The 60,948-nt window shown below is 51.5% G+C and overlaps 2 protein-coding genes across 2 annotated transcripts; both read left to right on the forward strand.

Moving 5' to 3' along the window:
• The first annotated feature begins 32,887 nt into the window (after nt 1-32,887).
• On the forward strand, nt 32,888-44,276 carry LOC115383686 (sodium- and chloride-dependent GABA transporter 2-like). Its single transcript, XM_030085854.1, has 15 exons — nt 32,888-33,001; nt 38,689-38,933; nt 39,026-39,160; nt 39,923-40,063; nt 40,136-40,226; nt 40,303-40,435; nt 40,519-40,653; nt 40,929-41,032; nt 41,261-41,385; nt 41,459-41,571; nt 41,646-41,783; nt 41,863-41,965; nt 42,075-42,175; nt 42,250-42,420; nt 42,513-44,276. The coding sequence occupies exons 1-15, from the start codon at nt 32,916-32,918 to the stop codon at nt 42,666-42,668; spliced, it is 1,977 nt and encodes a 658-aa protein (XP_029941714.1). The 5' UTR covers nt 32,888-32,915; the 3' UTR covers nt 42,669-44,276.
• A 2,035-nt stretch (nt 44,277-46,311) lies between these two features.
• On the forward strand, nt 46,312-60,226 carry LOC115383676 (A disintegrin and metalloproteinase with thrombospondin motifs 5-like). The gene is made up of 8 exons (XM_030085827.1): nt 46,312-47,561; nt 53,241-53,373; nt 53,587-53,754; nt 53,911-54,194; nt 55,571-55,754; nt 55,832-56,007; nt 56,083-56,258; nt 56,556-60,226. Exons 1-8 carry the CDS (start codon nt 46,491-46,493, stop codon nt 57,223-57,225), a joined length of 2,862 nt encoding a protein of 953 aa, XP_029941687.1. The 5' UTR covers nt 46,312-46,490; the 3' UTR covers nt 57,226-60,226.
• The last annotated feature ends 722 nt before the right edge of the window (nt 60,227-60,948 follow it).

Below are 60,948 nucleotides of genomic sequence, written 5' to 3' on the forward strand. Positions count from 1 at the left end.
TCCACACACACACACACACACACACACACACACACACACACGCCTGCAGGGTCAGCTAGTGCAGCCAGCCACAAGCCGCTGACCCACGCCCCCTCATCTGGCGGGCCGGGATCTGGCCTTGGCCCGGGTTCACAGCCTGCGGTGGTCCAGTCCTGAGCGGCTCTGGGGCCGCCGTGGGACCGGGGCCACTCCAGGGACCGGTCCGGGGCCGCGTTTCCCCAGAAAGCGTCCCGCTCTTCGTCTTCACAGCGAGGAGCCCGGATGCCCGGTGAGAAAGCCGGCGAGCGCCGTCAGGCCGTTTACGCCGTTTGCTTTGGCAGCGCGGCGTAAATAAACTCCAGTGCGGCTGCAGCTTGAGGTCACGGCGGTAGCAGGAGACTCGCCAGAGATTTGGACAAGCCGGGACACAAAGGTCGCAGATCAAAGGAACTCTTCGGTGAGCGGTGATTTAGCCAGACAGGAAAGCGGTGTTCAGAGTCAGACTGCGGAGTGTGTTTCATCAAGCTTGGATTTACAGTAAATAGGTGTTTTTTCTGCGAGCAGCTGTGGGTTGAATGTGACATGTTTTCACTGGGGTCAGGAAATGACTTCATGTCAGCCTCCTCTCGTCAGCCTCTCTGCGAGTTCACTGGCATTTCACACTTTAATATTCCGGAGCGCTGCTGAGAAAACGCTAAAGGTCCAACTCTGACATTTGCTCAATAAGGAACTTGTAGGAACATTAGAAATCTCCGTCTTTGCCCAGTAAAGTCAGCTCGTTGCCATAAACTCTGGTTCCAAACGGCCCCTGGTTTATTACTGAACTGATCTACATGTGTCGCGATCCAGCAGTTGCATAAGTTAGCGCTGATTAGCCGTTACCGTGCAGAACGCTGGATGAAGCCAGGAGGAACCAGGTTTGTTAGTTTATTACTCAGTTACGTTACAACATGTACTTTTTTCTCTGACCTCCGATCGTTATCTTTTAAACTCAGGTGAATTACAAAGCTTAAGGCATTACCTGTCAGGCTGGCAGAGCGGAACTGCTCAGATCGAACAAGACAAAAACAAAGCTGCTGCTCTTTAGTCCATCGTCTGTCTACTTTTGCTGCTAAAATCTGCTCATCAGGAGGCTTCAGCCTCTTCTGCAGGTCTGAAGCCACGTTGTTCTTGAACTTTCTCTTTAAAATTGTACGAACTGATCTTCTGGGTGATGCTGAATGCCTCAGAAGAATCACACAGTGGAGACCAGAAGGCGTCCCACAGGGCTCAGTACTAGGTCCTCTGCTCATTTCTCTCCAAGCCTGTTTACGATTTCTTTTTCCCCCCATGAAATATTGGCCTCTGAAAATGCTGCAATTTGACAAATAGTGTAGAATGTTTGGAGACCAAACAATAGAAAGCAGATAGACGGCAGATGAAAGCGTCTCCAGCCGCAGAAGGGAAAACACTTTGGGGAGGTATGTTTATGAACGCAGCTTAAGATCAGAATCGTGAAAACACAGGCTGGCAGGAAGGCCCGAAGCAGGCGGGGGGGAGAAGGGGGGGAAGGGGGGAAGCCTCTCCTGCCGTAACGCTGAACTCTACTCCCGCCGCCGCTTTCCTGCCGGCTCAGCAGATGTCTCCCCCTGATGACACACACAGATCCCGGCCTCGGCTCTGACAGAGAGGAAAGACAAACCAGACTGTTTGGACGGGATCGTATAGATGAAGCGTTTATCCAGATCCGCGACACTTCGACACCGTTTAGAAGAACAGCAGGAATTTTAATGAGATTAAAATCTTTAAAACTGGCCCGCCGTTGGGGTGATTCCTCAGGAAGGCCTGTTGTTTTTAAGGTTGTTTTTTTACCGTCTGGCGGTACGATAGTCTGATGTTTAGAAACATTTAAGACACTTTCAGTTTCAGTTTTAGTGATTTTTACAGCTCAGTTCTTGAGGATAATGTGTCACCGGGGCAGTTCTGACTTCATCTACCTTCTGGTTCGTTGTTATTTGAACATTCATCCTGGTCGGGAAAACACTGAGTGACAAACCATGAATATAGTTTTATTCCTGTTCAGAACTTCAAGTACCAGTTTTTGTTGTACATTACGTTATTGGTCTGGACTTGAACAGTTGACAGGAAAAGTTGTAATAATGTCAAAGTTTTGGGATTTTCTTTAATACATTTGGTAAAAGTCTCCCGATCCGCCCTCAGACACTCCAGACTTTACGGCCGTCTTCCTGCTGCCAGAGCTGTATCTGCAGATGAAATTGAAGCAATTTCTTCCTGGAAGGAGAAGCAACATCAGCTCCAGTAAACACTTTGGGCGACTTTCTTCACTGCTGGTTTCTTTTCTGGGGCTCCTCACAGGGCTTTACCGAAGAAAACACTCCTGACTGAACAGACAACAATGGTGTCCACGCTCGCCGGTTAATGATGCTGCGGTTTATAAGCTCCTGCTGTGGAAAAGTTCCGCTTATTGACATTATTTACAGCCAGCGTTCACCCATAAGAGGGCTCTTCCTGTGTTCACACTCTCCCTCCTTTCTATTTGTGTCTCTCCTGTTTTGTGCCCCCCTCCCTCCGTGAAAACTGGAAAATTCAGTTCCTCCCGTAAAACTCTTAATTGCTCCCCCCCGGTGCTTCCGTGAGACTCCTTCACACACTCGTATCAAACCCAGGGAACAGTGTTCGGATTGGTTTTCTACTTTTTTTATATATCACACCCCCCGTGGAGAATCACCTCCACTAAGACCCCTAATTCCTCTGATTATCCTAACGGCCGTCGAGGTCCGGCGCTCCGTGACAGAGGAAGGCATTGAGTTCGGCCGCCGTCGGAGCAGAGCGGTTCAGTCCCTCCAGCTCTGCCTGACGTGTCGTTATGAAAAGACAGATTTAGTCCAAAAGTGTCGCCGCTGGAAAACAAGCCGGACTCACAGAGACACCTTTAAGCCCCGCCAAGACCCACAGAGACCCGGCGGGACTTTCGCCACTTCGCTGAGCGCCGAAGGAAAAAAAAAAACCTGCTTTTATGTAATCCTGAAACTCCACTTCTTCTTTTTTTTTGTATTTTTTTTTTCTCGGATGTCTTTGAGGTGGCTGGAGGTGCGACCTTGTTAAGTTTTTTTTTTTTTGTTTTAACAGGCCTCGTTTCCTGAATCAAAACACGAACAAACGGCCTCTTTAACGTCTATAAAACTTCACGGAGAAGTGTTTCCCGTTTGTCACCCTGCAGAAAATCAACTTTAACCAGCCGAGAAATCCACCCTGCCTTTTTGTCCTCGGGCTGACTGAAGCATCGATTCGTCACTACTTTGGTTTACTTTCATGTGATCTTATGAAAATTCCACGTTCTGCGTTTTTCAAGTTAAATTAAACACGACAGTGTTTGTTGATGACGGCGTTTCTTAAAAATGGAAATGCTTCCAAAAGCCTGACTGAAGTCAACTTACTGTCAGTGAGGTCTGTTAAATCATACATGACAGGAAGTGAATGTGACATTTGTCAACTAAACGGTTGCAGTGCAGCATTTTTTAAGCCTTTTCTACTGAATCCTGGATAAATCATTCAAAAACCGTCGGTTTGACTTGATGGATTCAGTCAAAGTTTGCGTGAAAGAACTTTCAAAACATTATGACTTATAATAAAATAAAACTATGTTTTTGATCTTGCAGATTTCTGTGCAGAATATCATCTGGTGATTTGTCTGCTGGTGTCGTTGATACGGCGATTTGGGGCACAATAGTGGAATATATGCTTAAGAACCAGGATAAATGGAGACTGTGGTTAAGAAGCATTTTTCTCTCGTGACTTAAAAGAAAATCAGAGGCGTCTGAAGCCTTCTGTACGATCTGCCGGACCTCTCTGCATTCCTTCATGAAAGGCGAGAGCGAAGGCGTTAGAAAAGTTAACAAATAACGCCGTGGCCCACACCTGTCAGTGGGGCTGAACCGGCGGACCACACAGCGAGCGCCCCCAGAACCCGGGCCGCCAGATCTATTAACACAACAAACCGCCGGGTGTAATTTCCCCCCGCCGACGAGCCAGCTCCTCGCTGCCAGGGAATGTCCCGGGGACGGCGGACAGAAACCTCAGAGAGGCTGCAGGTGAGAGGGATGTAGCAGCAGAGCGTCCCGGCAGTCCATCGATGGAGGACAGGAGACGGTCGCATCATCTGCGTAGGTGTTGATCGCAGATTTAAAGACGGTTCTCTGGTTTCTCCTGAGATTCTGGCTGTTTGGGAGCAGTTTGCTGTTTGAATGACGACACGTCTTGAAGCAGGAGGTTTCTGTTTATCGTGGTTTATTAGCCTTACGGTTTATAACCAGCCGGACCTCCGGGGCACTGCCAGCGTCTCGCGCCGGTTTGACGGATCGCTCGCCGCTCTGTGGACTGTGCAGTCCTGACAGTAGCGCTGATGAAACCCATCTGTGTCTCGTTAGGCCGTACAGTGACCCATGAACTCGCAGGGACCCTCGCAGCTCTGCGTCCCGGGTTATCGAGCATACATCCTACCGGTCTGGGAGCGGAGCGGGGGAGGACTGCTCACGCAGACGGCCCCAGGAAGGTCTTCACTGGAAGTCTGCGTTGTACTCCGGGTCGTGTTTTCGCCGCGGGCCGGGAGGTTGACTGATGGGTCCGTTATTGTAATGCATCACAGGCTATCAGCGCTGCCGGTTCCTAGAAAGCAAAATGCAGAACAAATGGAAAAAAACATGGTGGAATCAGGACGGCAGGCTCCGTGGAAGTGGTTAGAAGTCGCAATAAAGGAGGAAAAAAACGTGGAAAAACACTGGACGACTCCAGTAATGGAAACAGCAGAGCGAATATGAAGTGGTTGAGATATAACTTCATAAAATAATACAGATGGTCTCGAGCTTTGAGGCCACACACGTCCGAACTTGTTGTTTTTTTACACACCAAAGATCTGCTGTTTCTAATCAGGCTTTGTTGAAATTTCCCAGTATTGATTAGATTGATTTCGTATTGATGCTCCGTATCCCTCTTTGGTCAAACTACATGTTCTTCAGCGTCTGCCGACTTTCCTCCAGGCTCTAGAACTTGAATTCATGCTGAAGTTTTTCCACGGTTGGATTATTGCTGCGTCGTCGTCGTCGTGGGCGTCTCGGGATGCTCCCAAGGAAGAGAATCGATAATCCTCACCCACTGGCCGTCCGCTTCATGCGAACAGTTTAACGAGGTGAATACATTGAAAGTGGGATCGTCCTGCCTGGCAGTGGAAATCGAAGGTCAGACGTCGGCGTGGGAACAAGGTTGAGTCAACACGGTGAATTCTACCCATAAAACCCCCTGAAATGATCAAATAGCAGCAGAACGACGCAGTAAAGCAGCAACATGCAGCATTAATTGCTTCCTGTGTGCATCGCCAGCCGCTCAGCCTTCGGGCTCTGATGGGATAAACTCCTCTGTTTTTCACGTCTGGCCACCTGCTGGTTCTGGCGGCGTCCGGCGGGACGCTGCGCGTTACGCAAGATTACGTTCCATCAACGCACACACACACACACACACACACACACACACACACTCACACACACACACACACTCACTCACAGTCACGGATCTCTGTCATTAGTAATGCTGGTTTCATTTACAGCTGGGAAAGAGGGGAAATGCGAAAAAAAAAAAAAACACCAAACCTCTGCAGGAATATGACAAAGATTTACAGATCGACTGATCGGCTTCAGTTTCAGGACGGATTTCACTCGAATCAAATAAACCATGAAAATGAATTTATGGCCCTTAGATACATCTATCAGTCAACCGGAGACGACGATTTTTTCACTTTGTCTTTGTCAAAATTAAGCGATTAAATTGTTAAAATGGCTAAAAGGCCCGAAACTGAAACGTAATCATATCAGTAGTTCTTAAATGTACCTTTTGCATTTCATAGTTTACTGATTTCAAAGTTTAACTAAGTTAAACTGAGTTTTTCTCCCTGCACGGAGCCACACGAATAACGTGTCTCCCACACACACACACACCACACCAAGTTGTGCAAACTGCCTCGTTTTCACCAGCTAATTCCCACCGACGGTCCGTTAACGGGCGGCGGTCGTTAAGTGTGAGAACAGAGCGGTGGACTTCCTGTCTCACAGGATGTGGCTGAAGAGCTGCAGCCCTGCCCCCCGAACCAGAAACCTGCCACCTGAGAGCAATAAGGAAATGTTGTGAGGTTCGCTCTTCACCCAAACAGCGTTCATTCAAGCGCTGCTCGCTGCTCCGCCGTGTCGCCGCCGCGGCAGAGATTTTCACACACTCGTGCGATTCGGGAGGATCTTGTAAACATGAGGTGGATCGCACGCCGTAAACACACTACAAAAAAAAAAACAAACCCTGACAAAAAACTTGCATCACGATGAATGAATTCACGTGTCGGAGGGACGGCGAGGAAATGAAAAGTAGATTTAGAAATGTGGAGGTCTGAGACGCCTTATTTGTGTCCCCGGTTTTCTAAATAAAGTTAATGTGACACATGTTGCGTGTTTCTGCTGAACTCTTTGAAATCGTCCGGTCTACAGTTGGCACACGTTCAGTAAAAGATGCCACAATCAGCCGAAATGCGTCATACGCAGCTGATGATGAGCAGAAGAAAGCGGAGAGCTTGGAGCCGCCGAGTGAAAAACGAGCTGGATGAGATGCACTTCACGGCGTCCGGTGGGACTGAAGCTCCGTGAAGTCAGAGAGCAGCTGCAGAGAGCAGGAGATACAGCCGGCTACTCCCACGAAATCCCCCAAAACTCCTCAGGAAGACGCTGCTGACTGCGGCCAGAAACTTTCCTCAAAGTCGCTCAGAATCTAAAAAGTGAAATCCTCCTGCTTATTAATAGCGTGGCCCACGGTCAACGTGTCGAGGTTTCCAGACGTTAGAAGGTTCCCGCCCTGCAGCTGGGATCAATAAGACACATGCCTGATGGAAACCGGAGGGATGCTGATGGATCATAAAGAGATATAAATAACTATATTATCTAATGCACCACAGATGCTTCGTCTTTTAAAGGTGCAGTCTGTTCATCTGAAGCAAACGCCTCTTTAGTGGCAGCAGCCGGTGTCAAATGTTGTGATTTCTGCTGCTGAGGTCAAGAGATTCGCTGCAAAGTCTTTTAATACAAGCTGCTGTGCAAACACTGGAAAACCTGCCTTCTGTTGCCTCTGAAGCTGAGAATAATTTGTCTTCTTGTTTCTTTATTTCCTGGAGTGGAAGATGCTTCTTTCTTGGTCAGTCACTCCATATTTCTCTGATTTAAACTTCTTTACTGTGTGTGACGTACGGGATACAGATGACCGCTTCACATCAGTACTTTGTAATATACTAAAAGTTCCCATATTGAAGAAAACCTTTGGCTGGAACTGTTTCCGGTTTGTTCTATGTCTTTAAATTATAAACGTACATTCATACCGGCCATACAACCCATCTTTCCATGGGTTCAACTCCATGTTTCCCACTTCTTTTCTCAGCCAGGTTCCAGTTTGTCAAAGTCATCCAGGCACAGGGAAACTGTGCAAACCCCCCTCTGGAGGAAACCGAACCTCGTGACTTGTTTAAGCAGTATCGTGGGTCGTGAGGCTCAAAGTGTCTCAGCAGGTAGCGTCGACTCCACACAAGCTTCCACTTAAAGCTATTTTTAGCCTGTAAGTAGCTGTTAGCCTCCGGTGCTTCACTCCCCCCGAAGCCTGTTTGGCTAGCTAAATGACTGGGTATAAATATGTTTTATAGGCACAGGTCTTTTTGCTTGAGAGATTCTTTTGCCTGTTATTTCATTAAAACACACACACACACACACACACACACACACACAAAGGCAGATGAGGAGCGACGAGCTGATGTGCAGCGTCAGCAAGTTCTCACGTCGAACCTTTGTGTTTTCAGACTTCTCTGCCTGTGAGAGGTATTCTCAAATCCCACCCTGAACCCACACACACACCCACACACACACACACACACACACACACTGGCAAGAAAACACACATTTCTGTACCTCCGGAAGACTTTTCCCAGCCTTTTAGTGGGAATACAGCGGCGGCCTGACATCACTCATGTTACTCATTGAGACAGACAGCTGGTCCCACAGGATTAGTCTGGTGTTTCCCACACACACACACACACACACACACACACACATACACACACACACTCACATCACCTGACGCCAGCCCTGGCCGCAGTGTATAAACTGTATATGAGTGCTCAGATCTTCCTATAGACGTGCTCAGTTGTGCGGAACGTTTTTGTCCATGCTCATGTTGGTTTCCTGGTTGTGGGGAAAGTCTGGGAGGTCACTAGTTAGTGGAAAAGCTCTGAGCCGAGGCAGCAAGCACCCTCCAACTGCTGCAAGGCACAGTTTATTGGATGTGCTTGAAAAAAAAAAAAAAAGAAGCTAATTTAATGTGCCATTATGGCGCAGTACCATCTGTGGCCAGAGTGGCCGCTGTTGTCCAAGTTTGACAGTTTGACTAATCAAACACTTAATCTTTCAAATTCAAAACATAGTTAAAACTAGTTTTTCATGCTAGACCTTATTTTTGATGGTCAACACTCTTTCCAAACCAACTTTTTCCATGATAGAATATTCAGTCTGTTCTCTTCAAACAGGCAGTGCACCTCTGTTGGCACTCATGTACTCATGTAATAAAATGAGCTTGGATTTCAGCCGGGGGGGTGAGTGGGGGGGGGGGGGGGGGGGGGTCTTCTATCTCCCTCCGGTCTCCCTTTCCCTCTCTGTTTTTGTCCTTTCCTCCGTCGTGTCTGGAGAAGCGATTAGAGCGAGCAGCGCCGAGCCAGCAGGAGGAGGTCACATGTTCGTATCTTCTCTTTCTTTTCCTGTCGTCCCCCTCCTGTTATCCCACCGCCGCTATTTTCCATCACCCAAACATCCAGCCTATCTCGTGTAACGACGACTGCTGGCTGTGGTGTGTGTGTGTGTGTGTGTGTGTGTGTGTGTGTGTGGTGGGGCGGGGGTCGTCTCCAGTTTCGGCCTACAGCTCTTCACACTGTATGAGTTGACCCCGGAGACCGTCTGGCTCGGCTCTGTGTTTTGATCGCGACCAGCCGGACGATGTTGGAACCAGTGAGGACTGAGTGTGAGTCCGAGGCGCTCCGACACTGATCCCCCGCCCCCCCCCCCCCCCCCCCCCCCCCCCACCCAGCATGTAGTGATCACTCTCCACTGGGCGCTCGTCTCGGGATCCGACATCCACGTCTGCCATGCGAGCTTTAATCAAGGGTGCCGACGGAGGAGTTTTAGATGTGTGTACGTGGAGGAGTAATTCCCAGGAATTAATGGGGCCTCACTGACAGACGGGGAGGAATCTCTGTCAGGAGGAGGAGAGGCTGAAAACACTCACACATATTTGAGAAAAGACAGACACACAGATTCAGATCTACACTGGAAATCTCCCCGAGACGCTGGCAGGATGGAGGCTGATGGTGCTGCTCATGAGGGACGTCCGTGATCTGCCATCAACCTGCAGAGCATTTTGAAGATTCCTCTTCTTGCTGTCGCCTCCATTCGGGTGACGCTCTCAGACGATCGCTGAGTTTGGCTCAACATGGACGGTTAACGACCTTTACGAGTCAACAAACTGGGAAAATTAAGGCCAGTTCATCAGTGAAGGGGACAACTACTTAACTGTATTAACTTCCTCCTCACTTGCCTCTCACCTGCTTCCAGTAGTATTGCACTAAATTGTGCATCATATAAAAGTGGTTCCTTCTTTTTAATGCTTTTGTGCAATTTTACCTATTTTCAATTAAAATTGTAACCAGAGCGACACAAAGCAGGAAAGAGAATTTCTCTGAAATCTTCCAAATACAGGAGACTGCAAGCAGAAACTCTAACCTTGAGTCATTTTTTTTTGTTCCTCCCTGAATAAATAACACTTCAGGTCCAGTATATACATCCATCCGTCCACATCCACACCTCTTCCATCCTGAACGCCGTCTGTCTCGTGAGGTTTACCCCGTGCCAGTCACAACTAACCTCTCGCCCTGGACAATCTCTCAGGGACACTCCCTGCTTGATTAGATTTCCTGCTGCAGGGGAAAACTGACAGAAACACGGCGGTGGAAACCGGCGGCGGGTCGAGAGGAGGGAGGCGAGCAGAAAGGTGGAGGGACTGCTCACCTTCTTCCACGTCTTCCTCTCTGTGGGAGAATGTAGGTCAAGAAAACACACCCTGGATGAGACTGGAATGAATGGAAGATTATCTCATATGCTGATGATGTTTTGTTATTTCTATGAGATCCTATTTTACTTTTTTAACCCAGGATAACTCACTGTTACCTAGCAACCTTTCAAGTTTCATGCTTAACATAATCCTGCCTCTTCAGCGCAGCAGGTTTGGGATATTATTATTTAATACATGTTAGGTGCTCTTAATTTTAATTATTAAAAAAAACAGAAAATAATGAGCATTTTTAAATCCCACATTTTCTAAACCTTCAACAACGGTGATTGACCTTATTGTTGAACAGGTTATTCAAAGATGAAATAAAATACAATAAAACAGAAGCAGTACGCGGCCTACATTCAGAGTAGCTCGATATAACAATACAATAAAGTTGAATGCGTTCAAGCAGTGATTAAAGAGGTTAAAAATCGACCCTTCAGCCTGAACCCGGCTCTGATCACAGGTCGTGATTATCAGTAACATCAGGAGGGAGAAAATGAATCATTAACTGTGTCACGTTGACCAGTGCTTTCCAGTATAACAGATTATCTAATCCTTACATAAATCATAGCAGAGTCCTGTTGAGCTCCAGGATTCTGGTCCAGACCGGCGCAGAGTCCCGCTGCGTTCACATCAGAGCTCATGACGGATTCCACTCCCTGATGGATGACGGCCTTCATGACATGAACGCTTTCTTTTCCCCCCAAAAAAATCGTTGGAATTCAGCAGCAGGGGGGGATTCTTGGTTTTTCCACCTGCGGGGTGTGTGGACGTTCTGTCGGCTTCCTCCCAGGCCTGTGTGGTTCTTCTTTACTGTAAATCAGCCACTCCAAACACACGTTGCTTTTTCAGCCCTGGTACACACACCCCATCCTGATTTATTTATTCTCACATATACACCTTTTTTTTTTTCCCAGTCTGGACTTTATCCCACGCCCAGCAGAAACCCCCCTCTGGTCCACAACATCCATCCTGTTGAACTGTTTTTGATCCAGTTCGTCAGAACGTAGCGTGTTGAGACCAACTTTTAAAACCAGTTTAAAGCACTAATGAGGGCTTAACACTGTATTTATTAAAAAAAAAAAGTGACAGAGTTAAAGCAAAGAAGCCCTGCTGGAAGTGAAGCGTTTTTCAAAATAAAACTTAGAGGACCCAGACCGTCATTTCATCAGGAAGTATCAAGTCACTCATTGAACGTTGTGGCAAATTACCAGTTATTGACATAACAAACGGAGGTCTGAACAGCCCCCTGGAAGGACTCTGGACTTCAGTGTCGTCCTCAGATTCCCTCACAATCAAACATTCACCCCACATTGTTTCTCCTGGGTCTGGTTGTCTTGTTTGTTGACGACTGAGCTGTTTTCACAGCAACGAGTCGATTCCATCTGTAGCGGACCATCAAGGCCTTCTCTCACACAGACTCCAGGATCGCTGACAGAACGAGATGCTCAGTTACCGTCAGGGTCGTCACCTGGCATTACCACTACTGGGCATTACCCACTCCCTGCGGAGCGAGTCTTGCTGCGAGTGCTCAGTGTTTTCATTGAAACTGCTGCCGTTCAGATTTATCTGAATCTCCAAAGGTCAAAGGGTGTCGTCCAGCGCTGTTTTAACTGACGCCCTGCTTCACCGGGTGCTGTTTTCATCAGGATAGCAACTCAGCTGAGGGAAGAAAAAAATCACACGCAAGGCTTTTATTTATTGTTTTCATTATGTCTTTATTTCCTCTCAAATGGTCCGCGAAGCCAGTGGTTCCAACGTCTTTTCCTTGAAGCCTTCCCAGATTGCTTTTTTTGGATGTTGGTGTGTATCGAAACTCCAAAGCAGGGAATTTAAAGCAATGGACGGTCAAGTTTGGTTTATTTTGTAGGCGTATAGGTAAAAGAAGCAAGTTGTGAAACTGTTTTCCTCAAGAGTCAAACCCAGTTTCTGTCAAAAACTGGCTGCAAACCTCAACATGGACTCTGACTGGCCACAACATGCAGCAGCCCTCTCTTATTTTGGTGTAAATTTAATTTTGAGATCTTCTGTGGAAGGTAGAGTCTCTGAGTTTTCAGTCCCTGCTCTTCAAGATTCTCTTCTCTCTGCTGGAATGTCTGTATTTTCCGACTCAAGCGGAATGTTGTGGACGTTCTGGTGATTGCGGCGCTGCGTTGGCAGGCTGCTCGCCGCCCCGAGGCGCTGACCCATTTCTCCGGAGCCCGGCGGTGTTTGGGTCCCGCTGCGGTTCAGCGTTTCCAGGCTGCAGTGTGTCAGTCTGTCAGTGTGTCAGTGTGTCACGGAGCACCGGCCGGCGCCAAGTGACACAGTTTGGAAGCAACATCCTGTTATCAATCTCCGCCTGACACGCACACACGCACACGCACGCACACACACACACACACACACACACAGGGGAATGTGTTGACAGACGCTACAAAGTGATCTCTCACTCGACGCTCAAGTGGCTCCCACCGTCCGCACTCTACTGTACTTTAATTCAACCCGACAGCAGAGTCGACCTTTGACCCCGAGGTCACTGACCGTGAGATCCAGACGCACAACAACAGGAAGTGTGTGTTTTCGCTTCTTTCACTCTTTCTCTCAGCTGAATCAGGCCACGATCAGACGCCGGTCAGCAGAAGCCGCGGCACGACACCCGGCAGTCACACAGCAACCGCCGCAGGAAGACGCCAAAGCCACGACCTTTGACCTCAATATTTAGAGTTTTCCCAGCAAGTTGTGCATGTTTCTGTTATTTCAGCTCATATTTTCTAATTAGTAAGAACCAACTCACCTCCTGAAGCATATCAGCTGTCCGACTGTACTTCCTCTGAACCACTTGATCCGTCTCAGACCACATTTCCCAGAACCCTTCACAGCAGATCCATCATCATCACAAACCAATATGTCAGGGAGCCTGTTCCATCAGCGGTCTTGTCCAGAGCCGTGCTGGTGGGATGCTGGAGGCTTCGTCCGGCTCAGACTTCAGGCCTGTCCGCTGCTTTCATGCGTTGCTGAGAGTTTTGCTTCGCTGCGATGCGTTGTGGTCTGGCGATCACACAGTGGCGCTCCAGGGAGAAGGAGTTGGGAAACAATGTCTTGAAGCAAAGTCCAAACAGACAAGTGAGCTCATGGGATGGTACAGGCAGCGGGGAACGCCCCCGAACAGCCCCGAGGGGACCGGCAACTTTTTCCAAAAAATGTACTGAGTTACCAGGCCGGCGTGGGCGACACAAAGGCAAGTCTGGCACGGCGAAAGGAATCCCGGCGGGTGTGTTTGGGCCTTTCTGCCCTTCATCCGGGGGGTATTAGCGAGGCGGGAACATGATCCCAGGGACCGGCGAGCATCACAAGCCTTTAGAGGGAGGTGAGGACAAACAGAGCGCAGCCTCTGGACAGTTTCACGGCGAGCACAGAGGGAAGGGAAGGCAGGAGCGAGGGACCACAGCGAGGGCGGGAATGAGCGCGCTCCCCGAGATAAGGCAGCAGAACGAGAGCGAGCGGACGGACGGGACCGCCGCTCGTGGAGAAAGAATGCAATCATGTTCCTGGGTTGGAACGGAGACGCCCATCTGGCAGAGCAGCAGCAACAAGTGCTCCAAACTCTGACACAGTCTGAAGTGACTCCACGGCACCCTCACAGCAGGGGGGCGGGGCCGTCGGCGGACCTCCGAGGACCGCCGGCGCTAAACTGAGGAGTTGAGGGTTGGTTGTGGAGCGAGGTGGAGTCATGGTTGCTTCCAGGATGAGAACATGTGAACAGCTGCAGCGGCTGGCCCCGTCCTGCCGCTTACACAACCCCGGCTGGGAGAACCCCGGTTCGGCGCCGCCGGCCCGCCTCGCCACGCCGCCGGGTCGTCTTCTAGAAACGACGGAGATGCCTCCAGAAAACTGGGCTGCAGCGAGAGAAAACAAACGCTTTAAATCACCACTAACCATGAGCGTGACGTGACGGTGTTTCAGCGCTGGCTTCAAACGCGACCGGCCCGACTCGCCGTGGAACCGCGGCCGGCGGGAAAACGCTCGCTTTTCAGTCCCGTCTGCTGGCCATGAAATCCCCACCGTCAGCGTTTAGAACGACGCAACGAGCACATGCGGAGGGCAGATCGTCTCCAGATGTCTAATTGGAGGGAGACATAAATAGGCTAACAATGGGGGGGGCGTTTATTCTTATAGACTCCATTTCCACTGCACTGTGACCATAAACCTTCATGCAAACATAAAAATGAGGTCCGGGATATTACCTGCACTCTGTTTCTGAAGCTGGGAACATTTTCGACAGGTGATTGCATGAGTGTGTTTACATGTCATTAATCCCTTCATAACATCGTGGAGGCTGCCGTCTGTCCAGCAGTTCAGTGTTTCACGTTGAGCAGCGTACAGAAACGTCGTCGTGTCCACATAAAATACTCTCGCTTGTTCTTTTCTTGTCTCTCTGGCTTCGGGAGTCGTCTTCCCGCCGGGACCGGTTCAGGAGACGCGTGTTGCTCGTTTGTACCGTTGTATTAGAAAACCGGAATTCCTGGAAAACAAATGCACACGAATGTACACTCCTCATGAAACGGCTTCACAGCTTAATCTCTGAGGAGGACAGATTCTCATGCAAGGCGAGAGATGAGAAAACTGTTTTCAGAGCCAGTCAAACCAGCGAGACACAGCAGAGTCTTCAGGTTCGGGACTCATTTCCAGGTTTTCTGCAGCGTCCTGTCGGTGTTGTTTCTTCGGCCCGGGGCCGCAGGAAGCCGGAGCAATGATCCTACCCAACGGTTCGGAGCAGAGTTCAGGATGAAGCAGCTGGGAGGAGTGTATACTGAACGTGCTGCCAACAGGTTTCCTTCAAAACCCTGCTTGGCATTGCAGGTTTACAGTTTATGAGCCAGACGTTGAATCTTAGCGGTTCAGGAGGTTCTCTCTCCGACCGACCGCGGAGGTTCTCGCTGGTCATATCGCGGCGGGAGACGGTGAACCCGGTCAGACTCCTTCCTGTGAAGCGTGTTTCCAGCTGGGCGTTGCTTTCGATTTCAATAAAAGCAGCCGGCCGGGTGGAACCGCCGTCGTCATAGGCAGTGAGCATTGGATGGGTCAGGATCAGGATCAGGATCAGGGTCAGGGTCAGGGTCAGAGGTCAGTGCGCCATCGGCAGGGAGACGAGCGAGCAGCAGCGATGGGCTCCAGCTGTGACGCCCACTTCTGTCACGTCTGACCACGACGGTGGAAAACCGGCAGGAGGAATCCTCGGAACTGAAGACGAGGCTGGCGGCTAGCGGGAGCCGGATGTCTCCTCCGACAGGCATCTGGGCCGCCGGCGGAGACGGACACAGATCAGCTTTTTCCTCGGTCTTCAGGACAGCCGACGAGAAGCGGCGACGGACGACCTGCCAGCTGGAAAACGCCGCTCGCCTCTTCGGCAGATGTGGCAGAAACGAGAGGAAAGTTGCAGAACGGGGTCGGAATGGATCGGATGAAGGAAGCCGTCACATTTCAGGAGCTATTTGAAATGTTTGACAGACGAACCGCAAAAGAATTTCTAAAATATCATTTGGTGTGAGGGTTCTGTAAACTAAAGCTAAAACAGCTCCAGTCAGGTTTAAAGACCAAGTCTCATCTGTGTGTCGGTGTGTTTAATGCCTACAGCAGGTTTCACGCTTATGAAAGCGACTCTGACTTCCTTCCACCTGTTCCTGATCACCGCGGTCACACTGCATCCCGTCTGCGCTCCAGTCAACCGTCCTCGTCCTCGTCCTCCTCGTCCTCATCGTCCTCGTCCTCGTCCTCGTCCCGGCTGCCGTCTCGCAGAGCGTCGGGGCCGGTCGGGCGGCCCGGACCGGTGAACGTTTCGCCACGGCACATTTTTCAGCCTCTTCCCAGAACCAGAAACCAGAACCACATGCTGGGTTTTTTCTGAGAAACTGCCGGGTTGGAGGATCAGTCTGGGGGGAAAAAAACCGACATTTTTCACTGTCATCTGCGCGGCGAGTCGCGCTGGAACACGCCTCGGCGTCACGCAGGCGTCATTTATTGACACGCCGGACGTGGGGCTGGTGAAAGTCACGTCTCGTCCGCTCGCCGCCGTCTCGGGTGAAGACACTGATACCCAGCGGCATGTGGTTTTTGCAGCAGGTCTGATTTATTCAGAATACGAATAAATCTGAATGAGGCGAAACACATGAGGTCAAGGCTTTTCTGCAGCTGGAGCGGCGAGCTTCCTCCCGCCGTGGCGCCCCGTTTGGACCCAACGCAGATCAAACACAATGTGGGTGTGTTGATATTGGCCCGGTGTGTGTGTGTGTGTGTGTGTGTGTGTGTGTGTGTATAAAAGGAAGCGCAGAGTGAGGGAAGCAGAGGATCTGGCTGGCAGCGCCTGAAAGGACCCTCCCTTCCCTTCCCTTCCCTTCCCTTCCCTTCCCTTCCTCGCCTTCCTCTTCCTCTTCCTCGCCCCACGCCCTCCTCGCCTCCGCCCGGGACCCGCTGGTCTTGTCGCCCCGATCATCCTGGCTTTCTGACGGTTCCCATCATGGCTCATCCAGACCTGCAGTATCAGCGGTGTGTGTTTTAGGACGTGCTTGTGTGCGAATCATTAACCGTCGGCCTTTCCTATTGTTCAGCTTCACGCCGCGACTCACGCCGGCGTTTCCTTCTAGGAACCCGTTCGGCGCTTCTCCGTGTCTCTGAACAGGATTTGGAAGATTTCTTATTGAAGCAAATGCCCAAAATATGCAAATGTCCATCTTCAGTGCTAGTTTGCATTGAAAATGAAGCCGCGGTTCTCCAGAGCGGTGAAAGACGTGTCCTCCGTCGCCGCCGGGTGACTGATTGTTGTTTTGAAGGCGGCCGGAGCGTCGGCGTAGGCGGCTGCAGACTGATTGATGGTTCGGGGTTTCGCTGTGTGTTTATCAGAAAAAGCCGGAGGGTGAAGGAGGGAACAGAGACACACTTTAACCACACGTGCCACCTAAAGGGGATTGTGTGTGTGTGTGTGTGTGTGTGTGTGTGTGTTTGTTCCAGGCTGTGGGAACTGCAGCCGCTTCACATTCCTCCTCTCACGCCCATGGAAACCAAGGACAAACTTTATTTTCCCCCCCTGCTTCACGCCCATCAGGACTCTCTCGGTAGTTAGCGTTATGTAAAGGTCGTTACGACGCTGGGAAACAATGCCAGTCGTAGGTGGTGCTTTAATTGAAAGTTCCTGGATGCGTCTCGTCCATGTGTGTTTGGTTAGGCCGATGTGTGTGTGTGTGTGTGTGTGTGTGTGTGTGAGCAGTTCTCCCTCCGGCCTCTGAAGAGCAGAGACTTCATGGACGGTGTCCGTCCTTCATGGCCGCTGATGACAGATTTGATCTTGTCTCTGACTGCAAATAACCTGTGTGTGTTTGTGTGTGTGTGTGTGTGTGTGTTTATGTGTGTGAGCATTGTTTTCCAGGTGAGCAGTCTCATGTTCAGATTTCTACAGGAATCAACTTTTTACTCTTTGAAAAACAAAAACAAACAAACACACCAACGAGTCTCCATCTGTCTTTTTTCCATTCTGCTGGCATCAGAACTCGAGCTTCCTCCTCTTCCTCCTCTTCCTCCTCTTCCTCGCTCCCATTAAGTCATAATCCCGTCTTCTCTTGTCGTTTTGCTTGTTTCTCTCATGTTGGCGGTTGCGGTCTGATTGGCAGCTCGTCCATCAAACCGCTGCCTGATTAAAGAGGAGGAATCACGACTTCCCTTCGTTCTATTGCACCGACTTCTACCTCAGTGGAGAACAACTCTTCCATACTGCTGTGAAGACACAGAAATAAACCTGCAAGCTTTCGCAGACCTCTTCAAGGTTCGGTCCAAGAGTTTTATTACGTTAAATTTCGTTAACCGTAGTAAGTTTCACAAAAACATTATTCCTCCTCTCTTCTGTTTTCCCTCCCAGCACCTTAAAATGATTAATCTGTCGTGTTCAGGCAGGTTGGAGCGCTTGATGTTGTGGCTAAATAATTGAAAACATCAATCTAATTCAACATTCTTTCACTAAACTTGGCCCAGTTGACGTGGTGTTAATTTAACCCAGAGTGCGGCGGAGTTTACCGAAGCAGGAGCTCCACCCTTCGTCCTCGCCGTTATGTAAAAAGAGTGCAATGAGAGATGTGCAAAAACTGTGTTAGCATGTAGGACACCGATGAAGAGGTCCGCGTGTCTGTCAGAATGTAGCTGGATGCAGATTCAACTCTTTGTTGGGTGAATTAATGGCTGGTCTTGGCAGACGTGCAGGGGTTTGTGGGAAAATCCCAGAAGATTCAGCGGTTTGTGAAACAACTCAAAGTAAATTCAGTCCACCAGCATCTCAGTACCTCAGGTTTGTTCTTCCGCAGCTCGTCTAATGACTTAGTTTCAGAGTGTTGTGACAGAAGACAGACTTCACCTTCTGTGTTTCCAAAGAGTTTAATCAGTTTAAAAGAGAAGATGTGGCTGGAGACCTTTCTGCCCTTCGGTCGGCTGTGTTTCCAGAGACGGCGTTGACCTTTAGGGCAGGGCACACTGACTCCTGCCAAAGTCCAAGATGGCCGCTTCGCCACCGACTCCAGCACTCTTGACGGTTTCCATGCATCTGTCGACTGAATGTAAAGTCCTGGGCCGCCTTTGGGAGGGATCCGGGGATTCAGCATTCTTGTCAAATGAACAGATTGATGGAAACGTAGCTCCGGGCCAAAGCCACGCCGAAAGTCTAAAGAAAGCAGCATTCACAGCGTCTTCGACCTGTTTGGACAGCACTTAAAGAGTGACGGTGTCTGTTTAAGAGGATTGAGCGGATGAGCCCTGACGGCACGGTGCCGGTCTCCAGGTCTGAGGGTTTGAGACCTCAGAGCCTCTTGATGCTGAGGCGCGTGACTCACGCCGCCGCTGTGTGTTTGACAGCAGGTCATACGAGCGGACGGTGACGGTGTACCTGTTGTTAGGAGCGTGAGTCAACTCTGAATCCGAGGTCGCACACATGCGCTGGCGCCGCGGCGCGGTGCAGCGGGTCAGGAGTGTGTGTGTGGGCCGGGCAGTGGACGGGTTGATGTGGTGAGGCCTGTCAGGAGAGCGCTGTAGGTTCGCACCGTCAGCTGGGCCTCATCAGGGAAACCCTCACCGCCAAACCTCCCCTCTTCCTCCCGGTCTGCGCCGCCGCTTCTCCTTCCAGCTGGCTGCGTTTCCTCCTCTGTGATCCTCGGCCGGCTTCCCGTCGCCCAGATGCTCCTCGCTTTCTTCCTTCTCCACCACTTTTATCGGCCGTTTGCCGTCGCAAGCATCACATCCTGGCACTTGTCCCACATTCGTCTTTCGGCACGGATAATTAAAATCCTTCCTCCCTGCTCGTCCTTCTGTTTTACACATCTCTGAAAGCTCAAAGCTTTACCTGAAAGTCGTTTTCCCAAACTCTCCCGGCGGCGTCGGAACCTCCGTCCTCCTCTGGGACTGGAAGCAGCGCAGAGGAAGGGGAGGCCCCGTCCCGGTTCCTCAGAGGATGTCCAAGCCCTGGTTTTCTCACGGCGGTCTGAGCTGACCCACAAGCTGGCACGGCTTGGCACGGCTTGGCACGGCTTTGGTTGCCCGAAGGCCGCAAGGGATTCAGGCCAGTTCCGCTTCCTGTGGAACATCCTCCCACAGGAAAGCAGCGCCGGGCATTAGAGACGGGAGCTGCAGTGGGACAAACACGACTGGACTCACTAAAAAATTACTCTCATTTAATATCCTCATTGTAAAACCAAGACTGTGTGCTTGAAATTAGAAAAACACATTTTATTACCACCTCTCCGGCTTCACCGGGGACATGATTTGGCCTGGTTTTTCTTCTTTTACTACATCTTCTTCTGGCCAAACAAAATTATGTGAAATTGCACCATTTTCCGGGTCACATTGACCTGATTTAAAGTCCCAAAAAAACTCGAGTGAAGACGGGTCTGCGTCCTGCGGAACGCCAGAACTGCTGATGTTGTGTAACGTTATGCTACTTGAAAAGTAAGAGCAGGACAGGGTGCTGGCCAGAGACATTTTATATTTAGCAATAAGAGTTGGAGTGTTGCACTCTTGATTCTGAGCCTGGACGGACGGACGGACGGACGGACGGACGGAGAGGTTCCGCTGCATTCCGACTTCCCTCTTCAGAACACCGAGTTCTTCCTTGATTTTTAGTTTCTCTTGCAACACATCACCTTCCAACAAGCATATTATTTACAACCTAAATGAATTCACGATGAAGGTGAAGAACTTTTGCCCCCATTAAAGAAGTCGGTGAAACAGGAAGTAAAGCCGACCCCTGTTCCTGCCATTAGCATAGCTGGCTAACAAGCAGCTGGTCGTTTAAACAAAAGACAGTCAACCTTAATCAAGTAAGAAGAAGAAATCCAGTGTTTTGGGACGACATACCCACCAACAAATACCTCCAGATGTATTTTTTCAAAGTAAACACGTTTTAAAGTTGATTTATTTGTGAGTTTATCAAGGCCACGGTGGCGCTAAGCTTTGTTCTCTGGACTCGGTAATAAAAGGAAAATGTGAAGCTCATGTCTTTTCACTTCCTGTTTTTTTTTCTATTCGCTGAAAGCAGGAATTCACTCTTCAGGCATTGTATTACACCTTCACGTTCTCGTGTTCCTCTCCATCTTTTCTTCTTTCCATTGGATTGTGTTACACCGCAGACTCTCGTTGCAGATAACCTGAAGACTTCCTGGCTGTTTCCTGAAGGGGGGAGGGAGCCGTGGGTGTTTCTGCCTGGGTGAAGCAGCTCTTCTGTGGTTTCTGCATTCTGGCTCAGTGTCTCTTCTGTCTCCCAGCTTCATGTTTTCTGGGAGTGTTCCAGGCGGGACGCAGGGCACAGTTTGCCTCTGCGGTTCTCGGTCATGCATTCTCTCACGCGGCATTCCAGACAGATTCTCTTACAGCCACACATTCGGTCTTTTTTGCCTCTCTTTCCACCCTCCTCGGAGGGCACGCCATCGGCCGCAAGGAGTAAAGCATTAGAGCCTCCAAATAAGGAAAATGTACATGTATTTAAAAAAAAAAACCTCGAACATGGGCTTCTAGGGAATTCATGTGCCAGGGAATGCTATTCGACCAGGTATTAACCCCTCCCACAGGAATGACTCCCTTCAGTTCTGGAGGGTAAAAAAGAAAAGTCAAAAATCTGAACTGGTGAGGGAAAAGATGTCACGCAAGGTCGACCTGATAACGAGCCAAGTGTGAGCAGCCAGTGGATTCTCCTTCTCTATTCCTCTCTTCTGAAGGCATTCCATCGGGGTAAGGCAATCAGGCCGCTGGGTTTTATCAAGGAGATCAAAGGCAGCTGTGCAGGGACACTTTCCACTGTTATTCAATAGATTTATGGTCGTAGCATCAAAGGGGAAATCCAAAAGAAGATTCGGAAAATCGATAAAGCCAAATTTAAATCCAAGCACTGAAGACTGCATTGCGAAAAGTTCCACTTTTGTTGGCCTTGAAAACTGACATTGGACCTTGAAGAGTGTCTCAGCAGACCAGTCCGAGGACGGCGGGTGCCTAATGTGTCACGGAGCGATTAATCACGGGGGGAAGGTAATGAAAACCCGGAGGGGACGAGACAGGCGACTGTAAATCCAGCCGAGCGGCGGTGACCTCTGGGCCAGAGCACTAACTCAGCCGTCGTGCGCCTGTCCGTCAACGGCTCGGAGGGGAGGAGTGTGAGTGTGTGTGTCGGAGAGGAGTCCTTGATTGCGGGGGGGGGGGGGGGGTTCTGCCCCGTCAAAGAAGTACGTCTTTAGCAGGGATGGGTTCCAAATTCGGTACCTTTATCGGTGCTGACCGAATTCCAGTCCATCTTCTTCATTAGACTTGAGACTAAAATGCCCCGATGGGGTGTTCCGAGGCGGACTTGAACATACAAACAAAATACAAACGATACCAAGAGCGAGATGAAGATTATCAGGCACGTTCGGTTGTTGCATCGCCACCTTGAGGCAACAGAATTCAACCGACCGGCTAAAATCTGATGCTGAAATACATGTAGCTGCTTTAAATTTCTCTGCAATGCGAGAAACTGCCTGTGTGTCCATGACAGTATGTACTTTTCTTCACATCCGAAGGAGAGTTTCTCGCACACAGCCTGTCACTTTCACTACTGCTCAGCAAATCTGACTTCACTTGACTTGAAAACCTGTCCTTGAAATGATTAAGAGAAGAAGCTCAACCTTTCAGAAATATGCGTTGGACTTTGGACGAGGTTTTGTTGAAATAGCTGAAGCTGACTTGGACACGCCCAAATACTCCAGTGCCCGGGCTTTTCACTTTTCACTGTGGAGCTTTAAAACGGGTCCCTTCATCTTTTACTTGATGATTCTTGATGAAAAGCAGGTCACGGTCCAGATAGCATCCGGGAAATGGCTCTAATACTTCAACCTTCTTTTCATGAATCAAATTTATGATGTGGTTCATTATCAAGTGACCAAACCTACACGGAGAATGTTATAAATGAGGCCTCTGCAGACAGTAATGAGGTTATGTTCCACGATTTGGACCGGAGTAGCGGACCCGCCCTTCGGCCCGCTGAAAACTTTCCTCTGGCTCCTTGATAGGCTGACAGACTGTAAATACATGGAGGGTCACAAAACCCAGTTTCCTCATCAGGAGGGATGCCTGCACTGCAAAGTCAGTCAAATATGCAGGGGATTAAAACGGAGTCGAGCCTGGAAAGCCGTCTTCGGCCGTGCCAGAGAACCATAAACACATGCCTCATTCCATGACAGCAGCGCGCAGGCCTCCGTTCCCAGCGCTTCTCATGATTTTTCCAGAAGAATGTTAACAGAGTGGAGGCGCGTCCTGGCATCGGGACTGCAGTTGTTGATCATTGTCTTTTTGTTTACAGTTGAGGAATTCAGATGTGTCACTAAAGCGTGAGGCTCGGCCCCGAACAGGAACCCTTCCCGCCGTCAGTCCTCTGCTCCGGTGAATAAGTGGCTGCTGGGAGATGAAGGGCGGAACGAAGGAATCACAGCTCTTTTCCTCACATGTGGCCTCGGAAGTATTTTGACGTGAGCAGGTCACTTCAGAGCCAGACTGCAGGTGTGCCCATGAGCAAGTGAATAAAGAGTCAGGAAAATTCAGTATTTTATCAGAAACCAGCGGTTTTAGCTCTGGGCGATGTGGGCAAACATCTAGGGCACAATCTGATTATTAAAGCTTATCTTATCTCATCTTATCTTATCTTATCTTATCTCTGGCAGTGGGAAGACGTTCACCTTCTACCCTTGATGAAGCACTTTGCTGCGGCCCTGACTGACATTGGTCGGGTTAAATAACAATTTAACATAATTTCTTTGTTGAAAGCGTTTCATCCGTTCATCAGCAGACGTCTGAATCCCAGCGGGACTGACGGAGTCCAGCTGGTCGAAGAAGCCGCTCGGTGGTACACTCCAGCCATTTAGTGGTGTTCTGATTACGTTGGAAAGTCAATGATCCACTAAATGTGTGGATCAGTCGAGGTTAAATTCTGGATATCTGACGGATTGGAAAGTTTTTTTGGTTTTTTTTTTTACTCCTGGCTGGGCTTTAACCCTGTCTCTGCGCCTCCCAAGGTAGAATGTGGTCCAAGATGTGACCTAATGCAGCAGGAACAACCCCAGACACGAGGATTTCCAGTAGAAAGGTGTGAGAGGGGAGAAAGTTTTACGGCTTCCTCCAAAGTCAAGTTCCTCAACTTGAAACTGTAGTTTCTCGTTGCTCTTATGCAAGACTGAATTCTCCACATGTTCAGCATCTCCTCACTCTCTTGAACTCGGCTTTCTACACGTGTTCAAGTTTAACCAAGATTAAGAAGAAAAAAAAAAGTGCTTTTGTCATCTGTTTCATGAAGTTTTGCACATATTTGCATCCATGTGGTTGGTGTGTGATGGATGCAGGTCCTTGTTAGTGGACGTTTGTGGCCGAATGAATCATCCTGAGCTGTCGGATTAAAAGAAGCGTCAGCATGTTGGGAGGATGCTTGCTTTCTTCAGTCATTCTGCGTCCAGCTGGAGACGGAACAGCTGTCAGTCCTTTACAGACACAACACACACAGACGATGGTTTCTGCTCACGGCCAGTACGGATTCTCCGATCGATACTTTTAGCGCCACAGAACGCGAACCAACCCGAGGTCAGGACGAGGTGAGGCTGATCGCTGCACCGCCATGCAGCCTTTGTGCTTTTCAGACTTTAGACTGGGCCCACCCTGGACGGCTGCAGTTACCCCTCTAGCCGATTTCGGGCCGGTTGTTTCCGTGTGGATTTGAACCAGACTCTGCAGGGCAGCTCTCGTAGCCGCTGCATGAAACGAACCACACCACGATTGCCTCGTTCCCCCCCCACTTGTGCCTCCTGGTTGCCTTTTTACTCGCCAACCCAGTTTCCCCGTGTGCTTTCCCCCTGACTCCAGGCTCTGCCAGCGCAACGTCGTGCCAAATAGGTTTCTGTATTATGGTCTGTCCATCCTCAATCGAGCTCCATGACCCCAAACAACCGGGCAGCGGGAGCACTGAAAAGGCTGACGCGCTGAAAGACTGAAGCGGCACAAAGAGCCTCAGAAACCTCCGTGATTCACGTCAATCATCATGAGAATGTGGTTCTTTTGTCCAGTGCAACAACCAACCTGTGGTCACTTGAAGAAACGCTGAGTCAAATGCATTGGAGGGAAAAAAAAACTGTTCCCATCAGCAGCAGGCGGTGAGTGTGCAGCATCAAAGCCGGGTCACGGGACTGGCCACGAAAACCACCGGCCGGGTTTCAGGTGTCTCAGCCTCCATGATCCTTCTTGTGAAGAACTGGCGCTCTCGGGCCGAGTTTGGGAAATACATACTTTCCTCAAGAACAAGTGTCTGTGTTGCACAAACGTCTGACCTCTGCTGCAGTGACTGGAAAGTCCCGGTCCGCCTCTCAGACTACAAAGGAGACCAACTGGGAGCAGAGGTCGCGTGATGTGGTCCTGCAGGAATGAGGCAAAGAATCGAAGAGCTGAAGGGCAAAACGAGTTCCTGATGGCTCACATTGGTTAAAACAGTGCCTCACACGCTCCTCCTCATCTGGATCGGTTGTATCGGTGGCACTGAGGTTCTGTTCTCCCAGCAGCCTTTCTCAGCAGACCTATTTATAGTTGTTTTCCTTGTTTCAAGTCTTTCTTGCGGCGTGGCTCCGGTCGGTTCGTCCACCACTGAGACGGAATGAGCGGCCATGAAATGGCGTGCGGCCCGTCACGGGCCCCAGAGAGCGCTTAGCGGTTGACCTTTGGTGTGTATTTGAGCTGATAAGGTTGGCGTGACTCACAAACACTTTGCTTACCGTGACAATGACGCGAAACAATATTTTTCTGCCGTCAGTCTGTGTGTGAGTCCTCGCTTATTTTTAAAATGCCACAGTTTGGACGCTGCTAAGCTTGAAGTAACACATTAAAGCATCAGCATTAACCCAGTAATACCAGTAATCCCGCTGAGTTATCGAAGCTTAAAGTCTTACATCCATGACTTGATGTTAAATTTCAAGTTCCAAACACATGTTCAAACTAGCAGTAATCCGGTCTTCCTGTAATTCAGACACCCTCGTGCTGGGCTCTGCGTCCCGAGGTCAGCGGATGTTTCGAAGTCAAGGTCGACTTTATCGTCCCCAAGACGTCCGTTCTAGGACAAACAGCGTTAATGTGTGAGCCTTTCTGAACCTGGACCTGGACCGCTGTCAGTGGTTAATCCACCTGGATCAATAACCATCCGAACGCCTTCGGAAAAAACAGAAAGCAGTGCAAACATCACTTCAGAACTTCCGTCGTTTCTACATTTTCTTTTTTTATTAAACAAAATTCACATAAACCACATCAAAGCAACAGCTGGTTGCCCCCCCCCCCCCAAAGATGACAGAAATACACAGCGAGCCACGAAAACGAGAAGCTGAGGAGTTTATGGAGATGAGAGCAGGCAGAAGGAAAGCTGGTTATTAGAGCATGTTGGTCTAGTTTGGTCTGAATGACAGACCTGTTTGGCTTCTGTCAGTGGGCATCTCTCTCTCTCTCTCTCTCTCTCTCTCTCTCTCTCTCTCTCCCTCTCTCTCTGTTTCCCAGAAAACTACTGAGGTGAAGCAGATACAGGCCTAATTGGACTTTTTACAATCGTGTTCTCAGAGTGCGGTTGGCTTGCGTGAGCTCCACATTCAGCTCCAGACGCCCCAAAGCTGGCTGACCCCCCCCCCCCCGCACCCACACCCCCCAACCCCCCAGCACTGAAGCAGGAAGAAAACCACCACTCTGACAACCGTGGAGGGTTTTCGGTCCCGCACACGGCTGGGACGGAGCGGCGTTCATGTTTATCTCCACGCAGACGGGGCGTGATCGTCGACGCGCTGCAATCATCTGGATGACGGGGGGCCGGCCACGCAGGCTAATGTGGACGTGGGGAATGTCGGCGCCCCGCCCACTTTTAACACTTCCCCTCCGCTGGTTCTCGCGGAGTGTTTTGACTCGATGTTCCCATCACGCGTTCACATGACTGCGTCCCTTTGTCCCGTCCGCTGTGTACTCTGGACCAACCGGGCCGAGCAGGACTTCCAGGGACGGAGGAATCCGTGTTTCGACAGCGTTAAAAGAGCCGAACGCTGACCTGACCTGACTTGAATGCGACTGTAACTCAAGCGATTCATCCCAGAAACCAGATCCCATCAGTTTGATATTTTCTCTCTCCTTCCAAATCTAATTACGAGCTGGCTGCTTCAGCCAAAAATATCAGTTTCTCGTCTTATTTTAGGAATATCTTTAACAGAGAAACATTTGTGCTTGAGCAAAACTGCCTGATCTGACCTTAACATGCCAAAAAAAAAAAAAAAAACAAAAAAAAAAAAAGCAGGACATTTGTGAGCCAGTGTGTGTCTGAGCTTTGTGGCTTTAATGCAGCGAACGGAACAAATCCGTGAAGAAATGACTGGAAGCGAAGAGAAAAACCTTGTTTTGATGGTAAAGTGTTGGAATATTCTATAAATAGAGAAGTAAGCTGATGCTGAGCTCTTAAACTGCGAATCCTTGACAAACATTCGGAAATGCATGTTTTTTATTCTCAGATTTAAGCTAAATAAGTTAAGTACCTTGTTGACCAGTGTTTTGGAATCGGAGGCTTTGCCCGCTCTGAGGTTGTCAAATGAATTTCTTCCTCTCAAATAAAACCCTGAAAAGTCACTCGCTCGGATCTGGAGCAGATATTAGAAAGTTTCCCTCCGAGGCTCCCGGTGTCTGACATCATTCTAACGAGAGGCTGTTTGGCTTCGCTGCGACGCCGACAGACGACCATCACGTCTTCTCACACACAAGCAGAAGGACTTCTCAGGAAGTTGTGTTTTCACGATTCCAGGGACGGACACATTCAGCAGGTTTGGGGAAAACAGACCTCTTCTTTTCTCATGAAGTTCCAGCTCCCGCTGTTTTCATTTTCGCTGAGAGGCGTTAAAGGACGGGCTGAAACACATCGGAGACCAAAATGTCAAAATGCTTCATTTGAGAGGAACAGAAGGTGAACTTCCTGGTTGGCCTCGGGGCTGGGACTGAGCGGAGGAGAAGTGACGAACGGACATCTCTGTGTTCAGGAAATCACACGGAAACAGAAAAAAAAAACACGTCTGGATGCTTGGTGAAACTTGTATCTTCACATCATCACACTCAAAGGCGACGAAGAAGGCTGATTATTCAGAGAATGACTTCACGTTTTTAACGCCTGTAAGAAGCCGAGCTGGATGTTTCAACAGAGCTCAACACAAAACATCCGTCAGAGTCATGATTGCTCAGCACAAATCAACACGTACGTTACAAACACAGGCCTTCAAACGCTCCGCTGCGCCTTAACTAAACAGGACAGGTTATTATCTCCAGTGCAGAGCTAAACAGGCGACTGTTGTACCTGTACAGAGGCCACGCCCCCACCTTAACGGCCGGCTTATGGCCGCATTAAAGCTGAGCACCGAGACAACAGATGTGTGTATCAGCTGGCGTGTGTGTTGATAGTCGGCGCTGCCCGTCGGCTCCGCCTCCTGCATTCGATACACCTGTGATGAGTCACCTGGAAGTCTGCCTGCCCACCAGGTGAGCCGACGCATCCCGCATTCAAAGAGCAGGCTGCTGGGATCAGCTGGAGCTGCGGCGGATGGCGGCGGCGGCGGCGGCGGCGACTCATCTCCTCCTCCTGCCTGACCCACAACTATAAAACTACTGCCCCACTTCCACTCGGCGACCTGACGCTCGGCGCTGGAGAGAGACGACGGGAACGCAGAAGCATCAGGTTACTGCTGGTAGGTGGATCCCATTCATACACTACTGCAGGTGTGTGTGTGTGTGTGTGTGTGTGTGTGTGTGTGTGTGTGTTATGAAATGTTGGATATGTGGATTTTCTCGTCCAGCAGTACGGAGGAATCCTGTGAAATACAGCCTTGTGTGACAGTAGAAAACTAACGGTGACGATGAACCACTGAACGCTGGAAGCTGATTCTGCGCGGCATCGGGTTGGTCGGGTTTGCACGCCGTCACGTGCGTCTTCGGGTTCCTGTCGCCGGTGTGATTGTGGCGTGCTACGAGCCCACGCCTGCATGACACAGCAGAAGTTTCTAATTACGACCTGCGGCGGTAACGTGGCTGTTATCCGTCAACACAGACTCTGAGGTTTTTTGTCCGACACGTGAGCTCAGGAAACCGTGCAGGAATCCGAGGTGTTTAAAGGTACCGGACTGACGGGTTCCAGGGTTTCTGGTGGGATTCTGATGGTTGAAGCTCATGTGGAGGGACGGGGTCAGGTGTGGGGTCAGGGTCAGGGTTAGGGCTGACCCTGACCCTGCAGGGGTCCCTGCTTTGGATCCTCAAAATTAGATTTGTACGTTTCAGCAAAGCAGATTTTTAGCGAGAGTGGTGGACTCTGAAAGTGTTTTTGCTTCGCTGTGATGGTTTGGTGAATAAACACCCGGGGAGTCAGAGATCAGCTCTGCTCTGGGTCTCTGCTTGGATCTTGATTTGACGTGTCGGATTTGAGTTGTTTAAAGCATACCTGAGATGACTGGAACGCGGACACACACCCATGACAGGAATCATCTCGTTTTCGCCAATGACAACAATAATGTTCACAATAACAGCCAGAAGCAGCGAGGAAGGGAAGCTGTGGTTCAGAACTGAGAGTCCTGACCTGATCTCCCTTCAGGCTGACAGGTGACGCCCGCTCGCTCGCCCAGACACGAGTCTGGATTTACTTCAGCTTTTTAAAATTCTTCACTATTCAGTCTCCCGTCTTTTAAGAGTCCTTTGTTTCCTGGATGTCTTGCTTTGTTTCTGTGTTTTTGTGTGAACGGAGCCACACAATGAAACTTCCCCTTGACTGGAACTAATTAGTTTTCACGGAATACATAATTAATGCCTTTTTCATCGCTGTGCAGTTCACTTGAAACCTAAAATTAATGAGCCGGAACATTTTTTGGGAGAGGGGTTCGCCTCTGTCGACGCGCTCGGATCAAAGCGGCGTGGAGACGGAGGGTTTCCGTCCTGCTTCTGGCCACGTCGCCTTCGCTCCGGCATCCTTTCACCTCCACAATAAAAGAAAGCCCACACGATGGTGGCGAGCAAAATAAGAGTTTGAAAGAGCTGTGAATCATTCCTTCTTGTTTTTATTGACATTTGACACATTGTCCCGAACGTTGGGGTCATCGGGGCGCTACTGCTGCAGCCTGACGTCATGTTAGCATGTGTGTTTTATTTAGCTGCGTGGGCTTTGTAGCGTCTGCCGGAGGCGACCGCGGGTGTTTCCACCGCCGCAGTGCTGAGGCCGCTGGCAAAAAGAAAAAAAAAATGTAAAAGAATGAGGAGTTTTTAACAGTTCAGTCGTGTGACTGCGGACGGCTGGACGGGTGAATGAGTCTCTGTCGGAGAGTCTTCTCTATTCGGTGTCGTCCTCCCATGATGGAAGCAGATTTTATTGGAAGCACGTGTGTCAAAGACGGCGAGCTTTAAACGTTCTGCTGACTCTGTGACGTCTTGGCACGCTGTGGCGCCGACGGATGAGCTGCTGGCTGATCCAGCCTCTCCTGGTGTTTCTGCTGAATTGGTGAGGAAGAACAGACGGGCGGGTCGCCGAGCGTCCTCCGGTGCAAAGTCGTGTTGATGAAGTTCATTTTAAGAGCTTTATTGAGCATTTATTTAGCCCGCAAGTTCCAGTGAAACCAAGAGAGACTGGAAAAAGACAACATTCACATCCTGTCAAGGCTGAGAACATGAAGAAGAGATTCACATCTGGCCCGAATACAGAACCCTGAGGGACGCCTTCATTCATTTCTGCATTGTTTGATCTGTAAGATGAGTGTTTTTCACATCTTTTCTGCGGGATGCTGAAGAATTATCGTCTTATATTTCAAAAGAAATAAAAATAAGGTCTTTGAAAGGAATTCCAGACCCGCCATGTTGAAATCCTGCCTCCTGGTTGGGTTTATGGGACATTACCTTCGTGCCCTTCGTAATGGCTCCGGCTCGGGTTTTAATTATCTCCCGCCTCAGCTGTTGCTCGGCTCCCCGCTGGCTGTGCAACAAACCGTCCTGGAACAAACTTGGTATTTATATCCCAATGTTCCCGTCTGGAACCTTTCCGCGCCGCGTAGTTCCTGACCGTGCCGCCGGAGCAGTCAGGAAGGTCGAGGGGCCCCTCGACGAATCCCCGGCGGAGCAGTGCGGCCCTCAGAGCCCCTTGACCAGGATGCTTAACCTCAATTAAGCGTCTCGGCAGCCGAGCGTGCGAGCCGTCCGTCTGCCGGGTCCGAGGCCTCGTCGGCCGGAGCTGCCAAATCAGCAAAGAGCAGAGTAATGAAGTAATGAAATTACCTTCTGATGGAGGCGATGGCCTGTGGTGATATAATTACTTTTCTTGAATTCATGCAGAAGCGCTCCTCATTCCCGTCCAGAGAGACGCTGCACTCTGGACAAACAGAACCTCTGCCTGGTTTCACACATAAAGCATTGTGCCGTTTGTTGCTGGAGGGCTGAGGCCACATCAAGCGGGTCCTTATGCACCCGATATCCCGACTTATAAAAGTCCCATGATGTGAGCATTTAGCCTCCAGCTTCAGGCTGACTGAGCAGCAGGAATCTGGGTTTGTTTAGCTCCCCCCCCCCCCCCCGGTTTTCTCAGAGAGCCCGGTTCAATGCAGGCAAAAGGCTGGGATGAGCAGTGGGAGAGAGGACGGGGTCACTTCTGTGTAAAATGATCCGGACAAACAGGCTCTTAATTAATCCGGCTCATTAACGCGTTACCTGGAGGGCTCAGTCAGAATCCACATCCGCAAACAAGAGGTGAGTTCACCGTGAGGACACGCGGCGCTTTCCTCGCAGATTTCACTCTGTTTCAGCCTAACGTGCTGCAGGAAGGACTTCGCCAGCCTGGATATGGAGTCAGTGTGTTTTCCACTATGGCGACACCTCTGGAAAAAAAGATGCTTCTAAATATTTGGCTTTGGGTTGCCACAGTAAACTCCAGCCTGTCTGCGAAGAAAAGGTTCAGCGCAGTTTGAAATCTGTTGAAAATGCGAAGCCGTCTCCACCGTTGTCTTTATACATTCATTCAACCATCTGTGGCTCTTTTCATCTGGACGGCCGCCGTGTCGTCAGCTCGCTCGCCAACGCTAATCGCCGTGACCGACTCGAGTCGATGTCCTTAGTCTGGAGGTAAACTTTCATTTGGAAAATCTGAAGGAAAACTGGATTACAGCAGAGCTGAACGGGCCCAAACCTTCCCTCGGCACCAGCGGATCACATGACTGCCCACTGCGGTTTCAAGACTTGTGTAGGGAAAACTTTCGCATTAAATCTCCAGGAAAGATTATCAGCAGCAAATATGTGGCCCGCCGCAAACCCCCGGGGAGCCCGGCGCCGTGTGGACACAGGGCCGGGCGCCAGAGTGAAACGACTCCTCGAGGAAGGCGGTTCGGCCGCAGGAATGTTTACCTATTTAGGACTCGGAGGTGAGGAGCAGCAGGTCCGATGGCGGCCACATCAGGACCCGACAGGCACCCCGCTGGGAGCGAGGTCGAACCCGTCCAGGAAACGCTCGTCAGCGACGCCTCCCGAGAATCAAGCGCTGTGGAGTCAAACCTGGACGTTTTCCATTCAGAGTTTTCTCTGCGGCCACATGCGGCTCTCTCGCCGCGGCTCCCTGCTGCTTTTTCATTTTGCTGCACAGAAGTTAATCTTTCAAAGAGATTCCTGAATACGGCAATAATGAAGGATCGCTGCTCTGGCTTTTAGCTTTCATTGAATTTTTTTTTCCAGATATATGTCACTGTAAAGACTTTCAATACCACTTTCTCTCTGTCACGGCTGAGTGACAGTTTTGTTGCGTTTGTGTGTGTGTGTGTGTGTGTGTGTGTGTGTGTGTTAGAGCGATGAATGGATGCCTCAGGCTTTGTGTTGGAACCCGGAACGTGAGCTTTAATCAACAAGTATTCAACCGAGACTTCCGACACTGAGGGGTCCCATCAGCCCCCACGCCCATACCGACCAGCAGGGGGCTTCGGGTCCAGCTGGTCCTCACCTGACCTACCTGGCAGAATAAAGGTGAAACTCATGAAGAAAGTCATTCCCTTTGTGGTGGATGGATTGGAGTCGCTGTATGACTTCAGTGTTTGGTTTCCCAACACTTGCTGATTTTGTTGCTGAGTCATCATTTTGGGATTCTTTCCGGTTGCGTTGGTTTTTTTTTTTTTTTTGAGCACGCCCGGCACAGAGATCTCCTCGGTGAGCTGAACGTCGGGCGGAGCGGCGGGCAACGCGCCATGACTCGGCACGCTTCCCCAAAGTTGCAGTGTCACCGTGAGTTCGCCGCCCCGGCGGATTCAGACGCGTCTCATCTCGCACCCGGGTGAGTCAGTCGGTCCTTCAGAAAGCCGATAAACTTTGATGTGAACTCGGGCTTTTCAGTCCCCCGCCTGACTCAGACCTCGCCGAGGGATCCGGCCTTTGTGGCGACGGGGCGTTCTGTTGAAACAGCCGCCGCCGCAGCGTGGTGTTTGTCTTGGCGCCCATTGTTTTCTGTCGGCGCGCCGTGACGTGACGTGACCGGTGTTTGGGTAGGCCTGTCATCTGTTGGCCGGGATCCAGATCGGGTAACGGTGTCGGGTGTCGACACCTGACGCCTTCCCTTCACACTCTGGTCCCTACGGTTGGGACAGAAGGTGTGTTTACAGATCCCCTCCGAGCCTCGAAAACAAACTGTGACGCAGCCGTATGAATGAAAATGCTGAAGGAAACTTCTCTCTGAAGGCCTGGTGACAGCACTGCAGACGGGCGGGAAGGGATTTCACAATGACTCCTGCTGTATACCAGTGACCCACTGCCCCGGATCGCAGACGCCAATAAAGTCAGCTGTAAAGCATGCAGAAAGTGTGCGTGGCTACGCCTGGTCTGAGTTACACGCCGCCGCTCCGCAGTTAAAGAGGCTTCGGGTTTGTCAGGACAGAACAATGGCGGCTGTATGGACGGACCCTGTAAGACTCGGGGCTTTATTTGCCCCCCGGGGGGGCAGAGCAGAGTCTCAGGCTGGTGTTCGTGCTCTCATGCAGCTCAGGAACTTGTGCATTGTATATGATTGCAAGACTTTTTACCACTTCCTGACTCTTGACCTTTGACGTCTCAATCTTTTCTTTTTTTTTTTTTCTTTAGGGTGCAATTTCCTTCAGCTAACGAGACAGACTGAAATAAACTGTAACATAAATTCACCTGAGGACTTAATTGCAGACTTAAGCTGAACGTAGAAATCTATACAAGGTATGATTGTAGTTTTGATGCTGATTACGTTTCACAACCCGGGCTGAGCTTGGCATTGTTTGGAGTTCATTACTGGATGTCATAAAGGTTTAGGAGTGTTCTAAATGTGGACCAGATGACGAAAAGATGGAACAAACCAGAGTAAAGTCCAAAACTTCGATATTCAAGAGTGAATGTTCCGTCTTCATTAGTCCATCTCTAGATTCACGCAGCCAACCGTCGTATACGAAGATAAAAAATATCCAAAAACAAGCATTTGCCTTCATGATCTAAACCTTGACGGTGGTACCCAGTAGATTTTGAAAACAAATTCATGTCCGAACGACCAAGCTGACCACAGTGTTGGGGAAGCTGAAGGGAACTGGCTGAAGCTGTCCTGCGCTCTTATTTTGGTGAATTGGACCAAGAACAAAGGCTGAAGGTCAGAGGTTTGTAACGAGGAGCTTCAGAGATCAAGTCAGGGAAAACCACAAGAGTGCACTTTCTGGAGTCTGGAGCAGATCTGGGTTGCGATCAAAATCTTTTATTTTGAAGGCTCGTGCTTTGGTATGTGTTGGAAAGTCAGTTTCACTCTTCACTCTTTTGATAAACCAGTTTTCTTTCTTAAAACCTCCATTTAATAAAAGAAAAAGAAAAAAGAGCCGGTGTTTTAGGGTTAATATAAAAGTCTTTTTGGGCGATTGAGGAGGATGCAGGTACTTGTTTGTCTATTTCCCTTAAAGAAAACTGGATTTTTAGAGCTTTGTCTGACAGAAAAAGGATGTTTTGAACCAAAGAAGCAGCTCGATGTCCTTTTACGAGTGTTCTGATGTGTTTTTAAAAACACTTTCTCTCACTGTAATCTTTGCCTTGTGATCTGACCATAAAGCTTCATCAATAAAGCCATAAAGGCCGATAAAAGAATCACTATCAGGTCAAAACGTCTTGTCCTTTACTTTTCCCGAGCTCACACAGTTCAAGAACATGTCAAGGATGGCATAATCCTGCTGTTACACATTCCTGCTGCATTGTAACTTCTCAGTGCCGCTAGCGTCACTGATTCCACTGAGCTACTGGAGCGAATGTTCATAATGTGATTTATAATGCAAAAAGTGAGCTGCTGCTTTTGAGGAAGAAAATAATAGAGTTTAAAGTCAGTTCACATAAATAAAGAATGGTATAAATTTAGAAAATGAACTGAAATTGAGCAGTAGAGGTGTTGAAGGGAGTTTGGTAATGTTCATGGTTGGAATGATGTTTGAGTGCGTATATTCTCATTTCCAGGGAAAGGTCCCTGATTTGTGTGCGAGTAACATTCCAGGTAATGTCGCCGAGTGTGTCCAAGCAGTGGAATGCAATTTATGTGAATGGAGTCAGCGAAGCGGAGTGTTTGCAGGAGACGGTTGTGTTTTTTTTAAACGGGGGTCCATAAATGCTCGGCCGAATGGGCCCAGGCAATAACACAGGCCGTTAAACATGCCGGGAGCTGCTGGAGGCGGCCCGGACAGCCGGGGTCCGCACGCCGTCTCACGTTTCCACAGTCCGAGGTGAACTGTGAAGCCGGCTGAACAATGAGCTGTATATGTGTGTGTGTGTGTGTGTGTGTGTGTGTGTGTGTGTGTTGGGCTGTAATGGAAAGCAGACACCGCCGGAGCAGCTAACTGGATTGACTTGGTGCTAAATGGCCACACTGTTTGCAGAGACGCTCGACGTTAACTCTGAATTATAGAGTCAGAAAAGCAGTAAGTGCTCAGATAATGTTGCTGAGTGAGATTTATGGACAGACACTTAGAAATCGGCATTTTTTTTAACTACTTAAAATGTGTTCCAAATAATTCTAAAACAGTCAAATGGGTACAGCAGGTAGAACAGCTAATCAGTAGAAGACAACATACAGTTTTCGTGAATATAGCATAAATATGAGCTGAGTTATGCTCATTTTAAAGACTAAACATGGACAAATGTCCCGTCTTTCCTCCTGAACCGCCATGGAGCTGGTTCAGCACCGATCATATCGGTGTTAAAGGTGATTCGTGCCGTCGATGCATGAATGCAGTAATAATCCAATAAAGCCTTTTCAGCCTGGGGCTCCTTAATTCCCGTTGACGAGGGATCATTTATGGGAAAGGCAGCGGATAAACGTGGGGCAGCGATCACACGGTATGGCGTCATGAAGTCGCACGTCACAAGGGAAAGTTTTTCAATGGATGGCCGTCCCTGCTCCCCAGCAGGTCTGTGCTTCTCTAGTTTTTATATCCTATTAGAACATTTGTCATTTAAGAAGAGTTTAGGTTTGTCTTATGAACAGCTGCGCCTGCAGACAGAAAGCAAAAGGAACCAGTGCCATTCCAGTTTTTTTTTTTTTTTTTTTGTCTAATCATCCGTGCAATCAGTGCAATCACGTCCAATCAGACAGAAGCGGACAAAAGGTGCGTGAAACAGGAAGGACGGCGGTTTGGAGAGCAGTCAGCAGAACTACAGTCACTCTGATTCAGCATCTTGTCAGCAGAGGCGTGTTTCTTTCTGGAGCAGGTGGATGCTGAACTCTTCTCTTTGCGTCCTTCTACTTCTTTCTTTTTTCTTTCCTTTTTTTTTTTTCTTTAGAATATGTAACGCTTGTTAAAACCTCAGTACCCATGATGCAACTGCAGCTGATTTTGTAACCCTGTTTTTGCGGAGCAAACTTGGAGGTGGAGGCGCTGCACCGACCGCCGCCGCAGCCCCGCACACACACACACACACACACACACACACACACACACACACACACAGATACACACACACGCGCCGAGGCTCGGGACAAACCATTCGGCCGCCGGTTCAGGGGGGTGGTCGCGGTGTGAAGGACTGCAGGAAACGCGGAGGTAGGCGACATAATGTTGAATTCTCCGCCTTTTCAGCCCTCTCGCGGCCCACCGAGCGGGCACGGGCGCGCGTGTTGAGCCGTGTCGCTGCCGGGGGGTTTCTTTCCAGAGCATCCCCGGAGCTCAACACGCCTCTGGGCTCCGGCGGTAAACTGTCACTAATATAACGGTAAGCTAACACCGACAGTAGCTCACGTGCTGCCGCACTGGCCCGATTCTCCTCTTTTTTCCCCCTCATTTTTATTAATTATTATTTTTTCAAACGTGGAGTCGGGCGGACATCGGGGCGCCGGTACACGGTGTTATGTATGTGTTCACATGGCTACGCAGAGGACGGTGTGGCGGAAGCGGAGTAACCCGGGGGTCAGAGAGCCTGTCCGGGGGGGGGGGGGAGCAGCTCCATCCAGGAGGGGCAGAAACACCCCGCACACCGCTCCGTGCCCGCAACACGCCGCCACGAGTCACCGCGGAACCCCGCGGCGCTTCTTATGTACGAACACACAGCTCAAAAATTACCCGTTATGTATTCCACAGCCGGTGACGTCAGAGGGGAACTGACCATATTTGGTCACTTCCGGTTTTAGTTCCTGCTTCTAAAGCGACGACAATAACAAAAGATAATACCTGGAAAAACACCTGTAAAAAAGATTAAAACCCACAGCTGGCGCTGCATGGCGGATAGAACCTGTGTTGTTGTCGCTTTATAAAAGATGATCACGAATAAAAATGACTCATGAAAGTTGTGTACTTCTCTAATGATGTTGTTTTCAGTCAGAATCACAAATAAACAAAAAAAAATGTGGCTGGAGAAGTGACAGAAGTAGGATCAGAAAGCACTGTTGATGCTCTTCAGAATAAAGAGCAAAAACAAAGAAATTCCCTGCATCAAGGGTTTTTTTTCATTACAAATTGAACTCACATCTTGAGAATAGTCCCACTGAGGTGGTTCCTCTGAGGCAGGAAGCAGGGTTCCAGTTCTCCACAGATTTAAGATATTAGGCTTAATCTTTCTCAGCTAATCTAGAGGGATTATAGCCGAGTTGTTACTGAAAACCTCTCGTGACACTTTATATTTATTAGAGAATAGAAATTTCTTGTGTTTTCTGAATAGAATTGGGGAAAATGTGACCTGAATGCGTCGATGTGGCCGTGTAGAACTCATTAGATGCATGTGATCTGGATAAAGAAGCAGTTCGCTCCACGTTCCCAGAGTCAGAAACATTACACTGTGTGTGGCGTAATCTGAAGTTGTGTAAACAGCAGGAGCTGGAGGATATATTATCCTGCTTAGAGTGTACAATATAAAAAAAAAATACTAGGTGTTTATTTTAAGGACAGGATGACTTTATAGCTTTACTGTGTTGTTTTGAAGTCCGTATCAATGGGATTCCTGAGCGATGGTGCTGGGTTTGGCTCTCTGCACATGAATGATGTGGAGCTATTTGGTGGATTTGTGTTCTTTCCGGCCTGTGAGCAGCAGCTCCACCCTGCATCATCAAAGTGAGCGCTGAGAGCTGATCAGTCCAGCCTCCAGAGCTCAGCTTGCTGAGAGAGGATACCCACTTCCTGTTGGGTTAGCATGACTGATGTGAAACGATCAGAAGATCCGTCTGGAAGCTCGTGGTCCAAACCGTCCGAAGGCCCGTGCCCCGGGACAATGAGCGTATTGTTCTGGGAGAGATAAGTCCTCACAGATACTGGACTTGACAAATTTAGCCCCAAAGTGTCCTGTACGGCGCAGATAAAGGACGCACACCCACACAAACACGGCCTTGTGACACACATCTGAGATAAGTGCGGCCGCCAATCCAACCGTCGGATCATTCTCCTCTCTGGTAGTCAGTCGCTGGCGGCCGCGAGGATGTGAGTTGAGCGCTCGGCGCACTTTGTGTTTTCTTTCTTTTTGATTGTGCCGTCATGTCCTCGCCGTCTTCCTCAGGGGTGTGTGCGTTTCCCTACCGCAGCCGGTGATGGCCGACCAGGCGCCGCCGCGTCAGACCGACGCGCTGCTGTGCAAGCTGTCGCCGCCGGGCCTTCCCAACGGGAAAGAGGCCGCCGAGGACGAGCTGCTGGCCCGGGGGCAGTGGGCCAGCAAGGCCGAGTTCCTGCTGGCCGTGGCGGGCCAGATCATCGGCCTGGGCAACGTCTGGAGGTTCCCTTACCTCTGCTACAAGAACGGAGGAGGTAGGAAGACGGCGAGTGAGCGGAGCCGGCGTTTCCCGTCTCCTCTTGAAGCGACCCGGGTGTGTATGTGTGCGTGTGTGTTTGTGTTGCAGGTGTGTTCTTCATCCCCTACCTGCTGTTCCTGGTGCTGTGCGGCATCCCGCTCTTCCTCCTGGAGACCTCGCTGGGGCAGTACACCAGCCTGGGGGGCGTCAGCGCCTGGAGGACCATCTGCCCGCTGTTTGGAGGTACGCCCGGTCCGGCACCCCCCCTGCTGGGAGCCCGGACGCTCTGAAAGCGAGACGGACGAACCAGGCCGTGACATTGACACGGCTGAAGCAGCTTTCTGTTGAACCTGATCGCTGAATGAATAAAATAGACTTCGATATGTCTGAACTTGAACAACCTGAACCTCCGCCTGTCTCACGTGCGCTGAGAAGCCTTCTGGTAGTCCTTCCCTATCAGCAGTTTTCGAGAATTAAATCCGTCCTATCTGCCGCTGCGGCAGCGTCCTGATAAATCCGCGGCCTGCAGCGCTGCACTCGCTCGTCACGCCGCCAGAGAAAACACGCCGCTGCGTAAACAACGGGTCACGGCTGAGCGTCGGGAACTCCCTGCTTTCAGCAGCGAATAAAGGCACGGAGAGCCTCCTCTCATTTAAATGAAACAGCCGAGCGACCGGCGGGAATGTAAACCATCAGACCGGAGATCTACGGGTCGACCCGGAGGAGCAGAGCAGACCGGTGTGACGTGGAATCATCGCCGCTACAGTTAATTCAGCTTAATCTAAAATGAATGAGCTTGTTTCTCGGGGAATCGTATGAGCTGCAGACGCTGAGGAAAGTGTCGGTCGGGAGCATCGATTGGAATTCCTCTGCGGCTGCAACATTTTAGCGTCGTCGGACGAAATGCTAAACGCCGTTAGCGGCGCCACAGAAGGCTCTCGGTCGTCTGGATCTCTGGATGAAGACGAAGCGGCTGTGACCGGAGTGTGTGTGCTGTGCCTCCAGGCCTGGGCTACGCCAGCCAGGTGATGATCCTGCACGGCTGCGTCTACTACATCGTCATCCTGGCGTGGGCGCTCTTCTACCTGTCCTACAGCTTCCAGGCCGAGCTGCCCTGGTCGCACTGCAACAACACCTGGAACACCGGTCAGTGGAAACGCACCCGCCTGTAGCGCGGCGCTAACGCTAACGCTAACCTGCCTGCCTGTGCCCCCGCAGCGGCGTGCGTCCTGTTCGAGCACCACAACCAGACGGCCAACGCCAGCAGCCTGCCGGTCAACGCCACGTCCCCCGTCATGGAGTTCTGGGAGTGAGTGCAGCCGGGGCGGTGAGGCCGGGGCGGCGGGCGGCGGGCGGCGGGCCGGACTGACGTGTGGCTGTTGCAGGCGGGAGGTGCTGCGTCTGTCCGCCTCGCTGGACGAGCTGGGCCCCGTCAACTGGAAGCTGGCGCTGTGCCTCGCCGCCGTCTGGCTCGTCTGCTACTTCTGCGTGTGGAAGGGGGTCAAATCCACCGGCAAGGTGAGCCCCAGGAGGGACGACCCCCCCTGACCCCCGTCGTCCCCGGAGCCCGTGCTGAACGCGGCGCCGTGTGTCGCCTGCAGGTGGTGTACCTGACGGCCACCTTCCCCTACGTCATGCTGCTGGTGCTGCTGGTCCGCGGCGCCACGCTGCCCGGCGCCGCCCAGGGCATCGTCTATTACCTCAAGCCCAACCACACCCGGCTGGCGGACCCTCAGGTACGGCGCGCACACACACATACACACACACACACACACACACACACACACACACACACACACACACACACACACACACACACTCTGTTTTCTTTCTGGTCTTCTGCTCTGAGGGAAGCGGGGACGGAAGAATCACCAAATGAGCCTTGGAGCAGACGTGAGAACGTCCACCTGCTCCTCCTCCCACTCTATGGCGTTTTGTTGACGTCTCGTCTTCAGCCTCAGACAGCAGATAAAGCCCCCGTCCTGTTGTCGCCCCCCCCCCCCCCCCGCAGGTGTGGATGGATGCTGGCACCCAGATCTTCTTCTCTTACGGGATCTGCCTGGGAAGCCTCACAGCTCTGGGAAGTTACAACAAATTCAACAACGACTGCTATAAGTGAGACGCGTCGTCACACACACACACACACACACACACACACACACACACACACACACACTCACACTCACACACACGTGTAAGCTCCCGCCGGTCAGATGGCTTTCAGGAGGAATGGCTGGAATGGACAGAGAAAACACTCCGGCTCAGCCACACCTCGAAGAGAAGCGGCGGCGGCGGCCATGTTTCCCGCCGTCCCGCCTCCCTCACCGCCGCCCGTCTCCGCAGGGACTCCTTCATGCTGTGCCTCCTGAACAGCAGCACCAGCTTCCTGGCCGGCTTCGCCATCTTCTCCGTGCTGGGCTTCATGGCGGAGGAGCAGGGCGTGGACATCGCCTCCGTGGCCCAATCAGGTGAAGCCGCCGCTTCAGCAGCGCGTTGCTTTATGGAAGCGTGATGCTGACCGTTCTCGCCGTTGGGCCTCAGGACCCGGCCTGGCGTTCATCGCCTACCCCCGCGCCGTGTCCATGATGCCGCTGCCTCAGCTGTGGGCCGTCTGCTTCTTCCTCATGATCATCATGCTCGGCCTGGACACACAGGTACCCCACAGCGCCCCCCGCTGGGTTGTTTGTTACCCCGCCCCCCCGCGCTCTGACTCCGCCCTCTCCGTCAGTTCGTCAGCCTGGAGGCCCTCATGACCTCGGTGACCGACCTCTACCCCCACCTGATCCGCCGGGGCCACCGCCGCGAGCTGCTGCTGCTCTTCTTCTGCGTGGTCTGCTTCCTGGTGGGCCTGGTCATGGTCACGCCGGTAAGCCCCGCCCCCGATCCGTCCGTCCCGCCGCTCTGACCTCTGACCTTTCCCTGACCCCCTCCTCTCTGGGCCGCAGGGCGGGCTCTACGTGTTCCAGATCTACGATCACTTCTCCTGCAGCGGCGCCAGCCTGCTGCTGCTCTCCATCTTCCAGTCGCTGGCCATCGGCTGGGTGTACGGTACGACCCCCCCCCCCCCCCCCCCTCCCCCCGCCGCCGCCGCCACCGCCGCCGTGCCACGCGGTGGTTCGACGACCTCTGACAGAACCTCGCCTTTCCTGCGTTTCAGGCGCCGACCGCTTCAGCGCCAACATCAGGGACATGACGGGCTACAGCCCGATGGCCGCCTTCAAGGTCTGCTGGAAGTACCTGACGCCGGTGGTCTGCTCGGTGAGTCCCGCCCCCCGCCCCGCCCCCCGCCGCTCCGCACGCCGCTGACCTCTGACCTCCGGCCCCTCCCCCAGGCGACCTTCATCTTCTCGCTGGTGTGCTGGTCGCCGCTGCAGCTGGGCCGCGGCCTGGCGGCGCCGGGCTGGGCCACGGCGCTGGGCTGGCTGCTCACGCTGTCCTCCGTGTCGCTGCTGCCCGTCTGGGCCGTCTACGCCCTGCTCACCACGCCGGGGACGCTGGCGCAGGTCGGCCCGCCCGCTCGCTCGCTCGCCCCGTTTCCACGGAGACGCGGCGCGGTTCGGTACTAACCCGGTCCTCCCCCTCCCCTCCCCCGCAGCGGTTCCAGCAGCTGTGCAGCCCCGCCGCCTCCTCGCCGCTGACCTTCTACCACATCTCCTCCAACGGCCTGGCGCCGCCCTACAGCTCCTCGCTGCCGCTGGCCGAGAAGAGCAAGGAGCAGCTGCCCGCCATCGTCCAGGAGCACAAGACCTAAGAGAGGTGGACCCACGCTCCACGGGGGGGCGCCGCCGCTGCTGTCGTCCCAGTCCCCGTGGCTGGATCCGGACCGGACGTGCCTTCGTACGCGGCCTTGTCTCAAAACCACCAGGAACCGCTCTGGTTCCAGGTCTCTTTCCAGGGTCCAGCCACAGGTTGAGACGCAGTCAGCTGAACTCGAAAAAAACAAAAACAGACGGCACACACTCCTGGATCTTATCGCTTAACTTCACATCTTTGCCTTTCTTTTTTATTTTTATGTTATTTATTTCGTAAGTTTAGCAGCGTCACTCACGGCTCCTGTCCCGGCCGCCGCCGCCGCCGCCGCCGTCTGGTTAAACGGCTCCATGAGTCGCCTTGTTCACGGCGAGCCGCTCTCGCTCCTCACTGCCAACGCATCGCCTCGCCTCTTCGCCGGGACGCGGCGCCGGGCGGCGGGTCGGGTTTGTACAAAGGCGTCAGAAACACATCTTTTCACTGTATCGACTGTAAAAACGGGCAAACATGCAATCACCCGGACCGGCGGTTTTCAGAGTGTGGCGGCGAGGCGAGGTGAGGAACGCAGCTTTTCAGGCTGGGCTTAAAGACCCAGCAGATGTTTCAAATTAAAGAACTGTCTATGCAGGGCGACAGCCACGAGCAATAATTACTGAAAATGTGAGAATTATGAAGAACTCCAACGTGAAAACCAGTCATCTAGACCCCACACACACACACACACACACACACACACACACACACACTGACTGCGCTTCGCTGATTTCATGTCACATCGCGTCGTTCATGATGACCATTACTTGAAATTTGCGCCACTGACTGGTTCACTGCCGCCACAAAGAAATGCTAGCAAGCTAAAGAGACTAGCTAGCTAAAGAGACTAGCGAGCTAAAGAGACTAGCTAGCTAAAGAGACTAGCTAGCTAAAGAGACTAGCGAGCGAACAATCATGCTGAAGCTGCGCCGTTCCCAGAGCGTTTCCTCGGTAAAACGATGGTGCAATACTGATTTGGTTCCGTTTTTAATCAGTGGAAATGGAACTTTTATGGCTCCGTGCACCACCTAGTGGACAAGTTAGGAAATGACAGTTTGCAAAGTCGGCCGGGCCGAAGCCGTTTTTAGGACGATGTGAAGCAGAAAGGCGCTCGCCGTCCTCCACTCTGAAAACCCCCGATCAATCATATGCAAACGAGGAGCATCCTCACAGCCTCGCCACGTCACTGCTGCTCGGTAGAACTTCCTTTATGAAGTGCAGAAGCTCCGTCTCGCCGCCGACGGCGCTCACTGCGAGGCGCGATCAGCGGCGGAGAATGTTCCTTCAGAGAAGCTGAATGTAAAAGAAGAGAGAAAGGTTTGTCTCCCTGTTTACCACCGCACCAGACCGAACAGCTTTAAGCAGATTTACTTTGTTTTGTTTTTTTATTTTTTTAACCTTCTGGGCGCCTCCGGCGACCACGTGACCTGAACTCGCCGTACTGTAACAGAATGTGCTCGCCCGCCGCCGCGCGGACCAGCCACACTTTGTGTTTTACAGAGAGTAGGATGTTTGACGTGTTTGAAGACGTTTCTGTTCGGGGAGGAACTCGAAGGTCTAGTGACAGAATCTCATATATCGGGGGGGGGGGGGGGAAGATAAAAGTGCTGCGAGGGGATGAAGCGAGCAGGAAGCGCTACGCCTGTTGGGTGTCTTTCGAGGGACTTTGGTTTTGTTTGGAGTTGATCCTCTGTTTACAGGTGTGAATATCCATACAGTGTATGTATCTCTTTATTTACCACCGGGTTCCTTGTATCGTTATTTACTTTTTTCTAAATGAAGACATTGTGGATAAAAGACTTTGTGTCGACTGTTTCTTTCACGTCAAGCGAGAACCGTGTGTGTGTTTGTACACGTGCAGGTGTGTGTACCTGTGGTCGAAACCCCCGGAGACTCGTCGCCATGGCAACAGATGCTGAGGACAGAGGGAGAGAGAGAGGCGCTCAATCAGCTGTTTGACAAAACGCTGCCCTCGCCGCTTTTTATCTGATGGGAATTACTGGCTTGATAACATCCATGGAGAGATGCAGGAGGAAGAGGAGGAGGAGGAGGAAGAGGAGGGTGACTAAAGATGGAGGACAGCAGCAGCAGCGCCGGAGGGGGGGGGTTCTGACACCAGCTCTGAGACTGAGCCTGGCGGTTATGTAAACGGCTCGGCTTGTCAATTAACCGTATCGGATTCCCTCCATCGTAGGAAGTGCCTCCTCCCACCTCCCCCTGCGCGCACGCACACACACACACACACACACACACACGGGCACACACACACGTGGCTCTGCACGCGGATGCTCGCTGCCACTTGTTTTGGTGCCGATACCATGAAGCGGCCGCTCTGCACGTGTGGCTTTAACGTCCATATGGCTGCTCTGGCATACATCATGCTGGCAGGATTAACGGCGATGGGGGGGGGGGGGGGCAGTGCCACTTGTTTTCATCACATGCACACACACACACAGATCCAGCTGCATCCATGCTGCACACACAAGCTGTGGAAACTCATTCATGGATGTGCGCACACACACACACACACACACACACACACACACACACTCTCTCTCTCTCTCTCTGCAGGTGCTGCACTCTTCACTTTGGGAGTGAAGGAGCGGACAGGAAGGAGGAGATGGGCAGTGTGGGGGGGGGGGGGGGGGGGGGCACGTTGCATAACAGCTGGCCGTCTTGGACGTGAAGTTCTGCTGGATACCGGATCCTCAGCAGGGCCGGAGCAAGAACCCCGGCAGCGCCAGGGCTCCCAGCACACAGCCCCCCCACGGCCCCCGCCCCCCCGCCGACGAAAGCTTGGGTTTCCTCGGCGGAGCGTACCACGGAGGGATGAGCCGGGGGGGCAGCACACCGTGTTCCCTCTCCTCTGTTTCAGTCGCAGCGCCCCCCCCGCACCCACGCCGCCCGCCGGGACCTCCAGCGGCCCTCGGTCCTGCGCAGGTCACATGACCCGGCAGGCCACACGCCGGCCCTCCAACCATGTCCCTCACTCTTATTTTGCTTTTCTTGACTTTGTCATACCCAAGTGGAGCAACACACACACACACACACACACACACACACACACACACACACACACACACACACACACACACACACACACACACACACGCCATGGGAAATGGCCATGAATTATCCATTCCCTCCGTCAGTTTGCAGGAACTCGCCACTTTTTCCAGCCTTCAATTATTAAAGGAGTCAAAGTGGGAGCAGAAGTGTAAAAACACGGGCTGGAGCGGCGCCGAGCCCAAAGCTGCAGGCTACAAGTGATGCTGGTGTCCAGAACCTGTCCAGCGCTGGGGGGGGAGGGGGGGGGGCTCTGTCCTCCCTGCCGTCCCTCCAGGACAGCGCACGGTGGACCGCAGGAGGCGGCGGGAACCTCAGGTTTCTCTCCTCCAGCACTTGACTCTCCTCTGGTTTGAGGAAGAGAGGCAGAGACAGAGAAAGGGGGGGGGGGGGGGGGGGAGGAGTGGTGATGGAGCGCAAAAGGGGGCAGGACTTTTTCTCTGCGGGTCCTATTAAGAGCAAACTTTGTGTTTTTGTTCTCCAAGTTCAGCTCGCGTCTCTCCAGCCTGCGCTCGGGTCCTCGTTGCGGCTCCTGTCCTCCTCTCGCGCTTTTCCCTCCCCTCGATGCTGGAGTCTGCTCGCCTGCTGGTTTCTGCCTGGTCGGGTTTGGTTTTTCTCCCGCATGGGGGATCCGGACTCCGGGAGGATGCGCTTTTCGGAGGAACAGACACTTAAAGTTGCGTCCTGCAGATAGATTCGGATGCGTTGCGCGCTGGAATGAACAATGTGTCAGCCGCTGGGTGCTCTGTCCGGGGGCGCGCGCTGGCTCCGGCTGCTGCTGCTGTGCGTGCTGGAGTTGGAGCAGGTCGCGGGGATCGCGACTTTCCAGGGCTTCTACCTCCCACCTGCGAGCGGGTCGCCGCTCTCCCCCGCGCGCCGGACGGACGGGGTGGTGCGGACCGTTGACCGGATCTACCACGGCGGCGGGAGGGTGGGCTACCTGCTGTACCTGAACGGGAGCCGCTTCCAGCTGGACATGGAGCGGGACGAGTCGGTGCTGTCGCATCACCTCAGCCCGCAGTACGTGCGCGCCCTGCTGGGGCCGGCGCAGCGGGAGTGCGTGTACCGGGGCACGGTGGACTCCAACACGGAGTCCCTGGCCGTCTTCAACCTGTGCGGCGGGGGTCTCCACGGATTCTTCGCCGTGGACCACGCGCGCTACACCATCACACCCATCGTCAGGGCGAAGGGACACGAGCACGACGTGCGCGCCCTGCAGGACAAGGACGCGGAGAGCGCGCTCCACGTGTTCACGCGCGAAAGTTTCAGCTTCGAGGCCATGGGCGAGGGGCGCGAGAGCTGCGGGACGCGCGACGGGCGCAGAGGGCGCAGGGATGCCGCCGGGAGGCGGCGGCGCCGGGGGAAGGGGAACCGGGACCGGGAGGCGGCGGCGGGCGGGGAGGACCACGGCGCGCGCGGGAGGACGCGCTGGAGCCGCTTCACTGCTCCGGACCGTGGCGCGCGGCGCAGGAGGTCGGTCTCTCGCGCCCGGCACGTGGAGCTGCTGCTGGTGGCGGACGAGACCATGACCAAGAAATACGGCAAGGACTTGAACCACTACTTGCTCACGCTGGCGTCCATCGCGTCCAAGCTGTACGGACACGCCAGCATCGAGAACCCCATCCGGCTGTCGGTGGTGAAGGTGACCGCGGTGACGGAGCGGGAGAAGGGGCTGGAGGTGTCCAAGAACGCCGCGGCGACGCTCAAGAGCTTCTGCAAGTGGCAGAACCAGCAGAACCCGCTGGACGACGACCACCTGCACCACCACGACGCCGCCATCCTCTTCACCAGGCAGGTAAACTGACTCCCGCTCCGCTCCGCCCGTCCGCGCCTCCACCTGCGCGCTGCGCTCACCTGGCGCGCGCAGCCCGCGCATCAGTACCACACCGCTGTTGCCTGCGACCTTCGCTCTGTGCGTGCACAGTGATGGTGCACACTGTGGCAGTTTCCCCAGAATCAATACCCGAGTTTCTTTATTTGCAAAGCCAGAATTTCCCCATTACGCGTTTTTTTCCCTGCAAACGGTCATTTTAGCTTCATGAATCGAAATGAAAGACACCACAAAGTGCCTCCCACCACGTTCACTCCTCCAGTGTTTGTTTTCCTCCATCCTTTCTGCTGAGTCTTGCGTGCGTAACGCAGCGCAGCGTCAGTGAAACGAGAAAAATGTATTTCCTGCGCCTGGTGTTTTTGTAGGCAGAGTCTTCTGTCTCCAGGCCTCCCCCTCCCAATCCCCTGACGGCGCAAAAGCTTGCGCGCGTGTGTGTGTGTGTGTGTGTGCAAGAGAGAGATCTGGTGCGCGCTCCCGTGACCATGCACGGCACATTCTTCCCAGCAGGTTTGGAATCAGCAGCAGAGATCTCCGTCCAAACTCCTCCGAAAAGTTTTTTTTCAATCAGGCAGCTGTCTGTGCGTCTTTCCTTCTTTCTCTCGTCACTCCGCTTCCACACATTTATTTTCCCCCTACGTACTTTTCCAGTGTCTGTCAGGCCGGCCGGCAGCTGTCAGAAAAACAAACACATCCACCCAGTGAGGAGCCGTGCGCTTCACCCAGACCACACTCATCCATCCCCTCCCTCACCATCACCTTCCTCCTCCTCCTCCTCCTCCTCCTCCCCCCGTCCGCCGGTCCAAAGCCGCAGGGCAGCAGCAGATCGGCGTGCTCTCTGGCCTCTGCAGCTCTCCGGGTGTGGCTTCACGGCGGTTAGCCCCCGTCATGTGTCCGACGGCTTCGCCTTGGACTGCGGTGCGTTCAAGTCATGCGAGGTCTTGACAAAGGAAAGAGGCCTCGCGTCTTTTGTGCATACTTGGCAGCGTCGGGCGCTGGCGAGGCCGGCCGGAGTGCATACCGGAGGTCGGCGCTCCGCTGCCAGCCGGCTCGTAACCCGCCTCACTGCCACAGCTGCAGAGAGCAGGCCCGGCAGGAGGAAGTGGCGTCGGCAGCGGTCGGGCTTGGCCGGGCGTCCAGGGTCAGGCGGTCATGGAAACGGCAGTTTCGGCACCAGGAGGACAGAAGGCTCTTATGGAACAAAACAGGAGGCGCACTGTGATGCTCCTCCGCCCCGACCACTTTGATCTCGTTCAAATATCCTCGTCTTTCCATCGGCGTTTCGTCTCCAGACGAGGCGCCGTCGCCTGTTGCTCGTCCTGCATTGTTGACGGGAGTGAGCCCGTCACCGGAGGGACGGCGCGATTGACCGCGGCGGCCTCCGTAACCCGGTGCAGCGCCGCGTCCCGACGGACCAGCCAGCCGGCGTAATGTGGTCAGCATGCAGAATAAGCATGTCGGGGGATGCATGACCTGGCCCAGGGGGCGCCGAGTTCTTAAACAGCCGGAGAGTGAAGCCACTGCCGCTCCTCGATGTGACCTCTGACCCCTCTCCTGGCTTTTAGAGGCCATTATGGGGATTGGGAGTGACTTTATCTCAGCTGATATTTGTTTGTCTGAGCGCGGCTCTGGAATGTAAAAAGCCTCGTTCCTTTGTCCGGTCATGTGTGTCCAATCGTCTGCCGTCCTGAAAAGAAAAACATGAAAGATGCTGACATCTTGAAGAAATGCCCACGTTCTCCGGGGGCTATAAATCATTGTGTAAGAGGAGCTGTCAGAACCCCCGCCCCCGCCGCCGCCTCCGCCCAAGACAGTGTTGAGAGCTGCACACACACCAGCTGCGGTTCCAGCGAGGAAACGGTTGGATTTGGCTCAGGTGCCTCGTACCTGGCCGCGTCTGGAGAAACAGAGTTTGATATATAAGCCCCGCTAGCGTCTCTTCGTCTTTCAGAGGAAAGGAGCTGCGAGCGCCAGTGGAAACTTCACCGGGGGAGACGGACTGCGGCGCCGCGTTGGTTCGGTTCACGTGCAGAAGCACGCCACGGCGTGGAGCGGCCGCTCGCTGTTGTGGAGCGGCGGTGACGGACCGGTGGAGTCAGGCCGGGCCGTTGTTCCCACACGCCGGGGGAGGGGAGGGGGGAGCACGAGTTCACGGCGCTGGACTCAGTTCGACTCTTTGTGGTCGGGTCCAATTACTGCGGCGCCCCCGCGGCCGCGGTGAGCTGACCCGTGCTCCGGTGTCACCGGCGCCACGCATACCAGCGCCGGGCCGAGACAACGGGGCGCATTGAGGGGGACATTTCTGTGTGTGACATGATGCGAGCGGGGACAGCGGGACAAGGCTCCACTGTACCGCCGGGGAGACGCTCGCCGACGAGCCAAGGCTGTTTTTTCTTCTTCTTCTTCTTCTTCTTCAAAATATTTGGACAGGCTTTGCTTGCGAGTGCCTGCGATGTCCTCTCACCTGTCCAGGGTTGACCTTTCACCTTTCACAGCTGGAACAGTACATGTGAAGTTCAGCCGCTGTGATTACTGCTAATTCTCCGACTCGTGAAATAGTTTCATTTTAAAATAACTCTGGAGGCTGAAACCGGATCCAGTTTGTGGGAAAGTCCTGGCGGTCCTGATGGGTTCGGATCCGATCCTGTTCACGTCGGTACCGGGTTGTTGAAAGATCCGAGCAGGAGAGAGCTTCCTGAAGCACCTGAGCGCCGGCGCTGCAGTGACTGCAGGAGCTCAGAGCCGTTCGTGTTGGTAAACTGTGAATCAGACGGGTGGAATGCAGAGAAGGAATTCCCCTCTGGGGATCAATAAAGCCTCGGGAACATTTTCTGCACCTGTGTGAGTCGATGGTCAACAAAAACAATGTCGTTTTGGCACCGAAGAGCATTTTGCTCACTTGAGCTAATCGTCAGTCTTGGATCAGCTGTTCAGGGTCCGTGCTCCGTTTGCTGCAAAGCAGCCAAACAGCAAATCGTGTCGCTTAGCGTCTGATAAACTCCTTATTTTTGTCCTTCCATCTTTTCTCTTCGTGGAAGTGTTGGCTTCCCGGCTCTCGGCCACATCCCAGCTCGTCTATTTGTCTTAGATGTTCTTGATATTTCACACGTGCTCGGCTCCGTCGGGGCATGTTGACAGCCGGCAGACGGCCCTTCGGATCCCCCCGGCGCCGCGACCCTCCCCTTCCCTTCGGCCCCTCTCCGGCTCGCTCCCCGTTATGCAACAGGTCCGAGACTCGGGTCGGCGCCGGAGGAGCAGCAGCAGCCTCGCCCTCTGCACTGGGATCCATCAGCCGGCTCACAACACACTCCTGCTTCCAATCTCGGCCTCGCTGGGCTGCAAGTGTTGACCTGAGTCTCACAGCCGGACAGTTGATTCAATTCGACCGATCACAGCTTTACTTATCTGACGAATGAACATCAAATATCAAGAGTTTTTGCTTCCAGCAGGTCAAAAGGTCAACTCATGAAGAGTCCCGAGCACCGGAGTCTGACTCGTTGGATGATTGGGATCAAGCCATTTGTTGAGATACGAGACAAATTTAGTAAGATGTGGAGAGTTTTCAACACAACTGGACAGTAAATATACGGTGTGTTTGAGGGTAAAAGCTTTGTGCTCTTCTAGGCTGTCTCACACACACACACACACACACACACACACACACACACACACACACACACACACACACACACACACACACACGAGGTGAAACCTGAGATTTATCTTGTCCTGGCACTGTTTGTGCTCTTCTGTTCCTCTCTGGCTGACACAAGCTCGTTTAGTTTCCCTCTTTAAAGCCCTGAGATAAACTCGCCCACTGGATTCTAACCGGCCAACTGAAAGACAGCCTCTCTCTTTTTAACTTGCATTGTAATTTGACACCAGGCTCACGATCTGGACGGTGAAGTCTGTGACGGAAACGCCGTAAATTGTAGATCTAAAAAAACCCAGAAGACGTGGAGGGAGGATTGTTGTGAGAGGCGACGGGTTCAGCCGGCGTCGGTCTCCTGAGAGGCTTTTCTCTGTGTGTGTGTGTGTGTGTGTGTGTGTGTGTGTGTGTGTGTGTGTGTGTGTGTGTGTGGTTATTGCAGTGGAGTTTTCTCACACGCTCCCCGGCTCTCTGGCCGACTCCTGACCTTCACGCCCAGCCCGCCGCCTGCCCTCCTGTTATTTCTGCTAATATTTCCGAACCTCTCTGCACTCTCCAGTCTTCTGATAAATTTCCGGCCATCTCCCAACTCTCCCCCGTCGGTGTCGAACTCCTGAACTCGTTCCTCCTTTTGTCCTCGGCAAAAGAAAGAAAGCTTTCAGAGGGACTCGCTTCAGGAGGCGGGTAAACAATGGCGAGGTGGTCGAGCTCAGCCGGTCTGTGGGCTTCGCCCCTGAACAGGTGTGAGTCACAATTTCAGATCTAACTGGATATCCCTCAACTTTCCCCCCCAATCCCACATATTTCCTGTTACTCAGGGTTTCACCCCCCCAACAAAAATAAATGGAGCAAAATCAGCTCTCACGCCTGAGTCTGGGAGGGAATGAATGAATAAATAAATGAAAATGAAAGCAAAGTCCTTGAATCATCCACACCTGCTGATCAAAACAAAACTTCTGAGAGTGCAAGCAAACGTTCCTCCGACTGGTTTGTTTCCAGGAAGTCCATAAGACTCAACATGTAGCATCAAGAGCTTGTAATTTGACACCAGTTTCATTGAATTAGTGGCCCCGATGCTTCAATTCGACATCTTTAAAAGCAGACTTGCCTCTGACTGACTCACTTTTAGAGCGCCTCGCTGTCAGTCCAGCCAAACTAGCCGACGTGTAGCATCGAGAGCTTGTAATTTGACGCTGGCTTCGTTGTCTTAGTGACTCCTGCACTTTATTTTCCCGCATTTCAAAGCAAGCTTGGATCTGATTGACTCGTTTTCATCAAGCCCGTCTTCCAGCTGACTGACTCGGCCGTCCTGCGGCATGAAGAGGCTGTAATTTGTCACCAGCTTCATCTTCTCTGTGGCTGAAGTTGTGCTTTATTTTTCATTTCATGATTCCTGATGTTAAACACCTGTTAAACCTTCACTGGTATATGTCAGCGAAAACGAGGAGTGTTGTGCAGCGTGTGTTGAGCGCGGTTGTTGCCGTTCTCTTGTTGTGTTTCATCCGCTCATGGGTGGGTGTGTGTGTGTGTGTGCATGTGCAGCGCAGCGTCATGTGCGAGAGCGCTCAACACAAGGCGGTTTGTTCCGAAGCGATCGGTCCGGAACGGGTAAACACCCTCCCCACAGAGGATCCCTCACGGCGCCCGGCAGGCCTGTCAGCGCCGCTTAACGCCGCCATTCATCCTCTCCGCGGGGCGTGTGTGTGCACGGGTGTGTGGGAAACACATTGCATCGGGAACGTGCGCACGCGGACCCGTGCTGCAGCCGTGCGACGGCGCGATTAGCCGATCGATCGGGGCGATCCGGCCGGGGACTCGTCTGCATGGACATGTGTGGGAATGCGAACACGGATCGATGGCATGTGCAGCAGGAAGCAAGTGCATGACGGTTTTACCACTGAGGAGGAAAACAGGATTCACAGTAGCTGTGTTTGAGGTGTTATGGTTGATGTTTCTTTCTCTTCAGTGCAGATTTAAACCCTGTTTCCTTCTGGCAGGATCTCTGTGGACACCACTCCTGCGACACGCTGGGCATGGCCGACGTCGGCACCATCTGCTCTCCGGAGAGAAGCTGCGCCGTGATCGAAGACGACGGGCTCCACGCCGCCTTCACGGTGGCTCACGAGATAGGTATGCATGGCTTCATCCAGGCACACAGGAAGCAAGGCAGCGATATCATCAGATCACCGCGTGACGCCGCCTCAAGGGCCGGCCGTGTTTTGTTTGCTCACTCTTGCCGCAAATCTTTGACAAGTCGCGTCATTTCCCACGCGGCTGCAACTCCGAGCATCGCCTCGGCGTCAAAACCTCAGGAGATTAAAAATGTGCCTCTCTGCTGCTCAGGCCACCTGCTGGGTCTCTCTCACGACGACTCCAAGTTCTGCGAGGAGCGCTTCGGGGTCAACAGCGACAAGAGGCTCATGTCGTCCATCCTCACCTCCATCGACGCCTCCAAGCCCTGGAGCCGCTGCACCTCGGCGACCATCACAGACTTTTTTGACGACGGCAATGGTGAGAGGGTTGCTGAAAATACGTAGTGTTACTGAGAGGAAGATGCTCTAGAATCAGGATGTTAGTTTGTCATGTTTGAGGCGACATTCAGCTCCTTCAGCTGGATGACGTTCGTGCCAAAGCAGCACAGAATCACAACCTTGGTTTCCTCCACAGCCGAGTGCCTCCTGGACTCGCCCCGGCAGCCCCTCCTGGGCCCCGAGGAGCTCCCGGGCCAGAGCTACGACGCCGTGCGGCAGTGCCGCCTGGCCTTCGGCCCGGAGTACACCGTCTGCCCCGGCATGGACGTGTGCTCCCGGCTGTGGTGCGCCGTGATCCGCCAGGGCCAGATGGTGTGCCTGACCAAGAAGCTGCCGGCGGTGGAGGGCACGCCGTGCGGGAAGGGACGCATCTGCCTGCAGGGGAAGTGCGTGGACAAGACCCGCAAGAAGCACTACTCGGTAAGACGGGTACCGAATTGGAAAAGGGCACGGAGACGGACAGGACCGAAATCCAAAATAAACGTCTTTTTATAGTTCAAAAACTGATATTTATGTACATGAGGTTGTTTTTGGAAGACAAAGATAAATTCAGGAACAGAAGAAGAAGAAAGACAGGCTGATACACTGAACAGCTCTGAGTGTGACTTCAGTGTGTGATCAGCTTTATTTTGGGCTAATCTCTGCGATTTGCTCCCCCAGACAGAACTCAATCGAATCTGGCCTTAATGAGTTAAAGGACTAAATCTGTCAATGCTGTCTGTTCATCAGAGGGGGGAGGGGGGCGGGAAAGAGGGAAAAGAACATTTTCTTTGTGTTTATTTGTCACATGACGCTGGATGGGGCTGACTCCAGCCTTGGCAGACGGTCGCGTGTCGTGGATCCGGCCCAGCTTCTGACTCGATTCATTTTCACTGCCTGTGGATGACAGGCAGCTCACCCCCTCTCCTCAAACTCCAGACTCCGGAGCCTTTTAGCCTTGCTGTAATTCTTGCACCCTGATTGCCGATTAAGTAGCTTTCACGATGGAAAGAAATGCTCCGAAGACCTCAGCCCTGGAGCGAAACGGAAAAGACTTTTCCAAAGAAGCTTTCTGCAGAAATCACTGGTTTTTGTGTCATAAAATGCTAAACACTACTTAGCCAGTCTTTTTAAATCATGTGTGACTCATACACCACTGGCTGCTTGGAAAAGCCCACAAATAAGCGAGCTACCTGAGGATTTTCATTCAGGCAGCTCCTGAAGGGAAGCATGTGAGCTGTTACACCACAGCTGCTGCTACGCCCGCCTAATGAGCAGCTTTGAACGCTCTGAAGTTATGATCACATGAATGCAGTCTCTTGCTTTCCCTGTCTGTCTCTGTGTCCAAGCCGCAGTGAATACCACATCTTTATCGCTATCGATCACAGATCTATTTCCAAAGGGATTTTCCAATGACACATGGTCAGCTGGTGCTTGACAACAGTCTACTGTTACCCTCTAAACTCTTTTTTTGCATCGGTGAGTTAAAGACTAAAATGGAAAGTTTGTTCCAGAAACATCCGTTCAAATCTTCGCCGGACAAGACAGGAGGGTTTGCCCTTGAGCAAAGCCACTGAATTCTTAGCTCCAAGTAACCCATATGATAGAGGGTCTCCATTTAGAGGGACCAGTCCTCTAACCCTAAACCCTAACCCTACCCTAACCTGAGCAGATTGAATTAGAGAACTGCTTCAGGTCAAACGCCTCGTTCTAACTGTAGATATCATTTATTTATGGTTAAAGCGAATTTTCTCTGGGGTGGGAATCGAATAAAATTAAATTGCCAACTCATTTCCATCTCTTATCCCTTCTCCCAGGCGTCCAATCATGGCAGCTGGAGCTCTTGGGGCTCATGGGGTTCCTGCTCAAGAACATGTGGAGGCGGCGTGCAGTTCGCCCAGCGTTTGTGCAACAACCCACCACCAAGGAACAATGGGCGCTACTGCACGGGCAAGAGAGCCATCTATCGGTCTTGCAATGTCACGCCGTGTCCGGTGTCAAGTGAGTGTGACCCAGTCAGGCAGTTTTGACTGTTTTGAGTTTTGATGAGTTTATCACACAAATGATGTCCTCCACAGGTAAGAGCTACCGCCAAGAGCAGTGTGAGGTACGCAACGGTCCCCAAACAGATCCCAAGGGGGTGAAGACTTTTGTTGAGTGGGTGCCGAAGTACGCGGGAGTCCTCCCGAAGGATGTTTGCAAGCTGACATGTCGAGCCAAAGGGACGGGATACTATGTGGTGTTCTCTCAGAGGGTGAGTCAGAAAACCATCAGGCCTCGATAGGACCTGCAGAAGACAGGGATGATGATCGTGGCTCTCTGCGTTCAGGTGGTCGACGGGACCGACTGTCGTCCGTTCAGCAGCTCGGTGTGCGTCAAAGGAAAATGTGTCCGGACGGGCTGTGACGGCATCATCGGCTCCAAGCTCCAGTTTGACAAGTGCGGCATCTGCGGCGGCGACAGCACCGGATGTGTACGGGTGGTGGGCAACTTCACCAAGAAAAGGTACAACAGAGCGTCTGGAGTTTGTCAAATTCTCCGGCCGACAATAAAACCATTAAAGTCAACTTTGTTCATTATCCTGACTTCATTAGCTCATGTATATCATGTGACTAAATGCCTCGGGTAGGTGCGATGTGATTGGCTGATGACATTATTTGCATTATGAGCACATGATTTCTTGATGTGGTTTTTCAGAGTCTCAGTTTAAGGCTGGAACACTTAAACCCACATAGATTTTTGAAATAAGTGTGATGCTTACATTTTCTGATCTAACATCTCCACTTTTCCTCCCACAAATAGCAAGGGCTACACGGACGTGGTGAGGATCCCTGCAGGTTCGACTCACATCAAGGTCCGTCAGTACAAAGCGAAGGACCAGACCCGCTACACCGCCTACCTGGCCCTCCGACGGCCCGGCGGCGAATACCTCCTGAACGGCAAGTTCATGATCTCCACCTCCGAGACAATCATCCCGCTCAACGGATCGGTGCTCAACTACAGCGGGTGGAGCCAGAGGGACGAGTGGCTTCACAGCATGGGCCCCGGGGCCATCCAGGAAGCACTGGTCATCCAGATTCTAGCCACGGATGCCAAAAAGCCCCTGGATGTACGCTACAGCTTCTTCATGCCCCGGTCGACGGCGCCGCAGCAGCCGTCTGCCCCGATCATTCCAAACACGAAGTCAACACCTTCCCAGACGACAGCGCCAACCACCACGAGGACCACCACCACCACAAGTCGCACCACCGCATCTTCCCCAACTCCAGCTTCCACCGCCCCAGGGCCTCCTCCCCCGACGGCAGGGCCACAGTGGGTCACGGGGGTCTGGATGACCTGCTCCAGGACTTGTGACACTGGCTGGCAGAGCCGAACGGTTCAGTGTAAAGACCAGGACGGGAAACTGTCTAAAGGCTGCGTGCTGGGGTCTCGCCCCTCAGCCTTCAAACACTGTCTGGTCAAGAAATGTTGAGGTGGCAGAAGAGGAGCGTGGTGCAATCCCATAAACATCTCAAGCGGTGGATGTAGGACTCTAATGAACAAAAGAAGTAGAACCTTAAACTGGACTGTGAATGTTGGCGGAAAGCGCCGGAACTGGACACAAAGACACTCGGAGACAGATGTGAATGGATGTGGCGATGCAGAGCATGAGTAGAACAGGAGAACTTTTTACGATAGTGACGAGCACCGTGTGACAGAGCTAAGGACTATGTAGCATGTCATTTCCACGTGGACAACAGCTGATTGTACATCCGTCTCCACAGTGTGGGGCCCAGTGTCGGCATGCCTGTCGTGTTTTCTTATGCTTCCTTGTGGATTTGGAAGTCAGTCCCTTCAGTCTTTTGTCATGAGGACCCTGGATCGTCTCGTCCTGCGTTTTTGCTCAGAAAGTTCATATAACTGGACCATTTCTGTCTAGATATAGCAAATATGATTAAAAAAAAAAAAATCACATCTCATTAAAGGTACAGCACACCGTGATTCCATTAATGCCACTTTTGTGAGTTAGCAGGAAGTGGTGGGCCGCTGTAGCATCTCGTCTGTCCTCAGACCAGAAGTTCCGTTTTAGCTAGCATTTGGCAGGAGTCTCAGGCACTCTTCCATCCGTATTGGCACAAGCTACGTCTTCCTCACTGGTTTGCTTGAGGATAAACTCGAAATGAATGTAACTCACCACACTGCCTGATGTTACATGAGGATAGAGAGAGAACGAGTGCGCTGGCACAATGCTGCCACCCAGTGCACAAACATGGCATTACTTCAATATGTCCTGTTGTACCTTTAAGCGAGAAATTTGACATAACGTACCGACGGGGGGCTGATTTAACCAATCATCTGTGCAGTGCAGGGACAGCAGCATGCCATCGTGGAAGACAAGTCTGCAAACGGGCAACGCTGCCGTGACGCTCCTTCATGTAAACGGAGGTTAATGACGAATCGCGGGTTTTGGGGCGAAGCTTGATTTTTGTGCCTGTGTAGCGTGTAAGTGCGTCCCTGTGTGTGTACTTGTTGCACGCTCACACATAACATGTTCCCCAGGCCTGTTTTCAGCACATACGTGTTTTTGTTCTCCACTGTGTCTTGAAGCTCCTTCACTCTCGGCTCCACTTGTATCAATCATTATACTGGAGCTGGGAGGACGGTCGTGTTTGTGTGTGTGTGTGTGTGTGTGTGTGTGTGTGTGTGTGTGTGTGTGTGTGTGTGTGTATGTGTGTGAGAGCGAGATAGAGAGAGTGTGTGTGTGTGCATGTGTGTGTTTGTTAATATCTGTTTGTATGTTCATGTGAATTGATGCTCATTTGACAATGTGTGCCCTGGATACTCGCAACGACAGCAGTCATTATTGTCCTTCAGGAATTCATCTCTTCTGTTTTTCGGCTCATTTTCCAGCCTGTGTCTGTCATTGATTTTTTTTCTTTTTGTCTTTTTTTTTTTTTTCTTTTACTCTGATGGGTGGGATTGGCTGCGGTATGGACATTCTGAACAGTCCATTAGAGAGGCATCAATAGAGTTACATTTGGTGGAGGGTCTCTAAAGGTCACCCGGACTCCCAGTTTTTGCTGAATAACATTTTGTCCGTTCAGAGCTTTGAAATGTATTTGTTTCCAGTTCCTTTATTGTCATTTTAGCAGAAGAAAATGCTCCTGCTTTTGGCTTTTGGACAATCCTTTGACCTCACTGTCTATTCAAAACCATTTTTTCCTGCAAAACAATACAAGGCAGATGTTCTTTCCTTCCAGTTGTTCATTAAGATCAAAATTAAACCAGCAAATGTCCTAGCATCAGCATCCGAAGAGATTCAAATACGACAAGTGCAATCTACAGATTTAAAATAGCATATTTCATTCAGTTTCCCAGACTTGATCTGTAAAACTGGCTCTACCATGCTTATTTCTGTAATGTTAAGCTAAGCTAGCGAGCTATCAGTTGGAGGGTCTGTTCCTCTGTCAGGTATCAGTGGTTCCGGTTTTCTTTCAGCAGAACAGCAAAGGGAGCCATTTTTACACAGGTTTGTTTTTAAAGGCTGAACTCACTCTGCTCGAGCCTTTTCAGAAATATTCTGTTGTAATGCTAAGCTAGGCTAACGTGGCAGCCGCTGAAGGGCCTGCCCGTGTGAGGTATCATTCTTCTTCGCTAACTCTCAGCAAAACAGCAGAAAGCATCATGTTTAAGAATGTCGAACTGTTTTCAAGTTTAAAGCTGCACACACTACAGGGTTAGTCTGCATTGTTTATACAGGCCATTTCAAACCCTCCGCTCTGACTCTATGTATCATGTTTCTATAATTTCTTACTCACTTGCATCAAGAATTTCTCTTACATAGCATTGTTAATGTTTCTGTGAAAGTTAACACTGAGAGCGTCCCCTCAGTCAATGAGGCGCCACCATTACAGAGTGAAGTTGATTACGCCGCTAATGGACTTAAAAATACTTTCCTGCAATTGTGTCGAAGCGTCTGGCTGCCATTAGGTTTTTCCTGCGTGGTAAACCTCACCCATGCGGCATCTGCAGTTCCAAAACGAAGCACGAGAAGCATTTTCAGACTCTAAATGGTCGACATATCATCCGTCCCCTTTCCGCTCTTCACTCGCATTTCCATTGACTTACACAGCGGAGCTTGAACAATGAAACAAATGAACTCGTGTGCATATTCAAATCTCTCGGGCGTGTTCCATGCAAATTCCGAGTATTTCAGACACACACACACACACACACACACACACACTCTACAATCACACACACAAACTACTCTGACAGTTCTGGCTGAACGACAGAAACACAGCACTGAACTTGTAATTTATTGTTTGTACAACTGGTATGTGTGAATAAAAAAGAAACAACGAGATGAGTTTTATTTATTATAGTAATTTTGTATCGAATTACTATTTAACTTGGGAATATGACTGTGCAGAATCATTCCTTTGTAAGAATATAGTGTTTTCTTTTTCTAGTCATCCACATGAATATATGTATATAAAATCTATATATTTAAACACCCCTGTGTTTGTGTCCTTACTGTGACAGATCAGAGACTACAGTGACTTTTTTCTGAGAATTTTGACTTTTTCTCTTAGAAAACTGACCTTAATGTCTTTATTTGACTTTTCTCTTGAGAGTTTTTTCACCAAGTTGAGATTTTTTCACTGAATTCTGACTTTTTCCTCAAATTTCTGACAGTAGGAGAGATATATAGTTATTGTTAGAGGGTTACTTAGTTAATTTGAACGTTTTCTTACATCATTGCAACGTTTTGAACATAAGCTGTAAAAGCAGAGGGCAGAGGTAGAGGGAAGCCGCTCGGTTCCCTCCAGGCTACAGGAAAACTCGAGAAGACTGGCCTGGAAATTCTGTTTTAGGGTCTGAGTTGCTTCATTCCAACTCCAGCTGTGCAGTAATAACAACAAGTGGACACTGGAACATTGAATAACCAGCATTACACTGACTTTGACCGAAGAATTCACAAAGTTTATCCTCAAGAGTGAGATTGCCAGAGGAACAAAACTGAATTTTGATGACAGAAAACATCAGAACAAAAAATTTTTAAGCTTCTAGCTTTCCAATCATGGTCATTGAACTGATCTTATAAATCAATTAATGAGTACTTCGATGTCTCACTCAGAACTTCATTCGGAGCAACTCCTTGCTTGTTGTACGAGGCAGATACATTTTTGTCACCGGAAAGCTTTATGGTGAT

This window comes from Salarias fasciatus, assembly GCF_902148845.1.
Source record: "Salarias fasciatus chromosome 23 unlocalized genomic scaffold, fSalaFa1.1 super_scaffold_20, whole genome shotgun sequence".
NCBI classification, from domain to species: domain Eukaryota; kingdom Metazoa; phylum Chordata; class Actinopteri; order Blenniiformes; family Blenniidae; genus Salarias; species Salarias fasciatus.

Coding starts and splice junctions, on each gene's coding strand:
- LOC115383686 (XM_030085854.1), top strand. CDS start 32,916: ATGACTCGGCACGCTTCCCCAAAGTTGCAGTGTCACCGTGAGTTCGCC. Junction 40,654..40,928: donor CCCGGCTGGCGGACCCTCAG/GTACGGCGCGCA, acceptor CCCCCCCCGCAG/GTGTGGATGGATGCTGGCAC. Junction 42,176..42,249: donor TGACGCCGGTGGTCTGCTCG/GTGAGTCCCGCC, acceptor CCCCTCCCCCAG/GCGACCTTCATCTTCTCGCT.
- LOC115383676 (XM_030085827.1), top strand. CDS start 46,491: ATGTGTCAGCCGCTGGGTGCTCTGTCCGGGGGCGCGCGCTGGCTCCGG. Junction 47,562..53,240: donor CCATCCTCTTCACCAGGCAG/GTAAACTGACTC, acceptor TCCTTCTGGCAG/GATCTCTGTGGACACCACTC. Junction 55,755..55,831: donor CACGCCGTGTCCGGTGTCAA/GTGAGTGTGACC, acceptor TGTCCTCCACAG/GTAAGAGCTACCGCCAAGAG.